The 72,089-nt window shown below is 41.5% G+C and overlaps 1 long non-coding RNA gene across 2 annotated transcripts; it reads right to left on the reverse strand.

Moving 5' to 3' along the window:
* Positions 1 to 13,231: 13,231 nt before the first annotated feature.
* Positions 13,232 to 44,382, reverse strand: LOC139080544 (uncharacterized). Of its 2 annotated transcripts, none has more exons than XR_011535123.1 (3): positions 44,240 to 44,369; positions 41,891 to 41,993; positions 13,232 to 13,447 (listed from the first exon to the last, which is right to left on the reverse strand). It is a non-coding gene; the product is annotated as an uncharacterized lncRNA (long non-coding RNA). The 2 variants fall into 2 exon arrangements; XR_011535122.1 differs by lacking the exon at positions 13,232 to 13,447 and adding an exon at positions 36,154 to 36,766 and having other exon boundaries at positions 44,240 to 44,382.
* Between the last annotated feature and the right edge of the window lie 27,707 nt (positions 44,383 to 72,089).

Here is a 72,089-nt window from a genome sequence, read left to right on the forward strand (position 1 = left end):
TGCTTACCAGCAAGGGGGAAGCTGGCCGAGTAATATCCTAGAGAACAAAGACTACAGGCCAGTTATACATGGGGCTGGCCTCGGGGGAGGGGAGAGGGAGCTGGTCTCTGCGTGGGGCAGGCATCTGATCTTAGTTCCTGATAATCTTTTGTTTTACTGGGTATGCATCAGAGACCGGAGCAACATCCTATAACCTGATTTAGTTTAAAGATAATAAGAACAAAATCTTTGATATGTATAGTAAAGATTACTGTTTACGTGAGTGGCACCAACACCTCCTCTGAATCCTTAAATACCAAATTCTCCCTTATATTACAGTCATGTGTTTTATCTCTCTGTCTAGATTATATATTCCTTGGGGTCAAAGACTGTGTTGGTACCTTTGCATGCCACATACTAACTTATACAAACAGGAAACTCAAGAAATTTCTCTGGACAAAATGCCCAATTGCCCTCTAGATAGCTCTACTCTAATGAGTTTAACAAACTATCCAAAATCTAAAGACACTTGTCATTGTGACCATTTCTTGTGTTCTCTTTTCCGTCTCTTCTCTGCTGTGATCAGAAGCTTATAATAACATTTACATGCTAAGATTCCCTATTCTCGCCTGGCTCCGGTTGGTTGGTTTCTAGTATGACTGTCAGTCAGCAGCTCTGTTGTTAAGTATACATTGCTTTCTTTCTCATCAGTCCCTGGCTCCAGAGATCTGGCCAGTCCCCTGGAGTGGGAGGTGCCCAGAGGTGTGGCTAGGCAACTGTTCAATTTGCTTACATCACAGGAAAGGCCCTGGGACTTAAGAGCTGTGTTGATATTCAGAGATGCGGCCTCTAAAGGAAAGATGTTCTTTAACCTTTTGTTTCCTTGCAGCTTTCCTGTCTGGTTCTCGTGCACCCACCAATCACAGTGTATGACTGCTGGATACATCCCTGCTTAGACCAATGGGCTTGCCTCTGCTTCATGACCTAGACTGTCTCTAACCTGAGAAGGAATCCCCATCTCCTCTCTCCAAATGTCTTTCTTCCATCCATTCTACTGATGATAAAAACTTAAGGCATTTCATTCCATAACTGAAGGTGGCGTTTAAATGTCAACAAAACCTCCAAGCCACATGTTTAATCTAACCCATAGTGCTAATGATTGAGTGCAGACGAGGAAAGGGCAAGGAATCTGGGGGTACCTGATCCAGTCTTCGCCAGCCTTGTCAGGAGTAGCACATAGCTCCTGTGTTTTGTGGCGGAGTTTAGCAAGGGTGTAACTGAATGAGCCACGGGGTCAGAATGAAGTGCTTCAAAGGCCAGTTTGGGGAGGACCAAAATAATGCCAAGTATTAATTCACGACAATTAAAGCAGGACGAGAGAGATCTCCACTGCCCTGGGCAAAGCTCTCTTTTCCTTAACATCCCTTTCAGAGTTGTTCCTTTTTCTCAGTATCTCCCACTGATCTTCCTTTTCTTCTTCCTCTGCTTCTGTCTTGGGAATTGGGTTCTGGCCACACGTTGCTTCTACTCTCACCTGGAAAGGACGAGCAAATGCTCCCGGGGCTGCACCTTCCTCTCCAGCCTCCCAGTTATCCAGGAAAGGGGCTCAATCTCATCACCACCCCACCCCCAACAAACACACCAAAAAAGGAAAGAGGACACTCAAATCAGCAACTGTTTCATCAACAGCTGGGACCCCGCCATGCCCTCACCCCCATGACTCAGATGCTTGAGAGAATACCACAGAAATGGGTTTTAGGCAAGTTTCTATGATGGTTTTGCTGATAAAAGTCTCCAAGGACTTGGGCTTACTTCAGCCCTCCATGCACCTGCAGCTTCAGTGGCTTCAGGAACAGGAGTTGGGAGCTTGGGCATCAGACATTCCTGGGTGTGGGGCCTTATTCCTCCACTTACTGTCTCTGCAGCCTTGCACAACTGACTGACCCCTCAGTTTCCTCTTCCAACGAAAGAGATGATAATAGTTAATGCCTCATTCGTTTGTTGGGAGGATTAAATTAATAATTTGTTTAAAGTGCTTGGCACGATTCATGACGTATAGTTAGCACACAAAATATCTTAGTAGTTGTATTATTTAGTTAAGTAGGTTGACTGACGTTTTTCTTCAGATTTCATGAAACATGTTCATCTACCATCCCTCCAGCCACCCAAGCCCCCGGCCCCACCCCAAAAACTCAGGGATTGCTTTTCACCTTTGACCTCCTTCGTACCACAGAAGTGTGATGTGGAACTGTTTTTGAAAATTTGTTCCAGTTTCTACTTTTTTTCTCATCAGGATAGACGACCATGCACAAGTGGCCTCGTGTTCTCTCCTAGCAAGCCCAGGGGCTGGTGTTGCCGCAATGGGTTTAGTTCTTGGGGCTGGTGTAAGATGCCAGGGAGGGGGTGGGGGCTGCTGCCGGCTGCAGTATTCAGCTCTTTTCCAGGATGTTTCCTCATGGCTGATCCTACTCTGTTGGAGGGCGGCCAGGTGAGAGGAAACGATTTTGAGATTGTTTATGTTGTGGCCTACCTAAGCCAATTTGATCATTCACGATTATTAGTCTCTTCTAAGGATTCATGGATATGGGTCACCACAAAAAGACAGGCGTAGATGAGGACAGCTTGCAGTTTGTTACCTGAGACCACTTCTCTGTCAGGGGGTTTGTTACAATGAAAGCAAGTCTCGGAGAACTCTGTCACACCTACAAATATTTACTAGCAAGCTGGCAAATAATAGTCGTAGAGCCTGTTCTGTAAGTTCCGTGAAACGGCAGCCGTCTGCTCTTTCAGGGACGTTAAGGACCTTGGATGGAAGGTTTGCCTAAGGCGGACTCGACGATACTCTAGAAGCAGGATTCAGTAGACATGGTCAAGTCTGGGTGAGAGGCGCCTCTAGAAGTTCAGGACACACGACTGTGCCTGAAACCTGGGACCCCATTCCAAAGTATACAGGCAACAGGGCTCCAGGGGCGGAGGGTATAATGATGTAACAATGCTTGAAGACAGTCCGCATAGCCTGACCCTAGTCATTTCCACCAACGTGAAGTCACTTATAAAGCTCAGTACGCTAGCTATCAAACTCCTGATAATGATCAGAGACAAAGCTAACAGAAGGGCCTAGAGTTTTCCTCTCTGGCGTAGAGGCTTCTGATTAGTCTTTCAAATGCTAACTAAACACCCCTAAATTGTGTTTTCTCAATTAAAAATGGTGAAGATCAAAATTAACACACAGACATACACACACATACCACCTTTACTAACGTACTTAAAAGGAAATTACAGACAATATAACGGTGTACAGCCCTTCAAATCCCTTTTTACACTATCCAAGTCAGAAGAAATGGAACTGCTGCTGCTTAGCCATCAATTTTTAAAACTAGCCACAAAGTCATAGAATGAAGGTCACATCTGGGCTCAATCTTGTTCCCAGTAACGTAGCTGGCTACCTGCATGACCCTCATCCTTCAGTCTGCTTACCCGATATCTCCAGTTTATCCTTCCCTTGGGAACTCGAGGCATCCGCAATGTCCCTAGAATGACTACGCATTAAGATGGAGATAACTAGGGGTCTCTCAAAAGGCAGAGCTTGGGGCCCTGAGCATCTCATGCAAACAGCTCACAGGAAGGTGCTGCAGGGAAGGGCCCTGGAAGGATCCCTGACAAACGAGCCCAGGAGGAGACAGTCCCTTGGAGGAGGGACAGTTATGGAGAACTCATGAATGAAAAGAGGAGGCTAGACAGCTGGATCTGGGAGAAACAGTGGAAACCTGAAATCGGAAAGAAGTGCAAGAGACTGTTGACTACATAAGACCTTGAAGATGCTTCCAGGCTAAATGTCCATTGGCTGCCTTTGCTATTCATGGCTTTTCAGATTAGCCACCTCAGGCGTGGGTGGCTTTCCAATAAGCACTGCTGATTCTTCATTCTGGAGAACCTTGGGCTGTGGTTCTCATACTTAGTTCAGTTAGAATGGCCTGGGGTGCTTATTTGCAATGCAGATTCCAGGGCCCCATGCCCAGAGGTTCTCATTCGGTGAGTCTGGGGTGGGACCCAGAAGTCTGCATTTTTAAGAAATACCCTGGGTGATTCTGTTGCACACTGACCCATAGTAGCACTGCTTGAGGTTTGGAGTACTCTTTTTTTCCTGCAAAAAGGAAAAAAAGGTTTATTAATTATTTAAATACCACATACTCCACATACAATATGAACAATTCATAAGAGTGTAAAGAAAAAAGAAGTCGGCTGAAATCCTACCACCTGAGATGTTTGGTTATCTTATTAATGTTTTAGAAACTATCATCAGGAAATGTTTATGCATGAATGAATATGTATACTTTTGTATGAGTAGGATCATATTTGAGGGGACTTAAATGCACCCTTTTCTTTCTTTTTTCTCTTTGGCTACCTACCCCTTCCTGCTGCTTTCATTCTCCCCCGCTCCTGTCAGCATCTCCACCACTTACAGGTATGTATCCTTTCATATTGTTCTCCCTGCTTGCATAATCACGCAAAAATATGTACATGAGATTTTGTCATTGTTTGACAAAAATGTAGTTTTTGGGTTTTTGGGGGGCATTTCATAATATATATATTAGGGTACAATATATAGGGTACAATATATATAGGGTACAATATCTAATGATGGGTACAGTTAGTGATTCCTTTTAGTGGCTGTATAATACTCCATGGTATGGTACAACATGAGCATTTACTCTATTTCCAGTATTTTGCCACCACAAACAGGGCTGCAGGAGACATGCCTTGCCCTCAAGGAGTTTATAATATTTTAGGCGAAATTCTTGTGTGTGAAGGTGGATCTGTCAGCTTTTATTGTGTAATAAACCATGCCAAAACTTAGTGGCTTAAACCAGTAATTATTTGTTTAGAGCAGGGTCAGCTTGTGGTTCCCCTGCTCTGAGCTGGCTCAGCTGATCTCTGATGGGCTCTCAAAGGCATTTTGGGTCAGCTGGCAGTTTGGCTGGCAGCTGGCTGGTCTCACTCATGTGTCCAGGGGTTGGCAGGCTGGTTGGTCTGAGGGCAGGAGGATCTCAGCTGGGACACCTTGTCTCTGCTCTCTGCGGGCTCTCCTCCTCCGGTAGACTGGCCCCGGCTTTTTCATATGGTGTTCTCAGGGTTCCAAAGAGCAGCAAGAGAGAGCAAGGCCCAATATGCACGCCATTTTCACATCTTTGCTTGTGTCATGATTGCTTTTGCGTCACTGGCCAAGGCTAGCCACATGGCCAAACCCCAACTGGCCAAACCCAGTGTGAGAGATGACTACTGAAGGGCAGCAGAATTTGTCACCCCAAAATTTGCCACTTTGGCAAAAGGATTATTTTGAGCTCAAGGCAATGGAGAAGAAGCAGATATAAGGAAAGCTCTCTGCCCTCTCCCTAATTGCCTAAAATCAGGATATATATTTGCATAGAAGTTCATCACTGATAACCCTAGACCCCTATTGGCCCACAGAGTGCACCAGAGGACGCTATATGATGAACTTCTTATTTATTTTTAGTGCCACCAAGTGGATTCTGGCTGCTAGTGACCCCGTGTACAGCAGAGTGGAACCCTGCCTGGTGTTTTTGCACCATCCTCTCACCTTCCAGCTCTGAATCGGACAATGCTCTGCCACTATTCAGAGCGTTTTCATGGCCAATGTCTTCGGAATTGGGTGGCCAGGTCCTTACTCCTAGTGTGTCTCAGTCTGGAAGCTCCGCTGAAACCACGGGTGACCCTGCTGGTATTGGAAATACTGGTGGCAGAGCTTTGAGCATCACAGCAACATGCAGCCGCCACAGTGTGACAACTGACAGATGAGTGGTGTGTTTCCCTGACCAGGACACGAACGGGGGCCATGGTGGTGAAAGCCACTAGACCACTGGGGCTGACTCCCCAGTATATTTATCTTCCCATAATTCACCACACTAGAAACTCACAACCCTTTCACTTTGTCTTATTGCTTCTCTGAAAATTTATTATTTTTATTGTTAAGATGCTATATAGGCCTAAGTTCTAGCCATCTCTTTGAGTTACTCATCTCCCAGTTTCTCCCATGTGTATGTGAGATATGCATGTTAATAAACCAGTTTGTTTTTCTCGATAATCTGTCTTTTGTTACAAAGCCCCACCCCCAGAACTTGGAAAAGTAGAAGGCAAAGATTTTGTCCTCCCATACACTACCCAAGAGCGTGGACACTGGAAGGGGAATTCTGCTGGCCGTTCTTGCAAATAATTTACCATAGAAGATATCTGCTAAGAGGTTCTAAATGTTTAACAGAAAACCAAGTCTTGGGAAATTTGTGAATTAGAGGAAAGAAACCTGTCATTCCTGCCCAAAGATTGGTTCCAATGATGTGACAAAGTCAGCACATTTCTAATGAGCCAAGTGTTGCAGAACTTCTCACTCCAGGACTCCTGGGACAGTCTCTGGAAGAGCTGACACCACCTGGTCTGTTCCCCTACGTCCACAAATGCTCCCAGTGGAGAGCTTTCCCGGCAGCTGCTCTCTGCACCTGCTACCGTGAGGCCTCAAGGAAGTTTCTTTTTCCTTAGGTCTCATGTATCCAGGGGTCGTAGGTTTATATCCTGTGGAATAACCAGTTAAAGAAAGTCCTTAGTAGAACACCAGGCTTCCACTGGTATTATTTTTCTGACTCTGTGTTGCTGTCTCTCACAGGGTCATCTCAGCCTTTGAGTTGAGACGAGAGAGTTGGGTTCTAGTCTTATGTTCTCAGGCAAGTCACACTATCTCCCTGGATTTCTCTTTTTTAAATCTGTTAAATGAAGGAGTAGGTCGAGAACAGTGCTTCGCAAAGTTGAATGTGCATACGAATCACATGGAGATCTTGTTAGACATGCAGCATTTCGGGTCCCCTCCCCAGACACACTGAATCAGCACCTTCTTTTTAACAAAGTCTCCTGGTCTAGAGCAGTTGTTCTCAACCTTGGCTGCACATTAGGATCTCCTGGGTGAGCTTTGAAGTAAAGATGCCCGGTACCCACTCTTAGAGATTCTGATTTAATTGGTCTGGGGGTGCATCCTGGGCACTGAGCATTGCTAGGCTTGAAGAGATGAGGAAAGGGAAGGCGGGAAGAACATGGAGAAAGTAGCTGTAGGAGACGACCCAGCCTTCAGTAGAGGAGCGCAGCCACTGCCGACTTGCAGGCCGGAAGGGAAGTGGCCACAGTGAGATTAACATCCCAGCCTCCCTCCTCTCCCACCCTCTCGTTTCCTGCCAGTGCTTCCCATTTGTTGAACCCAACTGGATTCCAGAGCACAAGGGAGCCTCGTTGATGCAGTCCATAAATGTCAGCCTCCTGGGCACATGGTTGGATGGAGAATGGGTCTGAGAAGGCAAATGGAAATTATCCAGCAGGAGATGCTTGTTTTGAAATGCAGATTCCTGGGCTTCATGCCAGATCTATTGAAGCAGTTCTTTGCTTTGGAGCTGAGGTCAAGAGCCTCAATTTCTAGAAACTTGCCAAGATATACACACTAAATTTGAGAAAGGCTGGATAAGGTGAACTCTGAAGTTCTTTCCACCTCCAGGGCCTATGACATTATTACTTACGTATACTTGTTTTTCTCTTGAATTCACTGCTACAGTACTTTGCTTTTTGACTTTGGTATTCTGAACCTCAAAGTCTGTTAGTTAAAATGTGTATGCTTAAGTGAACAAATAATGATCACTTTGTTGGGTTTGCTTTCCACATTTAGTCTCTGAGCTGAAACGTGTAAGTGGGATGCCCTGGTTTTGCCATCTGTCTGGTGACATTGTAGAAGATTTGGCAAGTTATATTTGGGCCACAAACATCAAATTGTAGTCCTCTGCTTTTAGTTTCAATAGTCACAGGAAATGTCAACGAGAACTTTTTTGCTTACCACTACGTAACTGTTCTCTTTCCTTTTCTCACAGCCACGATGAAGCGTGTCAGGATCTCACACCAACATTATGGAGTCTCCCTCTGGAAGGCTTTGGGAAGCTATTCTCTATCTGTTTTAACGCATACATATTAAGAATGATGGTTTAGATATTTACCAGAGAAAAATGGAAGGAGTGTATTTTTGATAAAACATTTGACTATACATGACATTAAAAATTCCTTTGAGGACTGAATCTTGTACCACCTTGTATAACCCAAGCATCATCCTATATTCCACCACCTGTGACTACAAACAGAGCTCACGTTCCATTCTGATGCTGAACTTCAGACGCCGTAATTCCCCACTGGCTTGATTGTAGGAAATGATCCACTTCTGCCACGCTCCCCAGGATTTCTAGGAGTCAGGGTGCTTCCCATGTGTCCATAAACGTGCTGTTAGATGCAGTCCCCACAAAGCATTTGCTCTGTCCGTCCTTTCTTGGTTCCCATAGGTCCACAGCTGCTGCCTGCACCATTTCTAGAAGCTTCACCCTTACCCTTGCCCTCCTAAGAAGGCCATGAGCCATTCCCAGGGTGCTATGTCTGGGTGCTGCCAAATTTCCAATCTTTGGGAGTGTTAGATTTGTCTTGGCTTTCATGCAAGAGTGGCAAAATGCCCTCTTTCTCATCCTGGATCACACTTTTTATGGCACAAACTGCTCTTTAGAACTACCAGCAGCTTCTTCCCATTGCTGGACGGGGAGTCTGTATCTTACCATTGTTGAAGCTGGAAAACTGCTATATGAGTGATGGTAACGAGTTTTGGATTTTAGGGTAGAAGCTCTTTCTGGGCTTTCTTCCTTTTCTTCTGAATAAGGACCACTCTTGTCCCATTGTGGAAGCCTTGAACCCATGAAGTAAGTCTAATAAAGATGCCTCAGACTGAGATGTTAAAAATATTTTTCAGTTATATAAGTTGGATATCTTTAGCAGAACTGTATTTTTTCTGATATTTTGTAAAATATGTATTTTGATTGGACCATCCCTGAAAATTGCTGGAAGTTTTTGATAGGTGTGTGTGTGTGTGTCAACTTTGCTCAAGTATTTGCTTTCAGGAAATCATAAGGCCAGACCTTACCAGGCATATTTTTCTCTTCCTCTCAACTAGAGGAAAAAGAAAGAACACGCAAAGAGACTGGACTAGGCTTAGGGCAGAGATGGCTACACTGAACTGTTGGAATCCCACATATGACACTACTTAAGACTAATAACTCGGACTGGGAAAAATACACTATTAGTCCTTATGTTTGACTCACCTGGGCCACACAGAGCCACCTGACAACCTGTGGTGAGGGTGGATTATTTCCCACCTTAAAATGAGTTTGCCTTTTACTTCACAGAGAAAACTGAGTGTCAGGGGAGCTCTTCCTCAGCTTACTATCTCCCTGTATGAGCAGGCGCTACTCCTATGAACACGTATTTTTCTCCTTTCTTTTCATCTCAAAAGAAGTGTTCTTCTTCCTCTGTATTCGTATGTTCTCGATCCTGTCTCTTCCCCTCTCCAAGGCTGTCACCAGACTTCGTCTGTAAGTTCGACTTCTCCCTCTATACTGGTCTGTTCCATTCCGCATGAAAGAAATGCTCCGATCATTCTCTTCTTAGCAGAAATACTTTCTTTACTCTCATAAACTGCTAGTGGTTATGTAAGTTGGTTAAAATAAAAATGACAATAATAATAATAAATTCAACAAGCATTTGCAATTCATTTTAAAAAGCTTAGACTTTTGCATAAACTTTGATTCAGTGATTCCAGTTCTAGAATTTATCATGGACGTGCTCAAAGACATAGTTACAAAGAGAATCACTTTAGTGCTGTTTACCATATTGAAAAATTGTAAAGCCATAATGTCCAATAATAGAAGAGATTATTTAAATAAAAGATGATATAGATACATAATGGAACACTGTCTGCCACCATTAAAGATGATATTGTAGAAAATATAGGACATGGAAAATTAGTCATAATATATAGAAATGCCAAAAGTAGTCTATTAAATGATAGGAAACCCATGATACCATTTAAGAAGTATATTTCTCATTTTAAAAAGACTATAAGTATATTGTACATAAATGTTAACCGTGATTATCTAGGAGGGAAGGGATTATATAAAATAATTTATACTTTCAGGCTTATCTGTATATTCTAAATTTTCTATACTAAGAATTTAGGTTTAGTAATGAGAAATAAATTTAATTTCATATTCCTCCTTTGTTTCTACAGATTGCTCAATTGCTATTCTTCTTTCCAGGATTAGCCTCTTCAAAGAGTACTCCTCCTTCATGTGTCCACTTCCTCCTCTTCCTTTCTCTTCTCAATCCAGTGCAAACTGCCTTCTGACTCTATCGAATCCCTGACATTCAAGTTGCAAATTCGATCTTCCCTTTTGCTATCCACATCTTCTTTCTCTTCTCTGCAGCATTTAATATTGTTATCTATTATCTCCTTGAAATTCTATTCTCTGGATTCTATGATACTCCTGATCCTTTTTATCTGGCCACTGCTTCTCGGTCTCTAAGCTTTCTCTGAAGAGAAACCTTCCTCTTAAATGTTAGTGTTGCCCAGAGTTCCATCCTTCATCTTCTGTTCTCACGTAACACATTCTCCTGAGTCATTTCAAAGGCACACACAGCTTACCGTTCCAACCAAGTGCCTCCAGGTGATGGCCCCAGCCTAGCATACAACTCTCCACCAGGCAACTTCACCTGGAAGCCCTAACACATTCCTCAAAATCAACATGTCTCCAGCTGAACTCATTATCTTTCCCTAAGAGCTTGTACCTCCACCCACATTTAATATTTTGAATAATGACCTGCCATCCAATCATTCCAGTCAAAAATCTGTAAATGGCCCCAGACCCCCCATTCTCCCTCATTTCCCCAACCCTACACATGCGAATGTGTTTTAAAAGTTGGGTGCTCCAAACCATCACCTCTCTTGCAAGATGCCTATCCCATATGACTTCTCTCTCAGTAAACGACCTTGCCTCCTACTTCACAGAGAAAATTAAAACTACTGGGTATGAATTCTCTTATCTTCCACGCATCCTCTACCGTGCTAGAAGCTCGAGATACAAAGATGAAAAAGCTCTGGAGCTTTCAGTCTATTGAGATTTGTGGATTTGTTTGGACATTAGGAAATAGATTTTTTTCTCCCAACTGGCATACATTATATCAGTGTTAGGTAAGACTTAAGGTAGAACCTGTTTGGCCAGATACAAGGGTAAGTTTGAATTGCTTGATTGAAAAATGTCTAAAAGTCAAAGCAATAAAATTTAGCACAGGCATCTGGAAAAGTTCCTATAAAAATCTTAACCCCTAAATGCACACAGCTTGTGGCTTGAATTCTAGCTTGTTAATTTGTACAGAAGCTTGCAACTGCATCCTTTCTTTTTCTGATGTGGTTCTCAGTGTATGTAAAGGAAATATTTAAGACAATTATCCTCTAATGGGGAGAGTAGAGGGAGGTAAGGTCTGTACACTTCACTCAAACTGGTAAAATCTTAACACCAGGAGACTGATAAGTTATGTACTAAAAGGAGTAGCACAAGAGAAATTTTTGTAGTGAAGGAATAGTTCTATATCCTGATTGTGGCGATGATTATATGAATCCGCACATGTGGTAAAATGACATAGAACTACAGATACACATTATACTAATGTAAATTTCCTGTTTTGACATTGTACTACAGCTCTAGAAGATGTAACCACCGAGGAAAACTGGGTGAAGGACACACATGATACCAACCCCGATATCAGTTTCCCTACATTAAACCCAGCATATATGGGGTTAAAACCAAAACACTCATTCCCTGCTTACTCCCTGGCTTCCTGGCTCCAGAATCCACTATCCTCCATGGAGACAGACACCACCAAGGACAAGCACCTGGATTCATTATCTCCTCCCCACAAAGAGATACAGGCCGGTGGGAAAGCTGCTGACCAGCAAGGTCATGGGTTCCCTCTTCTCTGCAAGTGTCTCAAGACCAAAGACAGGCTGGTGGGAAAGCTTCGACCAGCAAGGCCACATGCTCCCCCTCCCCTACCTAAAACCCCAAATAAAAACCCTTCCTTTTAGCTTTTCAGGGAATTTGGGATTTCAGAGTTAGCTGCCCTCTCTCTTTGCTCAGCACTGGGCAATAATAAAATTCCTACTTTCTTCCACCACACCCGGTGTCAGAGATTGGCTTGCTGCCCACTGGGTGAGCAAATTCACTTCAGGTTTGACATCACATGGACTTCTTGTACTATCTTTCAACTTCCTGTGAATTTATAATTATTTCAAAATAAAGTTTCTTTTAAAGTGAATATAGTACACCACGATAACTTGTGAATGGGAGGCTGTATCTGGTCTTAAAAATGAGAAGGTTATATCTTAATCGGGACTTTTCTGATTGCAAGTGACAGAAACCTGAATCCAACCAGTTTAAGCAAACCAGAAATTTATTAGCTCACATAACTTCATCTCTTTGCTTTGCTTCTCTCTGTGAATTGGTCTCATTTTGTCCTAGTAGCCAAGTCTCCTGCAAGAAGCATGACTGAGGAGGAACAATCTTAGAGCTCAAGATTGGAGGAACAAGGGAGTCTCTCTCTCTCCTAGTATCTAATGGTAACACCCCAGGAAAGGACACTGATTTGCCTGCTTAGTCACATGCCCATCCCCGGGCCAATCACTGTGGCCAGGAGGTGGGGTGTTGTGACCGACGGCCCTCCTCCCCCTCTCTCCACCCATCAAATGAAGTTGGACCGCAAATGCTGTTAACAGAGGAAGGAAGGGATGCCAGGCAGCAGATACATTAGATTTCTACTACAGAGCATCCAGGTGTCCTGCAGGGATTGTAGAAGTGAGAGAATGATAAGGTTTTAAAAAGAGAGAAAGAACACATAAAACGTAAAACTGCATAAAAGAGGTAAAGGGTAAATATTGGAAATGAGAGAGGAACAGCAGGGCTGGCAAACTATGGCTCCTGGTCAAAACTACTTCAGGCCCTGCAGGTGAATCGATCCAGCTTTCAGGGATGTGTTTGAGACAAGAGTCAGAAGAACTTCTCAGAAGTTTGAAAACTTTTGTGAAAATTTAAATTCCCCTTTTGAATTCAGAAGCCCTAGTAAGTTGTAGGCAGATGATAAATGTGAAGGATTTAATTTCTACCATAGGAAAAGATTGTTTTCCCTTCATGGACCAATTTTCACATAACACAGAAGTGAATGAAAAAACCAACTGAGAAATCAGGTAGATAAACAGATAAAAAATAACAAAAAGAAGAAACTGAATGGAAGGGTGTGGTGTAATGCAAGCCTTTTGTCACTGAAGGAAACATTTTGAAGGCCATTTGGTGTTAGTTCAAGTTTAATTCTTGCATCTCACAATAACTTGTATCAGAGAAAGAAAATACTCGTGGACTGGAGATCTCACTGTCCTCTGGAAGGAAGCCGGTGTGCTTTTTCTAGCCAGCAACACTCCTGTTAAACGACTTGATAGGAGAGTTCTACATGCCTCCTGGAACCTCCTAAGTGTGCAGGGTTCCATTGTCAACAGGTTTCACAACTGTTTGAAATAATAACCATCAAGATCAATGACTTTTTCATTTTTGTTTTTTTACTCCAAACTGTGTGTTTACAAATACAAGCATAAATAACAATTGGCTGCATATGTTGTGTACCTACAAAGCACCATGCTAGAGCTTTTCATCTCACTGGATCACCACAACCATCTGTGAAGTGGGTAATATTATTACCACTTACATATGGGGACATGGGACCCCGGGTGTAGAGCCAATATTCGAACATGGGTGTGACCCCAGAGGTTGCATTCTTAATTTCTTCAAAGTCTTCTGCTGAAGAGGAATTCCAGGTATTTTCCCCAAAGGCAGGCGAATCTGCTTTTTCACCTGTACACAATCGGCATTTCCTTGAGGCAGGGGGTAAATTAAGGAGAACCTTGCAAAACATACTTTCATACCAAATATAAGCTAAAATTCCAATGACTTGCTGTTGGTTATCAAAACAGAGATTAACAGTCTGAGTCGTAGAGTAATTTCTTTCAAATTTGGCTTCAGCGCCCATTGCTAAGTAATTCGAAAACTGGGCCAAAGGCGTGGGAATGGCTTGAGTGACGTCATGATTAGGCAACTGGATTCCCACCCTGGGAGGCTGAGACCTGCATTCGAGTGTGCACCTCTTCCCACCCCCCAACTACCCGCCCATTCACAGTTCAGATTAAGCGAGTTGCTCCCTGTTTTGTGGTTTTTATATCCAGCAGTGCAGCTACCCAATGCGCTCTCCTCTTTCAGGCTGAGCTGCCAACTTTCCATTCTGGGCTCCAGAATTAAGACAAAGCAAGGCCGGAACTTTTATTTTTTTCTCCCTTTTGGCAGCAGCGTTTTTAATGGAAACCTGATTCACTTGTCACCAAAAACACACAGAGAGTGCTGCATCAGAGGAGCTGGACAAAACCTCCTCACTGGGATCCTGTTTCAGGGGTGATCACCTTGCATTCTGAGAAGAGTTCAGAGAAAGACCAGAATGGCAGCTCTTCCCGAGGGGTTGGAGGGAGCATCTCTGAGACCCTAGGGAACAGTCTTGAACAGAAAAGTTCTTAACGCAGGAAGATGCCAAATTGTGTCAGTCCTGTGAGGTTCGCCCTCTCTAGGATGAAACTTCCACAACTTAACAATATCAAATATAACAATACTAAGATTCAAAACTTTTTAAATCTTATTCAAAAACCATCTTATTGTTTGTTCTCAGAGATGAGCTCTGCCATTTACTAGCTCCTGGTCAAACTGTCAAATGGGAAAGATTATGGAAATCCCTACTTCATGGGTTTGTTGTGAGGATTCAATGAGATAAGGGGCATAAATCAGAGAGCTACACGCAGAAAGCAGCACCTTAATGGTGGGGAAGAATCTATTACTACCATTTACTGGCCAGGTAAACTAGAATAAATTATTTGACCTTTCTGTGCCTCCATTTCCTCATTCAAAATGGGATGGGAATCATAGTAATAGTGTCTCCTCATAGGCTCTTGCGGGTGTTCAATGAGTTAATATGTGTAAATCATCTAGAACCATCCTTAACATATAATGTGTCCTTTATAAGTGTGTTCCACCATCACTATAGTAAATGTCCAATAAATGGTTTGTATGGATGTATTATTAGGGCACAGCTATCTTTTTATGTAATTCTGCATGCAGTCTTTCCTTCTTTGACTCTACAGGCTAGCGTTTAGATGCCTACAGATGGCCTTAGGTAGATGTGGCCATCTTTGCCTGTGCACAGAAGCAGGATATGGCTACTCGGGCTGAGCTCAGGAAGAGAAAGATAAGTATTTACTGAGTACCTATTATGTGCGAGATACTTTGCATGTATAGATTCATTTGATCCTCATAATAATCCTGAAGGTTAAGTTATAGTTACATTATAGTAAATGTGCTGTCGGTGAGAATGAATGTGCTGAGAAATATGAATTTACCCAAAGTCACAAAGCAGGGAGCAGCAAAGCCAGGGTCTGAAGACAGATCTGTCTGACCTTAAAAGCCCACATCTTCCCCCTGCCTCCTGCCTTGGGAAGGAACTCAGACTGAGCATGTATCACCATCCTGCTCAGTGAAATCAAACCTTGCTTTTAACAGAAGACAGCATCTTTTATTCCACATTAGAATATAGGGTTAAAGAGGCAGACACCCCTGCTGATAAAAATTCTCACTGATATGTAAGCATCTGACATAAGATCCTTTCCTGATATCAGATTTGGTTGTGGCAGAAACAAAAGGGCACTGGTCCCAGAAAAGGGAGGCCAGATGAAATTTAGGTCGCCACTTACCACTTCCTGGTCAGTTTTACTTGCTCTAGAAAACTCTAATTTTTAATGTCTGGCCCTTGCAGGGTTGCCAGACTTTAAAGTATATATCCCTCTATGTATATTTTAGTCTAAGTGTGTCTCCTGCAATATTTGAGACGTACTAAAAATTTTTGAATCTGAAATTCAAATTTAACAGGATATCCTGTATCTTACCTGGCAACCCTGTTTCCCTGACCTGAAAGCTTTCCATTGGGTATGTCACAGGTAAAATACAGGACGCCCTGTTCAATTTGGATTTAAGGAATTTAAGGGGAAAGGGGGGAATTCTTCCCTCCCCTACACTGAGATCAGAGAAATAGTCCCACTGCTTTCCTAACCCACAAGTTTAAAATGAGCTTTGAGCTGCAGTCAGGAATGTCTGGTCCGAGCTTAGCAACAGCACTTCCCACAGAGTACCAAAAAGGACCCATTGATGCCGGGAGTGTTACCAGGGCTGAGAGCAGCAGTGATGGGATGTTGAGGAAGGGTGGATGGTCTTCACACTGTGCTTTTGAGCCCCGGTATTCGTTTTCTACTGCTGCAGTAACAAATTACCACACAGTTAGTGTCTTAAAACAACACCCATTTATTATCTCACGGTTTCTGTAGCTCACAGGTCCAGGCGAGCTTTACCACATGCTCTGCTCAGGGTCTCCCAAGGCTGACATCAGGAGGTTAGCCAGCCGGGGCTCTTTCTGCAGGCTCGCGGGGGGCGGGGGTGGGGGGTGGGGGGCGGGATTTGCTTCTAGACTCATTCAGGTTGTTGACAGAATTTACTTCCTCCTTCGCAGTTGTAGGACTAACATCTCCCTGTCGTGGCTGGCTGTTAGCGGGGCATCATTCCCAGCTTCTAGAGACCACCCACTTCATTGGCTCATGGACCTGTCCATCCTCAAAGCCAGCACCAGTGCCTCAAATTCTCATCCCTCAAACCTCCCTGACTTCCCCTTCTGCTGCATTTTTCTGATTTCTGCTTTCTTCTGATGCTAAAAACTTGTGGGATTACATTGGGCCCACCCAGATAATCCAGGATAATCTCTTTATTTAAAGGTCAACTAGCTAATAACCTTAATTTCATCTACAAAGTCCCTTTGCTATGTAATGTAGTATATTCACAGGCATAACACCGAGGGGCAAAGCTTATGGGGTCAAAATTCTGCCTACCACAACAGGCTGTGGAAGTTGACAACTCATTCTGGCCAGGACTGTACAACCTCCTGAAGCAGAAGAACAACCTCCCATAAAACAAGGGGGTACAGGTGTTCACATACCCACTTCTGGTCCAGTGGGAGATAATCAGGGTGGAACCAAAAGAACTCTGTTCTGATCCAGCTCTGAACCGACCACACCAAGTGACCTTGGACAAGTCATTTAAAGTCCCTGGGTCTCCAGCTACTTTCCCTGGAAGATGTAACACCCTGGATGAGGAGTCCTGGCCAGACACCTATGAGGGATTTTCAGGCCTGCGTGCAGGTGATTACAAAGGCTTTCCTGGCCAGGCTGCGTGGGGGAAGCTGCATCCTCAGCCCAGACTCGGTGCACAGCCAGTACACTGCAGTCTCTAAAGGAAGTTGCAGGCAGGACTCAGGCCCCTGCCCGCCCTGCTCTTACATGACCCGCACCCCTGGCCCAGATGCCTCCATCTGGAGGCCTCTTTCCCGGGACGCTTTAGCAGAGGCCTCCCTCAGGACACTGCCAAGACCTCATTGTGCAGGAGGGGAGGAAGAACCTCGAAGACTCTTTTTCCCTACACTGACTTTGTATTCTGTACGTTTCCACCCCAAGTCCTCCTCCCCTCTGCTACCCAACCCCTATCCCGGCCCTGAGTCCATCAACTGGCAGGAGCCTTTTGCTCAGGTCTCCCTCGGTAGTGAGACAATTTCCCTGTGTGCGAGGAGACATCTGACCCTTGCCTGGTGCTGTTCCATGGGGAAAATGGAACAGGAGGCAGGGCACTGTCTCCACTCTGGCTTCTTGCTTATATTATGGTGGTAAGTGATTAAGGCTTGACTGTCATTTTCATTTTGGCTTGTCTTAATCTGTTATGCTGACGATATCCAGCAGTCCAGCTCTCTGCAGCTCAGCAGAGCTCTTGACAACACTGGACAGCCTGGCTGCTCTAGCAGTGACATGAGTTACATGGCTCACCCACTCAGTAACATTTATTCAGCACCTACAATGGTGTGCCAGGGACACAAAGATGAGTAAGACCTGTTCCATCACTGGTAGGAAGGTTACATTCCAGTTGAGGCATGTGACTGATTAATTATGACACAGTGTAATTAATTCTCTCATCAAGTAGTTTTTGAAAGACTGACTTCTTGCTTGAGATCTCATATAATCCTTACAATGCTTCTTTGAGATAAATTTTATGGTGCTCTTTACTTTAGAGATAAGTAAACCAAGGCTCAGAGAATAAAATATTTTGCTCAAGGCCCCACAATCAATAAGTGATAGATCAGGATTCCAACTCAGGACTTGTGATTTACATTCAGTGCTGTCTCTCCTTCACCCCAGCAAGAGGGAAGTTCTATAAGGCCACAGAGGAGGGGACTGGTTCTGCCTGGGGTTAATGAAGGAGGGGAATGCTGTAATACTTCAGGTCTTTGCAAAAGTAAAGTGTTACGTACGATGGTTACTGCTATTACCATCATCACAATGCACACTCTCGCTACTTTTAATAACTGAGGTAAGATAAAAGTTCCAGGTCATCTGTAAACCGTCACGTAGAGACCTGCCTTCTCTCTGAGGTGGAAAGCCCTCTGTTGTCTCCATCACTCATTCAGTCAGTTCCTCTGAGCCTGTGCCAAGGATACTAATGCTCAAGACATTGGTGCACAAGGCCTCCTCCAGAAGGGTTTTGGGAGAGTCTGTCTTTACATAATGACCCATTAAACACAATGACTCTCAAAAACGCTGGTTCTTTAATGAGGCCATTTAAGGATCAGAGTCCTATCTGGACATAAAGGAATCCATTTAGTCCATTTCACTGGCTTGGTGGAAAAAGCTAAACGTGGGTGTTTGCAGAATGCTGGGTAACAATAAAGGGTGCAGCCCTGGGAGCTAGAAGGAGAGCAAAAGCAAGCATGATGTCATTGCCTCCTCCCTAAAAGGTTTCCTCTCAGCTTCCATGAGTGTGAAGTTGTTGGCAAATATTTAAGATAAGTGCTCTTGTCAAGATCCACTCGCTGGTGCTCTAGAGCTGTGTCCACACAGAGGGGAAGGCCATGGAGCCCAGCCCTGGCATGTGCCCCTCCAAAGGTGGCTTCTTCTCATTTGTTTATTCCACCCTCGCTTCCCAGTCCTTCTTCTTTTCCAGGTTCCTCATGAAAAACACAGCAGTCCATACAGACTCCAGAGGCCCTGCCTCCAGGCTTTGCATCTGCCCCTGAAAACTTCTGCAGCCACAGAGCAAATCCAATTTTCTTGTCTCAGGTCACCTGCAGATGGATATAAATCAACTGGCCCCACTGATCGGTTATGACACTCTCTTCCTTCTTTTTTTTTTTTTTTTTTTTAAAGATTTTATTTTTCCTTTTTCTCCCCAAAGCCCCCCAGTACATAGTTGCATATTCTCTGTTGTGGGTCCTTCTAGTTGTGGCATGTGGGACGCTGCCTCAGCGTGGCTTGATGAGCAGTGCCATGTCCGCACCCAGGATTCGAACCAACGAAACGCTGGGCCGCCTGCAGTGGAGCACGCGAACTTAACCACTAGGCCACAGGGCCAGCCCCCACTCTCTTCCTTCTTAGATCTCAGTTCCTCTTCAACAATAAAGCTTCAAGCCGCCAAAAAGGAAGATTGAATTTTATTCTGCTGGGTTCAATGGTAGCCAAATCATAACCTCACTCAACGTCAGCCTTCTCAGTTATCAAATAGGACTAGTATATGCATTCGTTATCTCAAATTTTATAAAATACTTTAAATTTATTGGAGAAGGATCCTACAGAGCTACAAAGTGTCATTGCTCTTATTGGCTATTGAGTAGTAATAGTTATAACTGGAATCCCCATTCATTTGTATTTCTTCTCTTAATAAACATCTATTGAGCACCCACTGCATGCAGAACCCTCTGCGTGGGAGTACAAAGACACAATTGCTGCCCTTCCAGAATTTAGCATCTATCGCTTAAAACAACCATAGTAGAGTGCTGGAGAGGAGGAAGTAAAAGGCGTCCTAGGTGGTGTGTCGTGTTGGTTCTGAGCAACGTGTCACAAAATTTGATATTTTGAATAACCAAACAAGGCCAATGCTGACACAGCTGGTTTCTCTCACGTGCCTCTTTAGCCATCTCAGAGGCAAGGCCCTGGCAAGCCCCTAATCTTCTTTTGGGCTTAATGTACATGGTTAGTTTGGTGTCTGCCAAAGGCCAACAGACTTAATTTCAGGTCCGTTAGAGGGCACTTTGGGCCTTTAATGCAGTCATCGATAATTCATGAGACTCAAAGGAGACACTAAAATCGTTGGCTCTCTAGCCCTAACAGGCAGGCCTGAGAATTTTGGGGCGGAAGCATTTTGTAAGGGATTGGAGGAGCCACGCCTTGGTTGGGTCAGGGAAAGTGATGACTCACCCTGAGCTACTTAGGTTGGGCAGGAAACAGCTGATTCTCCTGTTGCTGTTCTAGGCGGGGCCTACATTCCCCCCGTGGGGTGGACAGGTTGCATTAGGATTTTGGCATGAGTTTAACTGCATAGGTTCTTCCCAGAGATTCGGGAAAAGAGAGTTGAGCAATAGGATGAGCTAATCTAGACGAATAGGAAGGAAACGTGGTACTCTGCCAGGCTATCCCCTCGAAGTAGATGACAGCACATCTGCACTCTGGAGCCTCTTAGGGAGGTGAGTGGAACCAGAGGAGCACACGACAGACAAGCAATCCTTTCCATGCTATTGGCTTCGGAGCTCAGAGCACCAGGCAAGAAACCCCCACAGTTGTAGTTTTCCAGGGACTGCGGCAGCCTGCTGAGATCCTCTTGTGTGGGCTCTGTTGGGTTGAACCTCGGCTCGGCCATAGTGACCTTAGCTTACTTCCATTCTTTGTGTCACAGAATCCTCATTTGTAAAATAAGGTGAACCATAGAAGCCACCTATTGGGTTGTTTGTGTGGATTAAGGAATCAAAACATAGAAGCACCTAGAACAATGTATGGTTCAGAGTTAGGCCTTAATAAACGTTTAGCTATTTATATGAAGGAGTCAAGAGGAAGGCATGGATCAACACCAACAATTGGTACAGACACTGATTCTTAAATTATGGCTGGGGCTTGGCCCGGTGGCACAATGGTTAAGTTTGCATGTTCCACTTCGGCGGCCTGGAGTTCGCCGGTTCGGATCCTGGGTGCAGACCTATGCACTGCTTGTCAAGCCATGCTGTGGCAGGAGTCCCACATATAAAGTAGAGGAAGATGGGCACGCATGTTAGCTTAGGGCCAGTCTTCTCAGCAAAAAGAGGAGGACTGGCAGCAGATATTAGCTCAGGACTAATCTTCCTAAAAAAAAAACCCATAAAGTACAAATCAATAAATTACGTTTGGAAGTAACCTTATGTTTCTCCTAGTTTTAATAAGCCATAGTAAAGACGTGGAAGTGACTGTGCGCCAGTTGAGCCCCACCTGGTTACAGTTCTTTTCTTCTTCTAGACCTGGGGGTGTGCTTCCTCCGTGGTCTAACCAGAGTGTCTCAAACTCGAATGGGACATAAACCACCTGTGGGTCTTAGTAAATGCAGATTATGACTCAGGAGCTCTGGGGGTAGCTGAGAGTCTGCATTTTTATCAAGCTCCGGGTGATGCAACTGCTGCTGGTTCATAAACTCTGAGTACCAAGGATCAAGCTAGCACAGTCCCAAGAACCCCCTGTGAGGATGGAAATCTTGTGTATCCGCACTGTCTAATACAGGAGCCACGAGCCGCTAATCACGTGTGATTATGGAACACTTGAAATGTGGCTGTTGGAAACTGAAGTTTTAATTTTATTTGACTGAAGTGTAAATAACCACGTGTGGTTAGTGGTTAGTGACTACAGTAATGGACAGCACAGCTGTAGACCCTTATGCCCAGGAGGTCAAAGTCATGAGTTGGATCCTTGTTAAAGTCACAGACAAAACTATGTTCAGGACCATACGTTATACCTTAGATGACAATGGGGAGTGAGAAAAAAGGTGTTTTGCTCTACCCTGTCCATCTATATACCCAGAAAATACAGTCAAAGTACATGCTCTGGTATCTGTAAATGTTAGTAGATTAACCTTCCTATTTGCAGATAAAATTCCTGGGAGAGCTGTCTGATTGAGTTCCTTCCCTCACCTCTGGACCTGGGGCTGGAACCACTGTTTATCATCTGCGTGTTGGAAAAGCAAAAATAGAAAGAAGTTATTTCATTAACATTAATTCGGTGCTATCCTCAGCTCTGTAATTTCCACTTCTTAGTTGTTTTCCTTGCGTGTCTTCAGTGTGTACCCTTGCTAGCCAAACACATCATAGAAATAGTCATTCTCTGGGCGGCTGGCCCCGCGGTCGAGTGGTTAAGTTCGAACGCTCCACTTCGGTGGCCCAGGGTTTTGCCAGTTCGAATCCTGGGTGCGGACATGGCATCACTCATCAGGCCATGCTGAGGCAGCGTCCCACATGCCACAACTAGAAGGACCCACAACTAAAAAAAACAAAAAACGAAAAAACACAACTATGCACCAGGGGCTTTGGGGAGAAAAAGAAAAAAATAAAATCTTTAAAAAACAAAGTTAAAAAAAAAAAGAAATAGTCATTCTCTGAACTTAAAAAATGGAAAGTTGAATTAACTTACATAGGTGAAAAGATCTTTATCTGACTGTATTGATAAATCATAATATGAGAACTTGGAATGTTTGATAAAGAGGAAGTTTTCCCAGGTTGAAAATTACATCTAAGTCTTTAGCTTTCTTCCAGGTTGTTCCAAATGATCTTTGATCTCTGCCAATGCTTTCTTGGACGTGATAGACGTGTCAACATCCCGGGTAAATAGTGATGAGACTTACACCCATGTCGGTGACAAATAACTGACTCTGATCCAGACACAGAGCTGGATTCTGAATAAATCCAGGGCCTAGTGCTTTAGAATTGATATGAAGAGGAAGCCAGTCCTGTTTTTCACTACAGCTTTGTGAGAAATTCGTCAATGCTCTTACCTGCTTTTGATATTACACGAAAGAGGTCAATTTCAATCATCTCCAAGTTACTGGCAGATTTTAGAAAAGACACTGAGCATTTTTTCCAACACTTTGCATTTTTAGCAGAGGAATATTTGGAAACATAGACAATACTTTATACATAGGTACAAAGTAAAGAGCTATTATATTAGCTATAGTTATACATTACATATAGCTATAGTTAGGAGAAATCCCTATTGCAACAAATATCAAATTGAAGTTAATGACAATTAGAAATTTAATATTTTCCTTTTATTTCATGATAGCAGAAAGTACTTTCTATATCCACATTGGATTTATTAAAAATATCATAAAGGTAGAGATATTGAGAGACTATCCAATCTATGCCCCCATACCATGCTACCAAGACGTGTGTATAGAAAAAAACAAGTGTTGAATAAGAATCATTGAATTCTTTTTCAAAGACAAAGGTGAGTTTCCTGTCATGGCGAATAGTGAGAGGGGGACTTTTGCAATCAACTTTCACATAGAAGTTAAAGTGGGTTTAAACATTAAATGCCTTTAACAATGTCTTAATTTCTCTTTCTAGCTATCTCTGTTTTTTAACAGTGAGACAGATTTTCTTTAGTCCTTTGTCTGTCCCATATCTTCTTCCACTGGAAAGATATGTCCTCTGAAGTAACCATCAAACATACCCAGCATTGTGCAAGGTATGATACAAAGACATAAAGAACACATACAGAGACCGGCCCAGTGGCGCAGCTGTTAAGTGCTCACGTTCCACTTCTCGGCGGCCCAGGGTTTGCCGGTTCAGATCCCAGGTGTGGACATGGCACTGCTTGTCAGGCCATGCTGTGGTAGGCGTCCCATGTATAAAGTAAAGGAAGATGGACGTGGATGTTAGCTCAGGGCCAGTCTTCCTCGGCAAAAAGAGGAAGATTGGCAGTAGTTAGTTCAGGGCTAATCTTCCTCAAAAAAAAAAAAAAAAAAGAACACATACAGAATTCCTTCCCACAGGCAATTTAGAATGTATCTGGAGAGACAACCCTGCATATATGAAGCAGTTGAACATATAAGGAACATACGTGATTGAAGACCGCTCACCAATCACATACAAAAGCTAGAGTGGTTGACCACAAGAAAGAAAGGGAAAAACATCTCAGTGAGGATTCCCGATGTAAGCCTGATGGCTGGGAAGTAACTGCAGAAAACCAGGCCAATATATTGAATGTCCTGGGAGAGGCTGAACTAAACATCTAAGGCTAAGAGTCTATTTTGCAATGATAGCTCATTTAGGCAAAGGCAGTCTGGGCACACAAGGCCACAAAGGTGACGGCTCCTGAAACAAAGCCCTTAATAAAGCTTATATTGTACACCTGTTGGGTATGGACTGGCTAGTCCAGTTCTTCAGGGGTGTCTGGGCCCATGGATGACAACACCCTCAGCTGGACATCTTCTGCTTAGAAGAAACAGAGAAGTACATATATGGATCACAAACTCAGGAGTAATGCAGAGATGTGGGACCTGGTGATTAGACCTGAATCAGGCAGCTGAGTCACCAGGATCTCAACCAGTTGCTTCTGGGACATTTGAAGCTGCATGTTCCTTTTGCTTATTAATTGCCTTTCAGAGAAAGTGCTGGGTAATGTTTGGTCACGTTTAAGTAAGGATCCTGCTTTGACCATCAGCCTGGGAAAAAGATCAGGCTAAACTTATGCTGCTTTTACACAGCACCTTTGGAGATGTATCTTTGCATTGTGAGCTGCATCCTTAATAAAGCATATTCACGAAAGCATGTTGCTGAGGCTAAGAGAAGAAGGCAGTGCAGGGGCAGAAAACCTTTCCTTTCGTCCCTTCTAGGTTCCTTGGCCGGTCTAGTAATTAAATTGACATAAGACAGATTAACAGGAGGAAAACAAATTTAATTTCATATGTATGAGAGCCCCACAAAAATATGAGACTCAAAGAAGTGAGCAAAGCAGGCCGCTTTTATATCTTTTAGACAAAGAAATAATAAATTTGTGAAGAATTGACAAGACAAATAAGTTTGGGTTTGGGGTAGTAGATGAGTGATGAAGTAACAAGGTTTGTTGATCAGCCTTCTTGGCCCTAAATTCCTACTACTGGTGATAAGGATGCCTTTTATCCTCCTGGTACAAGGAGAGTACCTTTCACGTGGGAGATTTATTTCCTGCTTTTAGGGGGATAAATGAGGGTCAGAGTGTCGTTCTTGCACCAGCTATGTCTTAAGTAACTTTAATTCAAAATAATCAATATTCCAAAATGGCATATTTTGGGGTGGCATATTCTGCTCCCCTTCAGCAGGAAATAAAAGCAGGCAAATAGTCAAGGTCTTAGGAAATGCAGAAACTGAGGAATAAGAGACAAGAGTGTGGCCTTGATAAATAATGAAGCTTTACAGAATAAACAAGAGGAAAATATTATGATAACTTAAGAATGTTTCAAAATTAACTCCTATAAATTAATGAGATCAAATTGAAAATGGCACCTGTTGAAATACATAATAGCAGAGAGATGAAGATATATAAACATGTTTTCAAAGTTTTCAAGTTTGAGAACTAAGGGATACTAATGAGATTGTGTCCACATGGCAACACGAACAGATTTTAAATGTTAAAAATACACACAATTATTTCCTTTACTCAGGCAAATGCCTAGACTGCTGCCTTTTCCACTAAACTGATGAATAGGCCTTTGTGTCAGTTGTCCTTGAGACACAGCTTTGTTGAGAATTGCTGCGGGATGTGGAGGGAGAAGTGCTCTGTAAAGCAGTTTTGAAGACAGGATAGTTCTTTTTTTTTTTAATTTGTTTTTTTCTTTGGTTTTTGGTTCTTTATTTAATTGCAGTAACATTGGATTATAACATTATACAGTTTTCAGATGTACATCGTAATATATTTCGAATTCTGTGTAGATTATATCATGTTCACCACCCAAAAACCAATCACAGTCCATCACCACATATGAGCCCAATCGCTCCCCTTGCCCACCCCTCTCCCCCCTTCCCCCATGGTAACCACCAATCCAATCTCTGTTGCTATGTGTTTGCCCATCGTTGTTTTTATCTCCTACTTATGAGTGAGATCATACAGTATTTCACTTTCTCCCTCTGACTTATTTCACTTAGCATAGTACCCTCAAGATCCATCCGTGTTGTCACAAATGGCCAGATTTCATCATTTCTTATGGCTGAGTAGTATTCCCTTATGTATATATACCACATCTTCTTTATCCATTCATCTGTTGATGGGCACCTAGGTTCCTTCCAAGTCTTGGCTATTGTGAATAATGCTGTGATGAACATAGGGGTGCATGTATCTTTATGCCTTTGTGTTTTCAAGTTCTTTGGATAAATACCCAGCAGTGGGATAGCTGGATCATATGGTAGATCTATTCTTAATTTTCTGAGGATACTCCATACTGCTTTCCATAGTGGCCGCACCAGTTTGCACTCTCACCAGCAGTGTACGAGGGTTCCCTTCTCTCCACATCCTCTCCTACACTTGTTGTTTCCTGTCTTGTTACTTATAGCCATTCTGACCAGAGTGAGGTGATACCTCATTGTAGTTTTGGTTTGCATTTCCTTGATAGTTAATGATGTTGAACATCTTTTCATGTGCCTGTTGGCCATCTATATAGCTTCTTTGGAGAAATGTCTGTTCAGATCTTTTGCCCATTTTTTAATTGGGTTGTTGGTTTTTGTTGTTGAGACATTATGAGTTCTTTGTATATTTTGGAAATTAACCCCTCATCTGATATATGGTTTGCAAATATCTTCTCCCAATTGTTAGGTTGTCTTTTCGTTTTGTTGATGGTTTCCTTTGCTGTGCAGAAGCTTTTTAGTTTGATGTAGTCCCATTTGTTCATTTATTCTTTTGTTTCCCTTGCCCAGTCAGACATGGTACTTGAAAATATGCTGTTAAGACCGATGTCAAAGAGCATACTGCCTATGTTTTCTTCCAGAAGTTTCATGGTTTCAGGTCTTACATTCAAGTCTTTAATTCATTTTGAGTTGATTTTTGTGCATGGTGTAAGATAGTGGTCTACTTTCATTCTTTCGTGGCTGTCCAGTTTTCCCAACACCACTTATCGAAGAGATTCTCCTTTCTCCATTGTATGCTCTGGGCTCCCTTGTCGAATATTAGCTGTCCATAAACGTGTAGGTTTATTTCTGGGCTCTCGATTCTGTTCCACTGATCTGTGTGTCTGTTTTTGTGCCAGTACCATGCTGTTTTGGTTACTATGGCTTTGTAGTATACTCTGAAATCAGGGAGTGTGATCCCTCCAGCTTTGTTCTTTTTTCTCAGGAATCCTTTGGCTATTCGGGGTCTTTTGTTGCTTCATATAAATTTTAAGGTTCTTTGTTCTATTTTTATGAAAAATGTTGTTGGAACTTTGATAGGGATTGCATTGAATCTATAGATTGCTTTAGGAAGTATGGACGTTTTTAACTCTGTTAATTCTTCCAATCCAAGAGCACAGAACATCTTTCCATTTCTTTGTGTCTTCTTCAATTTCTTTCAACAATTTTTATAGTTTTCTGTGCAAAGATCTTTCACTTCTTTGGTTAAGTTTATTCCTAGGTATTTTATTCTTTTTATTGCAGTTGTAAATTGGATTGTATTCTTAATTTCTCTTTCTGCTACTTCGTTGTTAGTGTATAGAAATGCAACCGATTTTTGTATGTTGATTTTGCATCCCATGACTTGACTGTATTCATTTATTATTTCTAAAAGTTTTTTAGTGGATTCTTTAGGGTTTTCTATATATAAAATCATGTCATCTGCAAAAAGTGACAGTTTCACTTCTTCTTTTCCAATTTGGATCAACAGGATAGTTCTTAATGCAACTAAATATCTTCTGTTAGGGTCTTAGAAAATTTCCCAAATATGGAGCTTTCTACCTAAGCACATTTTCCAGAAAGCGCTCCTGTCCCTGTGTGAATCCAAAAGCTAAAAGGTCTCCTATGTATTGCCTACCCTTCCCTAGCAGGCCTGTTTGTCACCATGTATTCCCATTGCCCAAGGCATTGAGCGATCATTATGATTCTCTAGCCAGTTTAATATATTTGAAATGTGATTAAAGAGAAAAAAAGCAATAGAAAGGCATCACAACTAGATTTAATTATTGACTAATGAGTGAAAAAACGGTACTGGATTAGTCAAGATTCTTCTGATTGGAGTGATAGATTCCCAACTCAAACTAGCTAGAGCAAAAAGAGGAAGATATTCAAGAACTCGACTGTCTTATGGAGCCCAAAGAGAGAAATGATGCTGGGTCTCAGGAAGGAAGGACCCAGGCTCTCAAATCCTGTCAGCACTCTATCTTGCCCCTGCTTGGTGCACATCTGCCATTCCTTCGCTTGCTCAGCCAGTCAGGTCCTGAATCCTAACGTAATCACGACCATGTTACTGCTCGTGAGCACACAGATTCTTAACAGAGATGAGGCTTCTCTTTACTTTCCCCTAAAACCTTAATCCCTGCTGCCTTCCCAGTGGCTAGCCTTCCCTTCCAGGACTCCCAGGAATTCTCACCATACACCAGAGCAAGCTCGGTGCTTTTGTTCCCTCTGCCTGCTGAAATCCTAGTCACCCTTCAGGGTCCAGTTCAAATCTGTAAAATCCTGCCCAGTTCTTCCACCAGAAATTAACCCCTCCTTCCTGCGTGTGCCTCCAGCACTTTGTCTACACTGCTAAGTATGTTATTGATCTTTTACTTTTCTTTTTTTTTTTTTTGGAGGATGATTAGCCCCGAGCTAACATCTGCTGCCAATCCTCCTCTTTTTGCTGAGGAAGACGGGCCCTGAGCTAACATCCGTGCCCATCTTCCTCTACTTTATATGTGGGACGCCTACCACAGCATGGCTTGACAAGCGGTGCATAGGTCCACACCCAGGATCCGAACCGGCAAACCCTGGGCCGCCAAAGTGGAATGCATACACTTAACCGCTGTGCCACTGGGCCAGCCCCTGTTATTAACCTTTTAAATTTCTCTCCACAGTGCTGGGAACAGCCAGTCTTGGCACCTAGTAGGGGCTTAATAAGTATGTACCAAATTGAGCCCAAGTGGAACTTCTGACCCAGCAGGTCAGTTCTTCACCAAGCAGGACACCTCACAGAAACGATCACGGCATTGACAAGCCTAGGGGTTGCCGCAAAGAGATGTACTCATATCATTATGTTAAATCAAGCAAGGAGGCAGGTATGACAACATGTAAATCCATCTTTCTAGATAGAAAAAAAGATAAAATAATGACTCAAAGTAACATTGGAAAGACACAGTAGTTTTGCCTTCTTTCCAACATTCTCCTTCATGTCAAGTATCTAAGCACCAAGTTTTGTCCTTCAAAGTCCTTTACTGGCCCCCAGCTTGATGACTTCAAGGTACGATTTCATCCCAACTTGATCAAGAGCCACCTCCCTCTGTGGCAAACTTCAAAGAGTAGGATGTAGGGGAAAAAAATCCTTTTTTTTTTTTGTAAAAGTTCTTCCTTTGAAATGTGTTTTTCTGTGATGTCTAAGGATTTCTAGTAAGAAACAATAAAATAAAATAAAGCAATGCAGCTCTTGCCTTTGGCTTCAGAATCTTCTCTCGTCATCTGTGCTTTTGCGTCACTCCAGACAGCCAGCGCTTCCACCATCTTCTTTCTGTGCAACCTTCCACACATTCCTACCCGGAGATCAGCCTCCAACAGGGTCAGCCTTGCCCCTATCAGCTTAAAAGATTAATGAGCAAAGACAGCTGTGTATTCTCTCTCATTGTCAAGGGTGGGAGGCACTTTTCCCTGGCAAGGACTCCCTGGGGGCGTGTCACCTTCCACTTTGAGCTGCGATCACTATTGTTCCCTGTACTGAAGACTGTCTTGCAGGCAGGGGACAGTATTTCCCCCACCCAAAGGCATTGTGCTGAAAGGATTCCCTTTCCCTTATTGGTGTAAACCAGTGGCCTAAGTACAGTTGGTTCCCAGGGGTCCCTGGTACCAAATGTCTCACCTAGGGAGGTAGTGCCTCTGTGGTGGAGTGAAAGACACCACCTTGCTCCTGGCGACCAATGCCCAGAGCATTCTGGTTTGTCCTTGTGTCTAACAATTCAGGTTAAATTGCCTTTGATCCCTAAGACGGTGCTTTCAACACATGGCCCTTTGTAGATAGTAAGTCCCCACAATACAAATAAACCAGCAGCAAAGGGACATTTAAGCTTTAATTTGGTAGGGTGTTGTGTTTTTGTTAGTTTGATTCAATCACAATCCTCAGCTTGAGAAAAGAACAAAAAGGAGCAGCTTCCTGATCTACTCGATAAATTCTGGGCCTCCACTCTCTCACAGTCCGTGGGATTGAAGAGCCAAAACACTAGGCTGAAATAGAAAAGAAGGCACTGGAAAAAGGCAACACAAGATTCTATTTTTAAAAAATGGAACCCGGAAACTTGACTTGAAAGAGATCCCACATGTAAAGTTAGCTGAGGATGTTTATCAAATTTTTATTGTCTTATTTCTGTTTTAGGCAAGAAGTAACCCAGATTTCTCTTCAGGATATGAATTTTGACACCACTATTAGTGAACTTTGCATTCTCTTTCATTATCAACAAGCAATTTTATTTTCCATAGAGTTATAACTTATTTATAAAGAGAAGTTTTGTGGAGACTTTTGCTTACCAATGTTAAGAAAGAGAGAACAGGCCCAAAATGGAGTCACTTCTGCTAAGCCCGTGTCACCACACTGAGACTTCATAGCTAACCTAATTGCAGTTTTAGCCTCTCCCAAGAACGCAGTCTTAACCAGTCAGTCGGAAATTTTCTGGTCAGCACTAGTGAGGTAATCTGCCTGATAGATGCCTGCCATCCCCCAAAGGAAGTGGCCTGGCCTGAAACAATCCACTCTTTTCTAGTAACTTCTTTGTCTGCTCCCTTCTGCCATAAAAGTCTTTCATTTTGCATGGTTCTTCGGAGCTCCTTTCTATTTGCTAGATAGGATGCTGCCCGATTCATGAATTATTAAATAAAGCTACTAAGGTCTTTAAATTTTACTAAGTTGAACTTTGTTTTTTAACAGATTTGGTGGTGGGAACAAGATCCAAAGGACGCTTCTGATAGCATTGGGGACAACAAGAAACACAGGCGCTGGTACCCATGAACGCTTTGAGTTCTCTGTCTGTCTCGCCATTTCTGAGGGTGGTAGGTATGTTTCTCTCAGTTCTGAGCTCCTCTCTCTTTGCGCGAAGCTTCCAGTCTAATTGGTTTCCACAATTCCCCACTTGTTCGGAATCCTTCCCCGGATTCCACGCTGGGAACTGCTGGTGGTTCACTCTGCAGGTCCTCAGTGTTTGGAATCCCAGTCCACAGTCCCCATTCTTTCGAGTCTAGTGGTTCAATCCTTTCCCCAATCCCCAGATTCCAGTTGGGAAGTGCTGGTGGTTACCGGTCAGTGTCAGACTGTGTCTGACTTAGAAACCAGACTGGGTCCACTTCAGCTGGGTCCAGGGTCAGACTAAGTCCAACTTAGAAAGTGGACTTAGAAAGTCCGGGGTGGGACTGCGTCTGAATTAAGTTGGACTGGGTCCAATGTGAGGCCTTGGGCAAATAAAATTTTGTGTAAAGGCTGTTGTTAATGAGAGTCTCAGAAGACAAAAGCCACAAAATTGGTGGGCATGGTTCCACCACTTAAAAGCTGTTAGAGCTCTTGCCGCCTAACTCTGCAATCCCTATGTTAGGACAACTACTTGGTCACGGAACTGGTTAGATTGACATTAGGTCACCCGCCAACCTCAAGAAAATATCCATGCAACAAGGTATACTGCAAAACACCGGGCAATCCCCAACCCAGCAGCACATCCCTCTTAGGTATTAAGAGGCTCTGAGAGACCCAAATGCTCAGCTAAAAGAATGGGATCCTTAAATTACACAGAATTGAGCTCTCCATCTTCTGGCATACCTCCTTATTTTATGTCTAAGAACTGTGGTCCTGGAAGACACAAATATCTGCAAAATTGCAAAATCTTACTGAAGACAACCTACAATCATGATGGCCATTATGGGGAACATTCCAATGAGACAGGATCATTTATTTAAGAAGTGTACTTGAAAGCAAGGGATCCCAAATCAAACAAACAGAATGGGATACCTATTCTCATTGGTATGCAGAAGCTTCCAAAAGCCTTCCGGATTCCAAAATAGCATCATTAAAAAATCCATTACAAAGTCTAATGAAAAATTAAAGACACAAAAGGTACCTAGAAGACAATAAGACAGACATGACTCCTACAGCACCCCTCTACCCTCCTTTACCTGAGTACTCACGTTCTACTGATTCTCTGTCTAAGCTGCCTTTCCACTCTGAAGAGACTATTAAACAGTTACCTTTTAAAATAAAACCACCCAAGGCAGCAGGAGATCCTCCTCAGGTGTCTTTCGCTCCTTGGTCAAAGACCGAACAAAAGGCCATAGTTAAAGAATTTCCTAAACCCAAAGAGGATCCCCAAACGTTTTCTGAAGGATTTAGAGTCACTCTCAGGGTCATGACCCTGGACCGCCAGATCTTTACCAGCTTCAGCACATGCTGGTAGGACCTGGTGAAGCCCAAAAACAGATATGGAAAGCAGAATGTCATAACCTTGAGGATGATATTTGAGATCCTCAGTCTTCAACGTGATCCCTTCCTGGACCAGAAAAATCTCACAAAATTGTGATTAACCTTTTAAAAGCCATTCCTTCAGTTTTCTCTGCCCACGCTGATTAGTCTATTCAAATATGCAAACAAAAGAAAGGTCAATCTGTGGCAGACTTAAAGCCCGTCTGGAAGCTCTCTTCCTACAGAATTCTGGGGTCTATACAATAAATGAGGTTACCCAGCCTGCTCTAGCTGCCCTGTTTGTAAATGGACTATCTCCTGAGAATAGTAAATTGGGAAAAAGACAGAAAATAGGATGGGAGGCCACTGGTCTGACTGAACTTGTAACCACAGCTGAGTGCTTTGAAAGGACTTTGGAACAAGACCATAAACAAAGGTCCGCCAAGCTACTGACCGTATAACTACAACAGCTCCAAAGCCAGAGGCCCAAAATGACACCTGAGCCTCATGCACTGCACCCTCCTGGGAGCCAAGCATCAAAATGCCAGCCCAGGGATTGATGTCTCAACTGTAACCAATTGAGACACTGGAAAAAGGATTGTCCTCAAAGATTCTAGTAAATTCTTCAACAATAGCTCAAATGCCCTGGTATCTACCCCCAAAGGTGGGCCCCATATGGACCCCTCCAAGAGCTGAAAGGACTCCCAGGGACTTTCCAGTAAACTTCTCCCAGCAGTCCCCTTAAATAGCCAAGGGGAAACTAAAATTAAAATTAATGGGAAACCTTGCCAAGTTCTGGTAGATACTGGAGCCACACTCTCTACTTTAAACTCCCCTCTCATAGGACAACAAATCCCTTGGAATGAAAAAGAAGTTTCCACAGTGGGGGCGACTAATAAAATTCAGAGAGGGTTTCTCTCTCAACCAGTGCAAATGACTCGGGGACCTTTCATTGGAAAACATCCCTTTTTCCTCCGTGACACAGCTCCACTCAGTCTATTAGGTAGAGATCGCCTTTCTAGATTAAAACTGCTAATATATTTTGCCTCCAATGGAGACCTCACCTTAGAATTTCCTGACCAGGGGACAGCCCGGTGGCGTGGCAGCTAAGGGCACACGCTCTGCTTCGGTGGCCTTGGGTTCTCTGGCCCGGATCCCGGGTGCAGACATGGCACTGCTTGGCAAGCCATGCTCTGGTAGGTGTCCCACATATAAAGTAGAGGAAGACGGGCACGGATGTTAGCTCAGGGCCAGTCTTCATCAGCAAAAAGAGGAGGATTGGCAGCAGATGTTAGCTCAGGGCTAATCTTCCTCAACCTTAACCTGAACTTTTAGATTCCTTACAATCTGCCCTTGATATAGAAAAGGAAGAATTCCAGCAAAAAATCCCTAATTTAGCTGAGGTGCCCCAAAATTTGTGGGCTATTTCTTATACTTACATTGGGAGAATAAAAAGTGTAGAACCTATAAAAATTCAGATGACCTAACGAAACCTCTTCCTAAATTGCTTCAATATCCACTAAAGCCCGAGGCCATACAAGGCTTTATACCAACAGAAGAAGACCTGATCATCCAGGGGTTAAGTCTGCCCAGTACCAGCCCCTGTAACACGCCCATCTTGCCAGTCTGGAAACCTAATGGGTGAGGATGGCAATTTGTCCACGACTTGAGAGCTGTTAACGAGATAGTTATTCCCCGTTTCTTCTTTGTTCCAAATCCAAACAGCCTTTTGTCACAAGTTCCGCCAGACTTCAAATGGTTCACTGTCGCAGACCTTTGACCAGCCTTCCCCAGCATCCCTGTAGACCCCAACAGCCAATATCCATCTGCCTTTACTTGGAGCAATCAACAATATACGTGGAAGATCAGGCCTGAAGGGTTCACTAAGGCCCCTTCTTATTTGCCCCAAGGACTCCACCAAGATTTCAGCACCCTCCAGTTCCCTGGGAAATCGACCCTTTGACGGTGTGTCGACAGTCTCTCTCTGTGCTCGGTTACCAAGGAGGCATCCATAACAGATTCCATTTATTCGCCACAAGAGTTACCTGAAAAAGGGCATGAAGTCTCCAAGGAAAAATTGCAGTTATCGCTAGACACCGTTCATTACCTAGGTCACAATCTAAGCACTGAAGGAATCCAGCTATCTCCAAAAAGAATTAAGCTAATCCAAGACTTCTCCAGGCCCACAGGAAGCAACGACTCCGTGGATTTCCAGGCCTGGCTGGCTAATGTCGACTACGGGTTCCTAATTTTTCTCTGTTGGCTTCTCTGCTTTATGAACTCACTATAATTCCAGTCCTTGATCCTCAGGAAGATAAACATAGGCAGGTCTTTATAAGACTAGAACAAGCACTGTGAGAATCTCCTGACCTATGGTTATCTAACTATTCACAACCTTTCACCTTATTTGTACTAAAAGAGATGACCAAGCCCTGGGAATGCTCACTCAAGAACATGGTAATAAACACAGGCCTGTTGCCTATTCCAGCACACATCTTGATTCAGTTGCTCTGCTTGTCTCAACCGCCTTAAGGCTATAGCTGCAGCTGCAAAGTCAGTAGAAGCCTCAGCAGATTTAACCCTAGGAAACGACGTTTATTTACAAACTCCACACACCGACCAAAGTCTATTTAACTCTGAATTCACTCAAGGTTTCTCTACAAGTAGACTAACCTTCTATGGATCCTTCTGCTTTTACCACCTAATCTACATCTTAAATCTTGCAACATTCTTTTGTTTTGTTTGTTTGTTTTTTGAGGAAGATTGGCCCTGAGCTAACACCTGCTGTCAATCCTCCTCCTTTTTTTTTTTTTTTTTTTTTTGCTGAGGAAGACTGGCCCTGAGCTAATATCATGTTGCAATATTCTTAATCCTGCTACGTTACTACCTCTGCCTATAATGTCAGTCCCATCACCTCAAGGTAATAATGTCCCATTCTGTGACACCACATCCTGATTTATGAGGCACCCCCTTAACTAATCTTGATCTAATTCTGTTTGTTGATGGGTCATACTATAAAACTGAAAAAAGGAATTTCCAATCTGGTTATGCTGTTATTACCTGATATGAACTGCTTGAAAAGAGAAATCCCACTCAGACTAAATCAGCCCAACAAGCAGAGCTCCACGCCTTTACCAGAGCACGTCCGTTGTCAGAAGGACAAATTGTTACTTTTTTATCCTGATAGCTGGTATGACTTTGGGGTAATCCATGATTTGGGTATGTTATAGAAACAAAACAGGTTTTCCTACGTCCACTGGGGCCCCAATCAAAATTGGACAACAAGTAAACAAACTTCCTACAGCTATTCTACCTTATGAAATTGCTATTATTAAAATCGAGGCTCAGGGGCCGGCCCGGTGGTGCAGCAGTTAAGTTTGCATGTTCCGCTTCGGCGGCCTGGGGTTCACCAGTTCAGATCCCAGGTGTGGACATGGCACCACTTGGCAAGCCATGCTGTGGTAGGCGTCCCACGTATAAAGTAGAGGATGATGGACATGGATGTTAGCTCAGGGCCAGTCTTCCTCAGCAAAAAGAGAAGGATTGGCAGCAGATGCTAGCTTAGGGCTAATCTTCCTCAAAAAAAAAAAAAAAAAAATTGAAGCTCAATCCAAGTAACAACAGTGGACTGAGTACAGACCTAGATATGAATGATATTTCACACAGAAAGTCATGAAACCAGAGAATTAGTAAGCATCTCAGTTTAATTTCTAAATAAAGACAAGTAACATTTAACACATGACTGCAATTTATAATAATCATCATTAGGAATACAAATTGCAAAATTTCACAACAGGAAACTGTTACTTCAGAAAGATTAATGACACGCTCAAAACCTGAGAAAAAATACATTGCAATTCACATAACTTTATCATAGCAGCCAAATGCAACACTATTGAATGGCATGTTTTTAATAATGAGAGACCTATAGGAACATGTCACTGAGAATAAAAACACATGGTGTTTGCTTTTCCCCCTGCTTTTGTGTTTTGGGAAAGAAAGGATGATTAAGAGAGGTGAGAATTATAAATCTTCTTAAGGCAGGCAGGACACCTCCATAATGATAATGGCTAACCTTTAGAACTCTTACTATGGGTCAAGTGCTGTTATAAGCTTTTCAGCATAGTAACTCATTTAATCCTTACAATCTACCTTCGAAGCAACTACTATTATTATTATTTCTTTTTTTTACACTTTGGGAAACTGAGGCACAGAAACCTTAAGTATAAGATCATACAGTTTGTTCAAGTTGGAAGTGGCCAAAGTTGAACTTTAAAGTCCAATGTCTCCATTTCTATCCTGAAGAAAAATAAAACAGGAACATTGTTTAAGAAGATGCATAAATAAGTTTTTAAGGTGATGGTAATAATATATTCATCCATCATTAAAGACTCAGGAGGACTTTAGTAGTTCTGACTGTCCAGCCCAGGTGCAATATTATCAACTAACAGTAACGTTTTTACCTCTTCGATAGATGATATAAAGTAGTGCTAATAGAGGCTTGGAATACCGCTTTATTAACAGGAAATACTGTAATCATTTTCACCTTATCAAATAGAAATAATAAAATGTTTTATGCATCAAAAAAAAAATTGAGGCTCACACTAAAAACACCAAATCTGAATATCAGGAAAATGTCCTAGCTGGCTTTCATGCAAAAGCTGCAGCAACAGAATCTATAAAGGAAGCAGCATATACGGATGAAGTCCACGCTGCTTCTGAAAAAAATGACCCCTTGTTGCCATACTTTTGCCATCTTGATGTCCTTGGCAACAGTCTGCTCCTGAATCAGAGAAATTAAGATGGTTGTAAATTAACCAAACAGTCAAGGCGACAGGAAACCCAAGACAGCCGCTTGGCTCTTCCCGGCTCTCTGGCAAATCCAATTTTTTGTTTTTTTGCATTCCTTCACCCACCATAGTGCATTTAAGATGACTCAAGCTATGAATAAACACTGGTGGGAAGACTTCTATAATATTACAAAAACAGTTTACCACCAATGTCTGACCTGTCAGGTTCATAATCCAGGAAAAATTATTTTTGTCCCCTGGGGCCTCAAACCACCTCCATCTGGACCCTTTGAGCACCTGCAACTAGAACTTCCTTCAACTGCCACCTAGTATGGGTTATTAATATGTTCTTGTTACTGTATGTGTGTTTTCCGGGTGGGTTGAAGCCTTCCCCTGCCACAAGCCTGATGCCCTCACAGTGGCAAAGAAACTGTTAGAAAATATGTTTTCTATTTAGGATATCCCTTCCACAATCTCCAGTGCTTAAGGCACCCACTTCACTGGGAAAATCATATGAACCTTAGCAAAAACCTTCCCCATTTCTCGGAATTACCACTGTTCCTATCACCCTCAATCCTCAGGCAAGGTTGAAAGAACTAATGGGATCCTCAAACTCTCAAAATCTCTAAACGCTCTGAAACTACTGGACCCCCTTGGCCTAAGGCACTGCTCTGGCCTTGCTGACTGTTTGCAGTACCCGCTTTGGAAACATAATCTCCCCCCACATGAGAGAGTCACTGGGAGACCAACGTCTATTGGTATACAATTTTCTGCTGATCCCTTGTTATCTCACGCTAGTATGACCAGCTACTGTAAGTCTTCAATGCCTTATGCTTAAAGCCTAGGCTCAGCAGGTGAGAGAAACTTTCCCAGATCCCAATTCAAAGGATCCTGTTGGTCACAGTCTGGAGCCTGGTAACTGGGTATTCTGGAAACATCATCAGAGGAGGATAGCCATCAAACCCCATTGGAAGGGGCCTTTCCAAGTGCTCCTGACCACTGACACTGTTGCAAAATTAGAAGGCATTGATCCTTGGGTATACATCTCACAGCTAAAGAAAGCTCCACCTTACATCTGGTTCTGTGCAGATGCTGGAGACCTCCGAATCAAATTGACGAGAAAGAGAAGCAGCTGACATGGATGTAGACTGCTTCTGCCCAAGATGCCAGATGCAGACCTTACACTTTAACCAAACGTGAAAACCTCTCTTCTTCTCTTATTTTCCTTTACTCTGGCACAGGAGCGATGACACCATCATCTATCTCTCCTAGGTCATTGCTAAGGGGATAACATTTCTGACTGCTGGATTTGTCATCAAAAACTCTGATCTGGCGACTGGCCTTGTGGTGTAGCAGTTAAGTTCATGTGTTCCGCTTTGGCGGCCCAGGAGTTCACCAGTTCAGATCCTGGGTGCAGACCTATGCATCATTCATCAAGCCATGCTGTGACAGGCGTCTCACATATAAAATAGAGGAAAGTGGACACAGATGTTAGCTCAGGGCTAATCTTCCTCAAAAAAGAAAAGAAAAGAAAAGAAAAAACCCCTCTGGTCTGTCTATGATGTTAGAGATGCCCTGGTCCTCTCTGTGACCAACTTTTCTTCTATTCCCAATGTCACCATGAATTACAATCGGTCCTCTTAGAAGTAACTTACAAAGTCCAACTTTTACGGCCAGAACATCCAGTGCCTTGTTTTTACTTTTTCCTGATTATAACCATACTTGCCCAATTAGACACAAATACTTAGGCAAATTGTAGTACATTTGCACCCCACCTTCTTACCATTATCTAAATCAGATCTGCCCTCAATCACAAAAAGATCTCACCAGAAGCACCCATCTTTGCAAAGAATTTGGAACAACTTTTTATTTCAGGCTAGGAGATTTACTTCCCAAAAGCGCTGAAAACCTTACTGACCCCTGGCTTGAAGGGGCAAAATGCAACAACTCCTGCAAATGAGTCCATTCACAACACCACGTTAGCGGGAGCAGTGTGTGCCCCGAAAGGAGTTACCTTTGTCAGTGGCGGTGGTCATTCTCCTTGGGCCTATGCATGTCTAGATGGCTGGCCCATAACCAGGCAATGCATCCTGGGTTATCTAACTGTGCCGCTAACCGTTCACAAACAAACTGAGACACCTCACTCACCAATTCCCCGGAATTTACACCATCGAGTTAGAAAGGACCCACCACGGGGCTTTCGTGAGTGAGGACCTGCTTCCTCTGGTGAGTCCTCTATTTCCCTGGGTAAGAGGGAGTAAAAATGAGGCTATGATTAGGAATCTCTCCTTCACTCTTCAAAATATTGCGGAATTTTCTACAAAAGTGATAGTTGCCTAACAAAAATCCTTGGACTCTCTGGCCAAGGCTGTTCTTGATAATAGGATAGGCCTTGATTTCCTTTTAGCTGAACAAGGGGGTGTCTGTGCTGCGGCCAACACCACCTACTGCCCCTGGATTAACACTTCTGGGGAAGTTGAAACTCAGCCACACAAACTCGCTGAACAAGCCACTTGCCTTAAGAAAGCGACTCCTTCAGTGGGGTCTTTCTTTGACTTATTTGATTTTGGTTGGTTTGGGTCTTGGGCACCATGGTTTGAAGTGCACTCCAGACATTGGGAATTATCTTGCTTACGATATTCACTGTAGCCTCCCTGGTGCGCTGGTGCACTCTCGAAAGCTTTAAATGCATGTCTGCGGCCACAAGTCACCAAGCAAATGATCTCCCAAAATGGATTATCCAAAAAGGAACCAAGAGAATGACCGACTTAGAAAATGTGAACCTGAAGTCGAGAGCTGTGAATATCATCGAGATTCAGCAGAAAACTTCCCACCCTGTGAATAGCACACAGAGGATCAACAAAAGCTGCGAGGACTTCAGAGCGGTAGCTGGGTAAGTGCTAATGCCTTAAAGTTTGCCCATGCCTCTCAGTTAAGATAAGAGTCTGATCACAAGGGGAATTGTTTAAAAAAAGAGACAACAGGCCCAAAATAGAGCTACTTGTGTTAAGCCCATGTCGCCAAACCAAGACTTAATGTCTAACCTAATTGCAGTTTCGGCCTCACCCAGGAATGTAATCTTAACCCATCGAGTCTGGAATTTCCTGGTCCACACTAGAGAGGTAATCTGCCTGATAGACTCCCGCCATCTTCCAAAGGAAGTGACCTTGCCTGAAACAATCCACTCTTTTCTAGTCACTTTCTTGTCCCGTGCCCTCCTGCCTATAAGTCTTTCAGTTTGTACAGCTCTTCGGAGCTTCTTTCTGTTTGCTGGATGAGATGCTGCCTGGTTTATGAATCACTGAATAAAGCCAAGGAGATCTTTACATTTCACTAAGTTCAATTTTGTTTTTTGACACTAAGCATAGCTCCACAGTCCTTCACACTGTATTTCTGAAATCCTCTTGTCTTCTTTTTAAGACCTGACTAAGAAAGCTATATTGATGGATGTATGAAAGACTTTAAACTTCTTCATATAGCTGACTACTTTAGTGAGAAAAAAAGACCATCACGGATGCAAAGCAAGGACAAAGACTTTCTATTGGAGTGGTCATTTCACGTCAAAATTATCTTAAATATTTCAGAGGGAATTATAGTTTAAAAGATCAAACATCACATGGACAAGAGATTATCTTTGTTATCACTTACCAACCTGGTCTATAAATAGCAGTGGGTCATTTATCTATACCTGGCCCAACAATAGTCACCTTTGAAATCCTGAGGGTCCAATTAAAATGCTCCTCTGTTATATCCTTCCTGATGCCCCTTTGCCCTCCCAGCCACCCACAAACACGCAGGTGTGGTCCACCTAAACACAGCAGCCCCCTCTGTATGCCTGTCTGTGGCAATCTGTCTCATAATCTAAACTTCTGTGTACAATCCCAAGTCACTTGCTCTTTGAGGACAAAGGCTACGTCTTACTCTTTTTGTTTTGCATCTTCCACTGTGCCTACCATTGTGGCTGGCACATCAAAAAAGAAATTAAATATTTGCTGAATTTCTTTCTTTTTTTTTTCGAGGAAGATTAGCCCTGAGCTAATACTGCCAATCCTCCTCTTTTTGCTGAGGAAGACTGGCCCTGAGCGAACATCCACGCCCATCTTCCTCTACTTTATACGTGAGATGCAAACCACAGCATGGCTTTTGCCAAGCAGTGCCATGTGCGCATGCAGGATCTGAACTGGTGAACCCTGGGCCGCTGAGAAGAGGAACGTGTGAACTTAACCGCTGCACCACTGGGCCGGCCCCTTGCTGAATTTAACTAGATTTGAATGTCTCCACAAAATTCCATTGTCCCAAGATTATCTTCCTCATAATGGTTTTTAGTAGTTATTATTTTCACCTCTAAATTATTGCAAAAGGGGAAAAGATTTAGATGAGATTTGCTAACATAGATGACATTTGCCTTTGTTGTCTTCCAGACATATTTTATAAACTCTTTCCCCCAGATGCTCTGTTCTACTACGGAACCCCGATCTTGGCACCATTGGACTTGCTCAGGGCCGTCAGAGTCTGTGATTTTTATGTTTATTTATTTGTTTCAAATTTCTTTTTACTGACTTTTCATTACATGATAAATAATGTGCTCATTAAAGAAAAATTTAAAAATACAGATAAGCAAAATAAAAATTACCTGTGGATCCACTCTTTAGATGGGATGATGTGGTATCTCCTTCATATGAATAAATAATGAGTTTTGTTTGCTTGTTTTCTTGAACGAAATCGTCAGATACCCTCTGTATAGAGAGAGACAGAAATTCACCCTGAAGCAGATCTGCTTTGCCCTGTGAAGGTCACTCCAGTGGCCTTTTTAGTTTTTCAATAATAAGGTTTGGTAAAATCTCTTGGTCCTGAGTTCAGAGTTTAAGTAGATCTCTCTTCTTTGATTTAGCAAAGCTGACTCTCTCTCCCAAACTCTCTCCATTGATAGCAGTATGTAGAGTTTTGGGGAAAGTGGTGGACCAATTGAGAAGCCTGGTGTTTTTCTTGGGTTTGGAATGGCCTAGTCATCCATTCACTGCTCCTTGAAGGTCAGTGTTAGAGAGGCCAGTGGGAGAGGATCAAGGTAGCCCCAGAAAAGAGCCAGGAGTACAGAAGAGCAAGGAAATTCCTTAAATAAAATAAACTTGAGGAGGATGCAAGTCCAGGTTGGAAACCCAATCTCAGCACATGGGTATTGTGGGAAAATGCATATGCAACCCTGCATGTGGTTGCTATTTGAAACAACTCCAGGAGTAGTCACCTCGGCAATTTGTGCTGTGAGGAGTAATGGCTGAGTAGAAGAATGTTCATTAAGAGACGTTGTTAGCATCCAATGTGGGGGACATCTGAGGCTTGGGCAGAAATCTGGACCAATGGGGTCATCCCCAAAATGGTAGAGAACCATTTTCTGCCAAATTGTAGTTGGTAGGCCTTTGGTTATGACACAGTGAGGCTGCAAGAAGCAGTGGGACAGGGCATGGGGTGGGGAGAGGCACTATGGAGTCTCTAATTGCCCCTCTGCCTGGCATGGAAGCAACTGTGGGGGCCCGGGGGGGTCATGCACATGCATATGTAGTTGGTACTTAATAAACTGGAGAATTTGAACACTTGGAGGTGAGAAGAATCGTTAAGAAGATGTTCTTAGTCTGCCTGAAAGTGAAGCATGTAGGTGTTGAAACAATCAACCATACGAATGTGACAAGATTATATTTGTGCCCCAAAGTGGAGAAGCAAGTTATACCAAGTGTGACTGTGCCTGTGCATGTACATGTAATCTTTATCGAGGGCAGCACATTAACTGGTCTTCATCAATTTAGTTCAGGAAACTTCAGTCATGGATGTCAGAGCAAAGCAAAGGTTTTTGTCTGAGTGAATGGCCTTTGTGATCGACCTCTTTAAGTATCCAGCTATTTCACTGATATGTCAGGCCAGTTCTGTTCCATCTCACCACTGGTTGGATAGAATCAGGAGAAAGGCCTACAAAAAGAAATTGGAAAGAGCAAGGAGAATGACCGAGAACAAGGAGCCCCTAGAGTCGGGTAACTTCTGATAGTTCCCAAAGCCACAAAGCCCCAGAGTCTTTCCAGCCCAACCCCCACCCTCTGCCATATGTCATTGGCCTGGTAACAATTGAAGCCTCTTCTCAGTCACAAGTTTTTTGTTTTCAGTTTTTCATTTTTGCTAAAATTTAAAAACTTTTAAATGAAAACTTCCCAAGATAAACAGAATTAGAAAGAACAGTATAATTAACTCCCAAGTACCCATCACTCAGGTTCAAGAATTATCAACGAGGGGCTGGCCTGGTGGCGCAGCAGTTAAGTTCGCATGTTCCGATTCTCGGCAGCCTGGGGTTCACCAGTTCCAATCCCAGGTGCGGACATGGTACCGCTTGTCAAGCCATGCTGTGGTAGGCGTCCCACATATAAAGTAGAGGAAGATGGGCATGGATGTTAACTCAGGGCCAGTCTTCCTCAGCAAAAAGAGGAGGACTGGCAGTAGTTAGCTCAGAGCTAATCCTCCTCAAAAAAAACAAAGAGCATTTTGGGGCCAGCCTGGTGGTGCAGCAGTTAAGTGCACACGTTCTGCCTTGGCGGCTCTGGGGTTCACTGGTTTGGATCCCCGGTATGGACCTACACACCGCTTGTCAAGCCATGCTGTGGCAGGCATCCCACATGTAAAGTAGAGGAAGATGGGCACGGATGTTAGCTCAGGGCCAGTCTCCCTCAGCAAAAAGAGGAGCATTGGCAGCAGATGTTAGCTCAGGGCTAATCTTCCTCAAAAAAAAAAAACGAATTATCAATGATGTTTCATCTATACTACCATCTACTCCAAAAATTATTTTGAAGCAAATCTCAGACATTACAACTATTTTGATAGATGATAGGTAGATAGATAGATAGGTAGATAGTTTGATCCATCTTAAAAGCAAGGTACGTTAGTCTGTTCAGGGTGCCATACAGAAGAACACAGTGGCTTAAACAATAGAAATTTATTTTCTCACAGTTCTGGAGGCAGGAAGTCCAAGATCAAAGTGCTGGCAGGTTGATTTCTGGTGAGACCTTTCCTCCTGGCTGGCAGATGGCTGCCTTCTAGCTGCGTCCTCACACGCCCTTTCCTCCGTGCTTCTGCTCTCCTGGTGTCTCTTCCTCGTCTTATAAGGACATCTGTCCTATTGGATTAGGACTCCACCCTTATGACTTCATTTAATCTTAATTACCTCCTGAAAGGCCCTACCTCCAAATACAGCCTCATGGAAGTCAGGGCTCCAACATATGGATTTAGGGAGACACAGTTCAGTCCAAAACACAGGATTTTTAAAAATATAAACACAATATCATCACACCTAAAAATAGTAACAATATCAAACATTTAGTCGAAGTTCAACTTTTCCCAATTGTCTTATAAATTTTTTTTATGATAGCATCAAAGTCCTTTTTTTTAAGGTTGGCACCTGAGCTAACATCTGTTGCCAATCTTTTTTTTTTTTCTTCTTCTTCTTCTTCTCTCCAAAGCCCCTCAGTACATAGTCGTATATTGTAGTTGCAGGTCCCTCCAGTTGTGCTACATGGGACGCCGCCTCAGCATGGCCGGATGAGTGGTACCATGTCCGCCCCCAGGCTCTGAACCGGTGAAACCCTGGGCCGCAAAGCGGAGCCAGAGAACTTAACCACTCAGCCATGGGGCCGGCCCCAGTAGAATCAAAGTTTTATCTTATTGATAGTCTATGGGAATATCTTGCTTTTACCTCTAAAAATCCATCAATAAGTGTGCTTTTAATGACCACTTACCATGCACTCAGCATTGTTGTAAACACAATGAGCAGCTAAGTGTCCAAGTCGGGAAACAGTAAGCAAGAGGTCAAGAAGGTAGGATGGGGCCAGATTACAGAGGATATTAAAAATTATAGCAAAGGAGTATAAACTTGATTTGGTTGGAAATGGAGATTCTTTGAAGATTTTTGAGCTTTGAGGTGGCAAGATGAACTTCAGCTTCTCCAGTGAATGGCCACATGACAGTGACAATTTCCGTTACCTCTCATAATGCCTGACTCCTAGGATGATTGAAACATCAAGTAAAATAATAAAAATTCCACACAAACTTTAGTTGTGAGGATGAAAGTATAAGGATTTTATTTAGTTTATAGAAACTTGCCTTTATAGTCAATTAATTATAATACAGATATTCTGCAAAGTAAGGGATATATATAACTATATTTCAATAGTTAATAAGAGATTTTAATTAAAGATTTTAAAATGGTAAAATAACCATATTCATAATATAAATAAAAGCATCCTTAATGGCCAGGAAAGATAGAGTAAGAGAAATTAACCTTGAAGACTTTTAAACTTGCTTTTAACTCTTTTAATTATATAAGTCTTAACCAATACTGTAAGAGCTAAGTATACAAACAAATGCTATATAAAGGAAATTTGACTCTAGTTATTTTTAACTAAGTAGATTATAAAATAAACCTAAGTCCTCATTAGAGGCCAAGTTTTTGCAAAGACATGAAAATTGAGCTGTGGTTGGCAGAGACATAAGTGATAGAATTTTGAAACACTTGTAATCTGTGAGTCAGTACCTCTGGAATGTTGGAGAAGGAAGAATGGCAGTACTCAGTCCAAGAGGACACAAAGGCATGTGTTCTGTGAGCTGTTCCAAGTCTATTTTAGCAAGTGCACATGTCTCCAAAATGAAAAATACTCTCCAAATGGTCAACTGGCATCTGGATATATAGGGTTCTGTTTTTTCAAAGTCTTTTAAAATAATTGTAAATCCAATTAGACTCTCCAAAATCTTTAGTAAAAGGAATAGCTGTCAAAATTTAGAAAGGAATTTAAGGAAAAGGCTATATCTGGACTAGAATTTATCATTATAAATATTGTTGTTATCTGTTTTCAGTATTATTAAATCAGGATATTCCACACAAACACATCATTCCGATTACTAAAAAAACAGAAAATAGCATACAAACTATTTGTGTTTTGTTTGGTGAGTCACCAGATGGACTCTCAAGACTTAATGACACGTTATACTTAGGGCTGCAATTTATTGCAGCGAAGGATACCGAGCAAAAGCAGCAGGAAATCGATGTGCATAGGTGTTGTCTAGAGAGGTCCAGCACAGGCTTCTGATGTTCTTCCTCATGCAAGGCCACACAGAAGGACTTTCTCTCTGGCAGATCTGTCTGGGGTATATGTGGAATGTCTCTGCCCAGGGAAGTCGACTGGAATCTCAGAATCTGTGGCGTTTGTAGGGGGCGGGTCACATAGGTACATTCTGCTACATAACCAACCATGATAACCGAGATCAAGACTCCAACAATGAAGGCAGGTGCACATCATCACTCTTGAGATTTGTGCGAAGCAACTTGACAAGCCAGTACCGCATGGTCCATTGCTCCAAGTGTATATAACAAAATTATCCATCACTAACATAAAGAAGATCCCAGGGGCCACCTTCCTAGGTGTCGGCCAAGGGTCGATGATGATTCCCTTGCAGACATGGGAGGAATAAACACACAGACCTTTTGGGATAACTCTTTCATCAATGATATTTTGGAATGAACCAAAGAGAGCAGCCTTGCAAATGGTATTACTCCTAGAGCATGCCTTGTATGTTGCACCGCTCTTCCTTTCCCAAAGTTTCTCCCCCAGGAAGACTCTTCCACTTCCTCTCCTGTCCTCATTTCTAAATCCCACGTGCCCTTCAAACTCCCAAAGCATTGGTTAATTACCCAGGGACCCCAACTGGTAGCCATCATTTGTGCAGTCAGGACCAGCTACATAATCTGTAGGGTCTGGTGAAAAATGAAAATAGTGGGCTTATTGTTCATAAATTATTAAGAATTTCAAGACAGTGACAGCAAAACATTAAGCCAAGAGTGAAGCCAGCACAGAGCCCTGTGGAACTACACAGGTTGCACACCCATGAAGCCAGTCTTGAATGCAATAATTATCTTCTAAAGGTTTGCCTCTCCCAAGAGACCAAATTATTGATTAAAAGATGACTTGATAAGCCTATAGTCAGATGAAGAAGATTGGGTGTTACTGAGAAGCCATTTGTGCCCCTTTAACCTAGCATGGTGGGTTTTCTACTGGTGTATGTTAGATACTTAAGGGACAGTGGAAACTCATAGTTACAGGAAACAGATTGGTGTTTACCAGAGGGAAGGGGGATAAGGGTGGGTGAAATGGGCAAAGGTGGCCAATTGTATGGTGATGGACGGTAAGTAAACTTTTGGTGGTGATAACTTTGTAGTGTACACAGATGTCAAACTGTAATGCTGTACACCAGAAACCTATATAATGCTATATACTGTTTTTTACCTCAATTAAAAGAAAAAGTCAGATCACTTCTAGTTCTGCCCCTCACTGACAGAATGAGTTTGGAAAGTCACTTACCCTCCTAGACTCCATTTCCTCCTCAATAAAACAAGAATGATAATGATACTGAATTTATGGGGCAATTATGAATATTGAAAGAAAGAATGTACACAAGGCACTTTGTAAACTGAAGTACTATGTAAATGTTATTAGCCTTCTCTCTGGAGATATCTCCATCTAGATAACAAATACTAGTCTATTATTTCCCCTTCCCTGGATAGTACTGGAGACACACTGGCAGATACTTTCCCAACTTTTTTTTCCCAGATGCTAATGCTTCTGTCATTACAGCATTACAACATAACCTCGTATTATGTTTCCCCAAGTCACAAAATACATTTATAATTATAGTTGATATTTCCGGGGAGACTGATACATTCATGTCATCCAGGTTAAGTAACTTCTATGGATGGCTAATCTTATGCACTTTATGTTTTGTTCCAATTAACTTTAAATAAAGAGAGTGTCATTTTCAAAACTTGTCCCTAAATCGTGGGTCTGTCACAGTGTATAATACCTGCAGTCACCTATGCACAGAATACATTTTGCTTTTTTTAATCCCTGTTTCTTAATTACTGCTGCACGAACATAAGGATCTTAATAAATATTTGCTAAATGAACGAATTAGTGAAAGAATAAATGAAGGGAAGAGAGGGTCATCATCTGGAGATACCAAAGGATTAAATGTTAAAACTTGTTTATGATCACCAAACATCATTTCTTTGATGCCAGAAATAATAGTTCTCTTAGTTGCTACCTAAAGACTTCAGACATGTGGAAGTATATCCCAGGTGGCTTCAAGACTTGATCCCAGGGAAGATGCAGTCCTAGCGAGAGCAGCTTCCTGGGCTGATATGGAATAGAATGGAATGAGCTGAGCCACTGAGCAGTCCACACACACCAGGCTTCCCTGGATGGGAAAAGAGCTCCAGCCTTGGGGTCTGAGTCTGTTTCAGTGTGGTCAAAGGGGTCATCCCAGGGCCGGATCTGGAAGTTTGTGGTCCTTTCACCTCCTGACTTTCCTCCTTACTCTACATCCTCCCCATTTTCTTCCCTACACTATGTAACAAACACACAGTCAGGGCCACTGTTGATCTATTCTGGGCCAGATTCAAACCATGAGTCATCTCCAGGTCTGTTCCCATTCCCACGGAACACTGAGGAGTTGAACCAGTCCTCTTAGAAGAAGTATAGCACGGACCTGCATCCTTGCCTCTGAAAGACTGGGTTAGCCTTTGGAGGTGGTTTGAAGGAAAGAAACAAATGGTTTCCATTTCCAAACCTCTATTTCATGTATATATTTGGCCCAGTGTGTAATAAAGACTCAATAAACGTTGAGAAGCTGAGTAGAACTCCCACTCTAGTCAACTCACAGAAATGGAGAGCTCACAAGTTCAGAATGTGACTGTGATCCCCCAAGTAAGTCACTTCGCTTGAACATTTGGAGACTACCCAAGAAATTCCAATAAAAGTCAACGTTTGCTCTAAAAATGGAAGTGTTAAATTTTTAATGTTATAAAAAAACAGGTGAATGAGTCAGAGCATTCAGCCTTTAGGATGATTAAGAAACCCAAAATTATTAGAACACTAAGCCTTTAAATGAGAATTGAGAATCCTCTGCAAAATCTTTGAGCAAGTTAAAATCTTCATTGCCTGTGCTCCCAGTGTCCCTAGAAAATAGAGCAAAAATAATTAAAGCATGGTTATTGTAACTGATGGCGCTCATGATTTTGGAGATGATCTTCAGCCCCAGAGTTGAAAATGCTTCAGATATGGACTGGTTTAATTAACTAAAATAATAAATAGGAAGGTGTCACTTTGGAGGAGCTAATGTTTCCTGGGGGCAGATTTGGTTAACTGAATTTTCAGCAGTTAGAATGAGATTTCCCCTCTTGTTCTAAGGAGTGGCTTTTCTCAGACAATGAAAAAACTCTCTACTATAAGGAAAGCAGAGTACAGTAACATGAAATGTTAAAATGGAAAAATCAGTATGAACTTCTGGCTTTAAAGAAGACGTGTTTTCTAGTTCTATCACTGTTCCTTTGGTTCCACAGCAACAACAGCACATTTACTCACCACACTTTTTGATCCCTAATGCTATTCTCTACCAAAAGGAGAAAGGACTCCTCGAGGGTACCTGATTCCATGTCTTGGGGCAAGAAAAATTAGGGTGGTTTTGGAACATCATGTCTTGCCAAAAAGCAAGAATGCTTTTAAGGATGCCAGAAACAGGCTAAAGGGCAAAGCAACTTGCTTAAACAGTCTCCTACTGTGAAACACAGCCTCAGCAAACAATAAATATTACTGTTAATATAATTAGGACAAGTTGCAGCTATGAAAGGTCATGAGTTTATGATACCCCAGAAGAAATATTAACATATACTATACAAAAGGTAATTGTAATACAAAAATGAGTAACTGTAAGAGGATATGTTTTATTTATATTGATTTTAATAAGTAAAAGAGAATATATGTGAATTTCTTTCTTTAAGTTTATGCCTGTTTATAAAGTATGGATATATACTTGCTACTATCTGTGTGAGGAAAAATGGTGAATACAAGATATCATGAAAAGTCCCAGAAATTGTAGAGACTATACCAAGGACAGAAAGGATTACTCATCCCTTAGTGCTCATCCCTAGTGGTCGCACAGGGAAGAAACAGCAGGCAAGAAAGTGATTTAATATGTCATCACTGCAGGTAGTCACACATAAGACTCCCAAAAATGGTTCAACAGAGATAAATGAGCTGAATGTCCTAAAGAGGAAAGCCAACTATGCATCGCTTAGGTAATTGAACCTCTTGATGGTCCTACTACTTAAAATGAAATACCAATAAGGAAGAAATAGTTTTAATCATGGTACCAGATGAGCTGAATATATCATAATGGAAAAACAACCTATCTAACACTAGCCAAGCAGGACTTTAAAGTAAACCATTTTGAAGAAAGATATCAAGTGGCAAAAAACCTAAAACATATGCTAAAAACAATCTTGAAAAGCTTTACTGAGCTGGTAAGTGGAGCTTGATTGTAAACAAGAAGCTCAGCCTGGATGCCCAAGGGCTCAGGTTGCTCCCTCAAGTCCTGTACTCTGACCAAAGATTAGTTGATAAGCCACATCCTAGGAATGGTCTGGTCTGGGGAATATTCTTGTGGGTCTGGTAAGATTACCGCAATCCTGGGGAAATATCCAAATAACATTATAAAAACCCTAGGAAGATAAAATAAGAATACTATATGGGCTGGCCCCATGGCCGAATGGTTAAGTTCTCACACTCTGCTTTGGAGGCTCAGGGTTTTACCAGTTGGGATCCTGGGCACGGACCTAGCGCCACTCATCGAGCCACGCTGAGGCAGCATCCCACACAGCAGAACTAGAAGGACATACAACTAGAATATGCAACTATGTACTGGGGGGCTTTGGGGAGAAGGAAAAAAAAAAGATTAGCAACAGATGTTAGCTCAGGGCCAACCTTAAAAAAAAAGAAAAAATACTATAACCCCAAAAAGGTATGAAAATGAGTACAGAAAAAATGAAGAGATAGAGTAAGCCCATATGTTGATGCCTCAGAAATAATTTAAGTGTAATAATACATTTTATAATCATTTGTGTACATTTTATCAACTGTTTGAAGGATTTAAAATTTTTTTTAAATCAGTAATACTGATTCATATATTTGTAATTACAGTTTAAATGAATGTAATTAGTTTGATTTTTAAATGCTCAAGCAAATTTAGTTTTCAGAGATACTTTATTAGATATGTGAGATTAATAATATGAGCATTAAACAAAGTACAAATAGCTGTGAGTATTACTCTCCACAGCGCAACTGCCCTGGGCATGAAGGAATCTCAACCACAGTCAGGAAGGGGGACATGTGGCAGGAATAACAGACCGATGACAGTACTCAGTGGGGGAAGTGGGAATGGGGTAGGGAGGGGGAAACAGGAGGCCTAGCTTGTCCTAAACTTATTAGTTAAACTGCATTGTGGGTGAATAGGTGTTCATAATATTACACTGTATACATTCTTCTGTGCTGAAATATTTCATAATAAAACAAATTTACAATTGTACTCAAAGGAAGAGAAACTCTCCCTGATCGGAAAGATGGTCTTAGTCCAAAATGAACGGCTCGATTGGTTCAAATTACACTGAAAAACTTCTGCACCTTGTAATCTTACCTCCAAAGGCAGAATTTTAGAAGTCCAAAACCATTTTAACAACTGGTCAAGTTAAATAACTACATTGCAATTAGCCTTGATATTTGATTCTAATGGCATTAACCACCAAATATATGTTAAGCTACTACATGTCTTAGATTTTCATGAAACTATTTAAGATATTTTCCAGAAATTTTAAGTCACATTGCCTCTGTGGATTTTTGGCTTGTGCTGTGCCTTCAAAACTGTATGTATATACGTGTGGGAAAACATTCGCTGCACTATCAATGCTCCGTCTGTTGGGTTAAGCAAGCAAGTTAGCAGTAATAAGTTATTTTTATATTAACTTTGGGAAACAATAGCCATCATGGAAAAAAACATACAGCTAATTCACAGCAATAACCCTTTAGTGTAATATAGTGGATTAACTTCACAAGAGAAGAGAAATGTGAAAAACACGGGCCTAGTGATGTTCTGTACCTTATGCAGAACTTTGCAGTGGTCCAAAGCTATCACTTCATGGGCATCTAGGTCACATACTGGGCCATTGTCAGCACTGGGAACTTTGTTAGTAAGAGCCACTTAAAATGGATTCTTCCGTAGCAGTCTTGAGAGGGAAGCTCTGTCTAGAAGGCATTGGCAGGGCTCCTGTCTGAATCAAGAACTCAAAATCTCTAGCTAGAGGAAAGATTCCCTTTTTTCCATAGTTGCCCTCTGAAGTTTGGGGGCAGACTGGAACCTGAGAGAATTCCTCACTTATTTCAATTGGATGGATTCCAAGTGACCATCCTTAATGCATGGATACTGAAACTTTGGATCGTCATTCCAGTTAATCAATTCTGTTTTTGCTGATTCCACACTTTCAGAAACTTCAAGATTTCATGTTCTTTATTTGGCTCCAGACTGGCTCTTAAACATTTTCTCCTTTTTTGCTGGGAAAGTTCACCCTGAGCTAACATCTGTTGCCAGTCTTACTCTTCTTTTTTTCCTCCCCAAAGCCCAGGTACATAGTTGTAAGTCCTTCTGGTTCTTCTGTGTGAGCCGCCGCCACAGCACGGCTACTGACAGATGAGTGATGTGGTTCCCCGCTGGGAACTGAACCCAGAGGCCAAAGCACGGTGCACCAAACTTTAACTGCTAGGCCATCAGGTCTGGCTCAACATTTTCTTTCTTTTCTAACTTGTAATCTGACGTCTCTGTTGTATATTGTAAAAGTTACTTATCTTTTACTGCTAAAGTCAACTCTAACACAGTGTGGTTTGAGGACACCTCCGCTTATTGACATAGTCACTATTTGCTAAAAGTGAAAGTGAGCAAATGAAAACATAGCATAGGTGCTCACAATACCTCCGACAGGCTGTGCAAAGGGCCATGGTTGAGGGGGAGCACACTGTGCAATCCAACACTCGCAGGGGTGGGCCTCTGTTCCTGGCACTTGCTGGTTGTGTGATCTTCACCTAATTCTTTTACTTCTCTGGGCTGCAGTTTTCTCAGTGAAGATGGATTGACAGTACCTTTCCTATTAGGTACATTGTGTTCAGGGCCAGGATTAAGGTAAGGTGAGTGAGTTGGGGTCGCACAAACACACAGTCAGAGTCTGTCTTTACTTAAAATTTTGATACTTGGTTTATTATGGATTTTTTGCATTAATTTTGATTTTAAAATAGTGCATTAAAATATTATATTATTATTTATCTTGATTACTGAGTTTTTGTGGATTCCTCTTAATTTTAAGCCTGAGACAAGGCCCTCACTTCCTCACTCTAGTCACAGCACTGGTTGTATTCACTGTCTCTGTGATCTGCACCATTATCCAAGGCAGAATCCTGGGACTAATTCTAGATTCTTCATTCTTAACCCCCTCCCACATCCAAACAATCTCTAAGCTTCACAGAATCTACTCTCCCTCTCCCTTATTGATCCTCTGTTCTCTATTCCCACAGCCTTGTTTTGTATGCCTCATCACTTCCCTCCAAGATGACTGCAGGAGCAACCTCACTGGCCTGCCAAACCAGTCTACCTGTCTTTCCTCCAATGCATCTTCTAAGTCATTGCCAATAGGATCTTTCTAAAAGGCAGATCTGATCATCTGACTCACCTGCTTTAAAGCCTTCAAAGATTTCCTCTAGCTTTCAGAACAACCTAAGCTCATTCCCCAGGTCTTTCATATCTTGGCCCCTGCCTAGTTCTGTAGCTGCATTTCCCACTATAGCCTGCATGTGGTCCTCACTCCCACAAGCATTGTGCTCTTTCATGCCTCTGTGTCTTTGCACATACTGTTCCCTCTCCCTGGAATGCTCTTCCCATTTCTTTATCCAGCTGACTTCTTATGTTTCAAAGCTTACCTCAAGGATACTTCCTCTGGGAAGAATTGGTTGCCCAAGTTGTTGAATTTATCTACCTTGTCTCTGTGTTTTCCAAAGCACTTCATGAGTCTATCGTCACTTCCATCATGCTATACTGAATTCATTGATGTACTTGCCTTAGTTAGACTGATAGCTCCTTATGAACAGGAATCATGACTTTTTATCTTTGTATTCCATCTCCTAGCATGGCGCTAGTGGGATTCCAGTAAACTTTTGTTGAATGAATGAATGAACAATAAAAAGGATAAATAATAAAAGGATGACATAATGCATGGCACACAGTAGGTACCTGAAAGTATTAGTCTTCCCTTTCTTGGTTTTGCACCCAGCTACACTAATGATAGAGCTATGGTTGTCGCTCTCAACAGATACTCTGTAAGAACTGATACTTTTCTTAAATAAAGGGTCTCAAGGTATTTGTTGATTCTATCACCACTGGTTGGAGGCTTTGTTGAAGTTTTCCTGAAAGATGGATAAGAAACAATTCCTGCTCTCAAAGAATTTTCAATCTGATATATAAATGGGTATGACAAATACTCCGTTTATACTAACATAAGGCATTTTACAATCAAGTGCCATTGAGTGCCATACAAAAAGCTATGGAGATCACATAACTTGTACTTGAAGAATCAGTGGTGAAATGTTCCATATGGAGGACACAGAGGCACAGAGGCAGTAAGCCATGGAACACTTGGAAATAGAAAGTAGGTCCTATTGGGTACATGTAGGGGAGATGAGGGAGTAACAGCTATCAAGGTGGTTGAGACTATATTGCAGAGGGTCTCAAATACCACACTGAGGGATTTGTGCCTGACTCAAGGCAACAAGAAACCACAGAAGGTTGTTGAGCAGAGGAGTCTCATAACCAGAGATTTGTTTAAGGAAGATTACTCTGATAGCAATATTACAGGATGTTTCCTATCTAAGAGGGACCAAGCCATTGTGACTTAACTTTTAAAAAAACCCCAAATTTAGACACTGAGAACTCTACCCCTCATTGAAAGACTGAATTATTGTAAAAGTCTATGCCTTATAAAAAGGAACCATGAACTATATTTGAATAGCCTAAAAGCTTTTGAATATTTAAGAAATGTTTAAGAATGTTAAAATAAAAATATTTAACAATATTTTTTCTGCAGAATATGAGTTTTCTCAAGGTAGAAGTTAAAGTCGGTAGAAAATTGTCACTTCATGTTTACTGAGGTGGTGATTTTTCCATTCCTCCTACTCAAGGGCAACCTTTGGTCTGGAGGCCTTGCCATTTATCCACCTAGATCTAACAGTCAACATAGAAACCTGCTACAACTTATCTCCTCTTCTCCACTTCTATCAAGACCCTAAATGTGGCAATCTCTGTGGAAGAGATATGCAAAGCAGACAAATTTCTGGAACCCACAGCGACCATTTCTCTAGAAAGTGACGTGTTCAAAGTAAAACACGAGTGGCATGCATAAACTATTTGAAAATACATGCACGTGTGCCTCACCTTGGGAAGATCTGATGCTCAACCTATAAAACTGGAGACCCAGTTCAGTAAGGGTATGATTCTTCATCAGCATTTACCTTTGCATTCGAGATAATTTTAGATGTCTACATACAAGTTTTGGGGGGCTGGCTGGTGGCGCAGTGGTTAAGTGCGCACGTTCCGCTTCGGGAGCCCGGGGTTCGCACTTTCAGATCCCCAGTGTGGACATGGCACCATTTTCCAAGCCATGCTGTGGTAGGCAACCCACATATAAAGTAGAGGAAGATGGGCACACATGTTAGCTCAGGGCCAGTCTTCCTCGGCAAAAAGAGGAGGATTGGCAGCAGATGTTAACTCAGGGCTGATCTTTCTCAAAAAAAAAAAAAAAGAAAGAAAAGAAAAGAAAAGTTTTTTCATACTTCAGCCATCTTAAAAGCCTTAGGTTACAAAGAGTCAGGTGACATAAGTGTAAGGAGGGCACAACCATGAGAGGAAGGGGGAAAAGAGTCAAAAGCTTTTGAATTATTATTATTCCTAGGAAAATAACTTCTGCAGCAACAAGGCAGTTCTGTTCAATGATTCTCAAACTTTGGTATAAGTTAGAATCATGAAGAAATTTTTGTAAAAAAGTGCATATGCCTGGGCCCCATCACTGGAGATTATTTCAGTATGTCTTGGGGAGTGGGTGAGAAGAGCCAGTTATTGGAATTTAAAGTAGAAAACAAGCAATTTTTATACCAACAAAGTTTGGGAACCACTAAAAAAAGGGACTACTCAACTCTGTCTCCCAAATCCGTAATCACCCAACTGTCATCGTTTTGTTTTTACGTTTGTATAGCATTTTCTAATGGAAATACTTTGAATCCTTCATGACTAGAGTAAAATCCTTCCAGATGACTTAAATTCCATTATCTTCACATTCTTCTCATCTCTTCTAATGGGCTGACACAGGCCCATGGACAACTAAGAGAATAAAAATTAGAATAGAAATTGAAATGTCATTGGAAGATGTGTTAGACCAGATGCACTGAGAAGCAGATGCCAAGATGTGATTAAATGTGCAAGGGTTTTAATAAGGAAAAGGACTCTGGGGGGGAAATGGAGAGGGGGCCGAGGAAATCCGGGAGAGCACTCAACGGACACCGGCAAATCTGACCCTGAGTGGGGGAGAGAGAGTGTTGGCTGGAGGCATCCTAGACCACCACGCAGTCCAAGGAAAGTTCAGCAAAGTTGTCAAGGAGTCCTCAAGCCAAAATAGATCTTATTTTTTTCAAGGGAATTTAGATTTTACTTATAAATCTTTCCTACCTGTGTGATAATCAGAATGTCCATGGAAAATGACCTTGAGAAATTAGTGGCTTTGAAGTTAATTGTATCTTCTAAAGAGATTCTACCAATTATCACTGAGATCCTGGAGTACTTTTTCTGTCATTAATAATGAAAACTTCACCCCTGGAAAAGTGAGAATTAATTCCAATGGAGATGCTATACCATTTATTCATTAAATTAACAAAGCAACTAAGATTCCAGAAATGGTTCTTTAAATTCGGAGTGTTCTCATATCAAGCATTTCCCACTATTCTGCTATTATTAATATCTTGGATATCCTTTTATGTCATATACAGTCACAGACATTCCTCTATGTCATATATAGTTGTTGATTCTCAGGCAGAACCTAGAAGGACATACAGTGTCAATGACTGCAATGACTGGTAACGGTTTCATAGAACAGATGTTTATTGTTGTTGTAGTTGTTTCCTGGGCATCTGGAAGCATCTTAGCATCTGTCTAATCCCTACCATTTTAGAGCTTCCTTTCTATACGGTATCTATTTACCCTCCAATGACATAGTGCTTAACGCTCCAATCTTAAGTTTCCAAAGCACTTTATGAAGTGGCTAAACATAACTTGTGTCTAAGAGGAAAGCTTTCCAATAGATGCATATGAAAGTAGCCCTCATTTTGCCCAGTTCCTATGTGCATGAATTTCAGTTACCATGGTTTAAGTAAATGACACCAGTCCCCTAACAACATGATTCAAATTTCAGTTACCATACCTGACAGTATGGACTAATTGCATAAAATATTGTTGCTAGATCTTCAGTCTACAAATTGCTTCGTAAACCACAGATGTGGACTATGATCAGTGACCATCACATCACTTCTTTCCAAGTCTGTCGGTTAATGGTCCCTGTACATCAGTCATTCAGTTCATGCACAGACAGTGAAGGGTGTTGTGTAGCCTCTTTGTCGCCCAGTGATAAACTCCATGACATTTCACAAAAATGAGTAATAGAGAGAGGAAATTGGCCAATAAAGATGAAAGTGCCGCAAAGAAACAAACAGTGATAATGTTAGATGTGAAATTTGAATAGAGCTCATATGAGCTATAGGAGAAGTAGCTGACAGTGGGAAGTGACCCTGCTCTCATTAGCGCTTCGATATGCACAGCCTGAAGAACTTAGAGAAGGCAGCTTATCAACATAAACGGGAAAAGTGGTCATGGAGAAAAGGATAAACATGTCCCAGAGGAAGTGAAGCTGGCAAAAAATTCACAGTAAAGGAACTCATGGAGACACTACACGATATCAAAAGCACAAAGGATAAAATGTCGGAACCTGATTCAGACTTAGAACGGAATGTGACGATTTTCCAAGGCTTAGGAAAGTTGCTCACCACATATTGCAAGTTATATAACAAGAAGAAGGCAAGCATTATCCAAACTATTCTTGATGTTTTTTAACAAAGAAATAAATCGCTTTAGTTTTTAGTGTTTCTGTGTTAAATTATAATATACTAAATATTAGTTTTACTCTTTTTTCCATTTTCCTCTGCCTTTATAACTGATAGAGAGTTTTTAATGTTTTGACAAGATTTTTAAAGGTCATAGAACAACTGTAATTTTTTCCCTTAATACAATCACGTACCACATAATGATGTTTGGGTCAATGACAGGCTGCATACACAACACTGGTCCCATAAGGTTAGTACAACATAGCCTAGGTGTGCAGTAGACTATACCATCTAGGTTTGTGTAAGTACACTCTATGATGTTCGTAGAACGACAAAATCAACTAAAGATGCATTTCTCAGACGTATCCCCATCGTTAAGTGACACATGACTATAACTAAGATTGCTTTGCATGGTTTCAGCTTACATGGCCATTTTTACAGCCTTGCACACAATGCAAAGTCAGGACTGCCTATGCACATTTAAAGGGGTCAAAATGTTAGGAAACAAAATCAGAGAAACTCTTAGCCCACTGATGGTCTCTTCTAGTACTAAAACACACTTCTTCATGCTACCGATTTCAAACTGTCATTTTTGAAGTTTTCTATTCAAACAAAAAACTGTTTTAAAATGTTTTCGAGAGCAAAACCAATGTTTGTGAGAGCAATATCCGTCACAAAACAGGTTTCACAGAAAAAAAACCTGTTTATTGAGCATCAGAAAAGTTTCCCTTGAATATATTTACCACATATACCATTGTAAGAGCTACAGCATTATATCAAATTTCCAATTCTTTTTTTCTTGATAAAGTTTAACATTTACATTCAATCACCACACATTGGATGCAATTGGGAAGATATTTACTTAAACAACTTGAGTTTGGAAGTTGCAACCTTCAACTTTTGGTCTTCTCTCCACATATTCTCTAACTCCCCAAATTTTATCTCCAGTCCTGGGTGTTCACCAGGCCAACATTACTGCACCAGTCTCACGACACCTCATTCTCAATGTATCTAAAATCCACATCTTCATTCTTAAAACTTCACTCCTAACTTACTTATTTTTTCTAATTATTCTTCTGGCTATTCAAATTCCACAACGTGGAGTCAAAAACTCCCCTCTCTTTCTAGTGCATAATGTACCATTAAGAATATTTGTTCATTGGTAGATTCATTTAAAATAACTAAACAACTCATTGAATTGTGGACAGCACTGTACTAAAGAGTTAGAAGTACATGTATTTTATATGTACATACAGATATACTTACATAAATGAATATATGAGAAGTGGATCAGGGATTGTGCTTATGGATTGAAAGATGAGTGAATTAAAGAGAAAAGCTTTCTGCCTAACATGAGCCTTGTGCTGTCAAAGTGGCCAGTGGCTTAAATGGGATGGAATTCCCACAAGGCATCTGGGAGAGTTGCCCTGAAGTAAAATCCAGAAGCGCCAAGGGATGAGTCAGAAGCAGAGCTGGGATCTGCCTCTCCCAGCCCCTCCCCTACAGTATGAAACTTTGATGACACATTCAAAGCAGGGAACGTGGAACCCTAGGGTTGCCACAGTATGTGTGGCAATGAAATGTCACTGTCTGGTCCTCTTCCGTGGGCATCACCCACTCCTGGAAAGTGCCCCAGGCCTTCCCTTCTTCCTACTGGCCACATGACCTCCCACTCTCTCTGTTCTGGAGGGAGAATTGGAAGTTACACTTTCACAGAGATAGGCAGTTACATTTTCACAGCGCGCAAATGAAGAACAGCCATTCCACATACACAGGTTCTTCTTCTTACCAAGAGATAAATAAAGCCATTTCCAAGGAAGTCCTAAGTGACATGGCACAACTGACCAGTGGTGGGGCAGGGCAGAGTGGTGCATTTTTCTTCTAGGTCAGCTTTACTGATTTCTAAGATGTGGAAAAGCTGCTAAACTTGGGGCAGTTTGTAGATGAATGCTGGAAAGAGGGGATGAGGAATGTGGGGCTGTGGCCAAAGGTGGAGTGAAAGAAAAAACCATCAGGTAATGTTACGGGCTGAAATGTGTCTTTCTCAAAATTCACATGTGAAGTCCTAACCCCAGTACCTCAGAATGTGATTATATTTGGAGATAAAGTCTTTAAAGAGCCATTAAGCTAAAGTGAGGCCATTAGAGTGGCCCAAATCCAATCTGACTGGTATCCTTATAAGAAAAGGAAACTTGGGCACACAAAGATACACCAGAAATGTGCGACACAGAGGAAAGACCAGATGAAAACACGTTGAGAAGGTGGTCACCTGCAAGGCAAGGAGAGAGGCCTCAGAAGAAACCAACCCTGCTGACAGCTTGATCGTGGACTTCCAGCCACCAGAACTGAGAGAAAATAAATTTTCACTACTTAAGCCAACAAGTCTATGGTATTTTGTTATAGCAGCCCTAGCAAATTGATACAGGTAGGATAGGCTATTAGAGGGCTTCACAGACCACAGTGAAAAATGAAAATGTATCTGAAAAAAAAGGAATGAGAAGACCTGTCAAGGTCAACAAAAATAAGGAAAGTCTGAGGAATTGTCACAGCCAAGGGGAGCCTAAGAAAACACAATGACTAACTGTAATGTGGTATCCCAGATGGGAGCCTGGAACAGAACAGAAAAAGGATATTAGGTGAAAACTAAGGAAATCTGGGGCCAGCCCCATGGCTGAGTGGTTAAAGTTCCACGCTCTCCACTTTGCGGGTTCGGATCCCAGCCATGCTGTGGAGGCATCTCATATACAAAATAGAGGAAGATTGGCATAGATGTTAGCTCAGGGCTAATCTTCCTCAAGCAAAAAATAATAGAAAACTAAGGAAATCTGAATAAAGCATGGACTTTATTGGTTTATAAATTACAGTAAATGTACCATATTAATGGACGATGTTGGGGGAAATGGGTGTGGAGTATAGGGGAACTCTCTATATTAGCTTCACAATTTTTCTGTAAACCTAAAATTTTGAAGTTTATTTTTTAAAAGTAATGGGAAGCATTTATATAAAATTCTAAGAAACTATAGTAACAGAAAGTCCATCAGTAGCTGCCTAGAAGAAAAGGTAGAGAGAAGGAATCAACAGCAAAGGGGCAGTTGGTGGGGGTGGGAGGCTGTTGTGGTGGTCACACATTGTACACAATTACCACAATTCATCAAACATTTTAAAATGTGTGAATTTTATTGTGTGTAAATAATACCTTCATAAGAGAAAAAAAAATAATGGGAAGTTGTGGAAAGTCTCTTAGGTGGTTGTGTAAGTGGCTGTGGAAAATCACTCTAGCAGCAGGATCGAGAATGGTTTGAGGATGAGATCAGCAAAGAGGTGACTGCAGAGTCCAGGCAGGAACAGGCCCCAGTCTGAACAAAGGGCTGGTGGGTTGAAATGATGATTTTCGAACTGCACTGGAGAAAGGCAATGGCAATTTAAACAGCTATCATTCACTGGGTGCTCACATCCATTGTCTCCTCTAATTCTCCCAGTCCCTGAGAAGGAGAGGATATTATCCCTGGTTTATGAAGAGGAATTGACTCAGAAGTTAAGAAAATTCTAGGAGTCTGGAGAGATGTCACAAATGACTTGCTGTCAGATGTCAGGACGCGTCTTGTCCTATTAGAATTCATTCCATTGATTTTCAGGTCTTAAGACATTTCTTGGTGATAATATTTGTTTATATTGTAGAACACGTCAGTTACATAAAATATGACAGGATTAGCTATCAGCCAGTCTTCTCTTTTAAAGTTTATAGACCATAGATTTCAGCGATTAGCAGCAAATTGTACCTCAACCTCCAGACCTATACCACACCTCACATCCACATTCAGGGAAAGAAATTCAAAACACGGCCAGTCAGACAGTAATAATGGGTTATTTTTAAAAACATCTGCTAACTTAAGGTCAGAGATTTCATGTTTCTCCGTGTCTCCCATAGCGTCTAGCACTGTGCATCATTCTAACATGAAGTGCAATAATTATTTCTTGATTGGTTGGCCATGACTAGAGTCTTATTTGTTTGATTTGGAAAGACATGAAGGCATTCCACAAATTGGAGCAGACTTTAACAGTAACCACAAAAGTTCTTTTTTTATAGATGCCACTGTTAGAATGAAACATCTCAAGGGAAATGCAATTTATTATTTCCACTTACATGTGTTGAAAAATAAAGGTATCTCTGCACACACATGACTGAGGGGACCACTTATACGAATATAGAATGGTTCCAACATTTACTGGATGCTTATTTATCTAAGTATTTGTTTTAAGGCCTGCATTCCTCACTAGAAGGGAGAGTGTCTGTTATTTACCACGGTTACTGACATGTTTAGGAATCAATAAACAGCTTTTGAACGAATGTGCTCGGTATCACTATAATGAGGCAGGCACTACATGTGTTATCTCATTGACTCTTCTCAAAAGTCCCAAGGGTAAGAATCGTTCTCATTAGACAGATGAGAAAACTAAAGAGCTTCAGTAACTTGGTCAAGTAAGTGGCAAGTAAGTATAGCAAGTAAGTGGCTATATCCAAAAGGAATTTGAAACCAGAGCTATATAGCCCTGGAAGCCTGCACTCTTTCTATTGATTAAAAGCAGGGAACTACCCAGGAACCACATGCATACCTGGAAAAACTACTAAACCCTCTGCTCTTCCTACCCTTCTCCTCCTCCCCCCTAAAAAAAAGACCCACATGCATATCATTTTCAACTACCCACTGGATAATAATTATCATTTCACATTTAGAAACTCTTTAACATATGACTTATAAACCAGCAGGCTGCAAGCTGAATCTGGTCCTCCAACATGTTTTGTTTAACATGGTAATTTTTTTTTAATTGAATTTGAATTTTTCACAGCTCCCACCAGACCTGTGATCTTGGACCAGCCTGTTTTGCTCATTCATGTTACCTGCCTAGCCCCCTGCAGGCAGCCCTATGGAGGCTAAATTAAAACTGAATCCCAGTTAAAATGCTAATACCTCTGGGAGAGGCTAACACTTCAAGCTATTAATAGTTTGTGCCTTATTGTGACTAAGTTTAAAATCCTTTGTTGAGGAGAGGTTTAGGGGGGAAAGATAGAGCAGCTAAAGGAGGAAAGGAGAGGAGATATTGGGAGCTGGGAGAATGGGAAATCTGAGTCCTTCCATACTTTTCCCATAATCCTCTCTGACTCCCTGCATCCTCTCCATCTCTCAAAGCTTTCCTTTGTCCATCTGCCTAACTCCCAAGCAGGAATCCCTAACCCAAAATTTCCCAGTAGCTAGCATTCATTTCTCTGGAAAATTAAAACAACCACAATAATTAGAAGGTAAGGCAATAATGTTCTGTAGTAATCTGTACCTCAGATATGCCTAATGTCTCAATCTTGTACAAGCTCACTTCCCTTGAAGCTTAAACATGAATGGTCGGAGCCTCCATCATGTATGACCGACAGAAGTCCAGTATTTTTATTATTAATAATAATTAACTTTTATGGAGTACTTATTATGTGCCAAGTACTTTGATCTTAGTTTAAACAAGAACACACAGACACATATATACATTTGCATGAATAATCAATAATTTTCAAGGACAGAAAAGAGAAAAAAGTATATTTAAGAAAAAAGCATTATCCTAAAGAATTCATAATTTGCTAGGATGTAACTTCCACAATGAAGACAAATGTTGGAAATATTACTCAGAATAATACAGCTCCTTGTTTTCTTGAATCTTTTTATTACAGAATAGGATATTTTTTAGTGAAAAGTCCATTAACGTGTTTTTCCAAAAACAGGGGAACAAAGAAACAGTCTGCTCTCAGAGATAAGTTTAAACCTCCTCCTCCAGTAACATGAAGCTGAATCTTCGAAACTATAAGTATCTCACAGTTTTAAAGACCCCAGGACGCAGATAATCATGGTAAAGTCAGCTGAGCTCCTCTCCCTCCAGGTGGTCTAGAATTGAGAGCCCAGGCTTGAGAGGTGCATAAGTTCCATTTACAGCTGACTAAGCAAATCTTCAAGGTCCCAACTTTTTCATTTTTTATAATCTTAATAGGAAATTAAGTATCAAAATTTCTGAGATTGATTGTTGAACATTTCAGCTATGATAACACTGAAACTATAAACTTACTATAAAATTATAATAATTTTTTGAAGTGTAGTATTGTACGTAGGTAAAAGTGTACCACTGTCTGTAATTTAATTGGAAATGCACCAAAAAAGAAGAAGGGTAAATGGATGGATGAAGCAATGGACAGCCAGGTGGATATGTGATAAAGTATAGCAGAATGTTAGTGAACGTAGAATCAAGGTGGAAGGTAAACAGATGTTAGACTATAAAATTCTTTTGACTTTGCTGTAAGTTTAAAAATTTATTTTTGTTCTTAAAAATTTTCTGTAAACTTAAAAATTAAAGGTGAAGGAATACACAAATAGATCAATAGAATCCTTAATCATAAAGAACCCAGAAACACACCCATGAACATGTGGGATCTTGGGGTAGGACAGCAGGAATATAAAGTAGTGAGGAATGATTATTTAGTAAGTGATGCTGAAAAAAGAACTTGTCCATAAAAAAAATTAGATTCCTACTTCAACTAGCCCTATAGTCTAGTTTTTTCCACTGAACTGCTCGAGGTCTATTGTAACCCCAGGGCCTGGTGCCAACTAGGTGGTCAATAAATATTTGTTGAATGAAGAATATAGGAATGAAGACCTCAGTCCTGGAAGATACGCTGTGGGTTGTGGGATTCCTGTGAGCTGTGCTGTTGCTGAGGGTCAGCAGTAAGAGCCAGGGAGCTGAGTCCTGAGTCCACCCTCTTTTCTGTCTTGCGTCAGCTGAGCTAAAGCAACCGTCACATGGACTCCTGATTGCAAATAAACAAACTCAACGCTCAGTGCTGTGAGGTTGTCCTACCTTCATTCAGGGGTTGACAGAGCCCCGCTGAAGACTTGCAGGAACAGAATTTGTGGCTGTTTGCACTTCCTAGGGCTATAATAAGTGGGACAGGAGAGTAGAATTTGGGGGGAGGGACTCAAGGAGGAAATAACGTAGAAATAAATGATTGATCCCAAATTACAGATTACATATATACATAAAATATATAGCATAGATATGTGTATTATAGATGTATGTATATATGTTACATATTTATATATGTGTAGGTGTGTGTGTAAAGAGATAGCAAAGAATTCTATTATGAGCCTAGCCAGATCTTACACACATTTTTCTCATAGTCCTGAAAAAGGAGAGCAAGTTATTTCACAGAGAGTAAAATTTGGCAAAAGATATTTTGAACTACTTTTGCATGTTGATTTGAAGATATTGTAGTCTGGACACATGCCATATTCTGATGCTGGTAAGTCATGTGCTTATTCTCAGCACACCAATGATTAAATGGAAAAGCTGCATGTGAATTATAGATACTCTACTTAGAGTTTCCATTTTGACTTAGTAAATCCCCCCAAGTGTGTTTGTTCCATTTTATCGTGAACATTAGTATTTACATGTTAGTATAGTCTAACACTCTTATGTCTACTAAATCTTAAAAGTCAAAGAAATAACCCAAATAAAAGTGCTTTATAGATCTTTGGTTTTCCTCAAGTATAACATAAGGTAAATGGAAACTTGGCAAATATTCTATGTATTTTTGTGTGTTATATAGACTGTGTATTATATAGATAACTAATACAAAAAAATGTATGCTTCCCATAAAAAGAATAGAGCTTATTTTGTCTTTGCTTAGACAAACCAAATGTGTAACTCTTCCCTTTATTTTAATACATAAATCCAAATAACCTTAGAGTAAACCAAAGAAGATGAAGAGTCGTAAGAGAAATGCTTAATAACAAAGATTCCTCCTACCTAAAATCTTTGTTTTTACTGAATGAATGAAATGACACATTTTCCCTCTAGCAGTTTCCTCATTCATCAATAGTAAAGTCTGCTCTTTACTCTCATGAGCATTAGAACTACCAACTGCAAATGTGCTGGTTACAAACCACTTTTAGAAACACCAAACAATCACATCCATTTTAATGTTGTGAATAAAAGATTTGATGCCTAATAGGTTCATCTAGCAAACAAGCTATTATAACACTATTTTACTGCTAGCACTGTTTAAGTACTAGCCATGATGATATACCATACTTCCAGGATCTTGAAAAAGACCACAACCCTTATAGAGATTGTGTTTATACAGCCTTGCTGTGGTAAATGACTTGATTACTTTGTGTATTTGTACAGGTGAAACCCAAAGGTGAGGCTGCAGTTGTCCTGATTAAGGTAGTACACTCCTGCAAAAAGCTTAACTAGAATAGACATGTTACAGCCCGACTAGGATTAGAGTGACAGAAACTTTACCTTCTTGACTTAAAGAGTCTCCTATTTTAATCCTGTCTATAACTAAGATGCCTATAATAAAATATGACTGTTTTCTTGATAATTGTCACAACTTAGGGCATCCAAAATAAGAGAGAAAATTTCATTACCTTTCTAAATAGTCTTTGTCCTGACTTCTGCTCCTGTGGTGTAACAGTAATGAACAGACTGAAAGGCAGATGGGCAATGGTGACACATCAAGGTTCAAGGTTCCAAGGTTCTTCAACATTAAGAATCACACCTAGAAGGAGTTTATTATGCCTACCAGTTCGAAAAGCTGGAAGTACCTGAACTCTGGGAAGGGCTCACAAAAAAGGAATTTCAAGTTGTCTGCCTTTCAATTCAGCTATTCAGACATTTTGTTTTTGTTTTTGTTTTTGATAAAGAAAAGAGTAGGGGCCAGCCCTGTGGCCTAGTGGTTAAGTTCAGTGCACTTTGCTTCGGTGGCCTGGGTCTGGTTCCCCAGGAGCGTACCTATACCACTCATCGGTGCCCACACTGTGGCAGCAAACCAAATACAAACTAGAGGAGGTTTGCCATGGATGTTAGCTAAGGGTGAATCTTCCTCAGCAGAAAAGAAATTATTAAAACAAATAAAAGAGCAGTTGATGGAAGGGCACAGACTGACAGTTCTTACTATATTAAAAATCAAGTCTCTGCAGAAATCGACAATATAGAGACTTCCTAAGTGCCCTGCAACATTGGTGTAGTGGATGCTGTGATATGACACACAAACTCCCAAATCTCCAGTTTATGACTGAGGCTGATAAGGGTTCACAGTCTCCTTGGGAATTGCCCTCCACAGAAGGGAGCTGCCTTACCTAAGATTATGCCCCTTCCGGAGAGGCAGCCAATATCCCATGACTAGCCCTTTGTCTCAGCTAGAACAACTCTGATGGGCCATCCCTGCTTCAGAGCTTTCCCATAAAATCAGTTGAGGCCTCTGTTGCAACTGTATCACAGCTCATCTTCCCTGCTTACTACTGCTTCCCTCACTCCCCTGCAGGTATTGTTGTTGAGAGCAGTCCCATTTAACCTCTTATGAGCAAATTTCTGCCTCAGAGACTTTTCCCCATCAAACCCAACCTAAGACATATGGCAAAATTCTTTTGTAGGATTAAAAAAAAAACATTTTTATGTCATTGGAGGTTATTGCTCTATTCATTTGGTTTGAACCAATGGACTGGTTGCAACAAAATTCCTGTGGATTGGTCTGCTTAATCCTAGGGGTATAGACTTGGCTGTATATATGTTACTTCTAAAAAGGAGTCTGAAAAAATTAAAAATTATAAAATATATACATGTCAGGTTTTTTAAAACTAGAATTAACAAGCTTGCCAAATCACAGTGAATATATGAATAAATAAGAGACTCTTCAGTTTCTACTTTCTCAACTATGTGCATTCTCCTTACAATATAATTGTCAATATTGGTTCCTTGCTGAATGAGAATGAAACCTTAGGTATTGAAGACATGACCAGTATGTACCTGGTCAAATCATGGTACCTATAGCCCAATGTTTGGCATACAAGAGGCAGATTTTGTGAAAGATTCTGACTGTCATCCCTGATATCAACTTGAAAATAGCAGGAAGTCTCCCCAAAATATCCATTTTTCTGTTCTCTCGTGGCACTAATTTTATAGCACCTATCCCTGTGACTTATACTTATTCTAACTCCCCATCACACTAGGACTTCCTCAATGGGAAATTGCTCACATTTGTATTCCACCACCTCTCGGGCAGAACACAACAATTAATAGGCACTCACTGAATTCCAGTTTCAATCAGCATAGAAGGATTTATTAGCACTTATGAGATCCTGAGCAATGAGGTAAACACTGATGGAGAAAAGGAGCCAGAGTTACTGCCCTCAAGGAATTTATTATATTCTTGAAATTATAACATACTTAAACAGCTAGACCATTTAATGTGGCCAATTAAATATGGCAGATTGAATATTCACATTTATTTTCAATCCCCATGAATTCCACTAAAATAATAGTAAGGAAACACAAAAGTCCTAAAGAAAACTCGAAAGAAGATCATCAGCAAACAGGACTTCAGCAAAATGTTGGAAATGTGTTGCTGCCTGAATAGCCTGGAGAAAGCTAAAACCAAGCTCGCAGGGCAGAAAACCAAGATGTAAGTCAATTCTCCATATAGACCACCAGAAAGCCTCAGGAACTGTAGACGCCAGGAGGCAGGGGGGCAGGGTAGAGCCGAAAATAGGAAGGTTTAGTTGAAAGTTTATACAGAGAGCTGTTAAAATGCAATGTCTCTCCCCCTAAAAAAGTGCCTCCTCCCCCAGCACAAGAAAGGAAGGGAGCTCACTCTGGAGAAGTTCAGCCACAGAAGCTGTGGAATCAGGGACAGTAAAAGGGTGAGCTGCCTTTCTGAAGACAGGGAGATAAAAGTCCACACCCATATATACAAAATAAACAACACAGAGTTGAAAATAAACCCGAGAGACTCTCCCAAAAGGGAAAACAAAAAATAAAAGAGATGGAAAATAGGGAATAAAAAGAGAAGTACAGATAAAAAGACACTAAGAGCTGCCTGGAAGAAAAATGCAAGTCACATACAAATGATCACAACTCAGAAGGAATCAGACTTCTTGACAACAACAATAGGACCTAGAAGACAGTGGACAAACATCTTCAAAATATCAAGAGGAGCTTCACACTTCTGGTGGAGATTTGGAATGCATTAGCAGTAAACAACCAGGGAAGAGTGAGGCAATTATCAACTCCAGAAAAAACAAAAAGTTGTACAAGCTAGGCAATATAATTATAATGGCTAAGCTGCAAATAATAGTCACTTAGAACATAAACACTGTATATTAATTCAACTAAAAATAGTGATAAAATATATTGGGAAGATAAGAGGAAGAAAATGTGTGTGTCAATTTAGAGAAGGGTCAGTGTGAAGGAGTTATAACTTCATTTAATAAGAATAAATAATGAATAAATCAAGAAGCAGTAGTAGAAGAATGTTATTTAGAAACATGGAGGTGAATACCAGAAGAAATAGTGGAAAGAGTTAAAGTGATTGCCCTGAAGAATAGAAATGAAGGTTGGAGTGGGTGGAGCAAGAATTTCTGTTTTTCACTATTGTGTAATTTTACTTTTAAACTATGAACATGTGTTATTTTGATAAAAATATTTTTTAAAATATGTTTTAAAGAATTAAACTACGGTATTAAGTAGAATGCAGGGGTCTTCTGTCTGACCTGTGAAATAGTTCTATGGTGAAAAACCATAGAAAGGTGCTGAAAAACCATTTGCAGAAGGTGGGACTTGAGGACAGATGGGTAGGATTTGGATGGACATAAGGGAGAGACATTCAGGGCAGGATCAGTAGGACCTTGAAATTAGCAAATTATAAAGAGGACTAGTGAAAATGCCAGTTGTCAGGAGTCAAGAAAGTAAGCTATAAAACGGTGGGAAAATTCTTTATACTTATATATATAAGAGTATATAAGGGGAAGTGAGATGATAGAAGGTCTTGGAATTTAAGTAGAGGAATTTGAACTTGTTTGAGCAAGAAAAAAGGAGTTGTAGTTTCTTGAGCAACAAAATGATGTAATACAGGCAATGTTTTAGGAACTCTAACCTGAAAATTGCATGCGAACTAGTGGGTATGGGAGGGAATTGTTTAATCTTTTTCACCATTATCCCCCCCAGCACCTATCTCACAGCCAGGCTCATAGCTGGAGCTCAGCCCACATCTGCTGAATGATCAAATGGGAACGAAGCTGGAGCTGTTGCAATAATCCAGGAATGAAGCAGCAGAGCCTGGCCTAGAAAGGGGTGGTGGAAATGGAGAGGAACAGGTGTCTGTTGCACACATTTGAAAAGGAGAAATACTATAATTTCCTATTCTAAATGCCCATTTAAAAAAAATCACTTCATATTAAACATGGAATAAATTTTCTTATAATAATAATGTTATAAACAGTGGTTATGTTCTTAGACTCCCTCCAACTATTTATAATTACTCTAAAATATAGTCCAATCTAAGTACATCTATTCTACAAAAGTAATATTTTACAGGATTATTTTCAGGAGACAAATTTTAAGTTCCAAGTTGTAGGCTATTATTCCAGTTATCTATTGCTATGTAACAGATTTTCAGAATTAAGTAGCTCAAAACAATAATCATTTTATGACATCTCATGATTTTACGGGTCAGGAATTTGGGCAGGTCTCGGCTGGGTGATTCTTCTGCTTCAAGGGTGTCAATTGAGATTACTCACTGGTAAGCAACTGGTGGATGTGCTGGTCTGGACAGTTCAAGCTGGCTTCCCTCACAAGTCTGGTGCCTGGGTGGGGATGGCTGGAAGGCTGGCATTAGCTGGGACTATTGACTGGAGTACCTACATATATATGGCCTCTCCAGCATGGTGTGTGCAGGGCAGTTGGTCTTCTTATATGGTAGTTCAGAGCTCCCTGAGCTACTCCTGAACTACTGAGACCTACGTGGTTTCTTCCCACCTAGTCTCAGACAGCGTGCAGTGTCCCACTTCTGCCACATTATATTGGTTACAAGTGAGTCAACGGGCCAGCCAAGATTCAAGGAAAGAGGCTATACAATAGTGTGAATCCAGATAGGCATGGTTCATTGGAGGACTATCTTTGGTGGCTAACTTCCACAGTGGAGATTTAATGTTCTAAATCTGTATAGGTGCAAGTACCACTCACATTTTCATAAGAAAAATTCATGTTAATGAGTCTCAAACTGTACTCTCAAGGAAACCTGCTGTTTCACTGCTCATGTTGAATAATGGTGGTCTTTTCTATATTTGGAAGAAAAACTGGGATTAAACAGCTTTTTTAAAAATCAATCTTTTGCTTCCTTATCAAAATATTTCTTAAACCCTATTGCCTGATACCACTATTCCTCACTAGTGTTACAGGACAATTTTTAGAAATGTATTGATTTTCACATAGCATTTTTCACCTTCCTGGTCCTGTGCAGAGTCAGGCTCTTTGTGCTCCCTTGCCCAGGAGAAGTGTGTATGTCGGATCTGAAAGCAGAAGAGTCTGCAAACACTTCCTTTTCTGGATTTTGTTTTCATAAAGGCTGAGCTTCCAGAATCTGTTGTGCAGGAGGAAGGAAGAGGCAAGAGCTCAAAGGCAACAGAAGTGCCTTGAGCAGAAGAGGTTCCCAGAGCTTCACTCCTCGGCCCTTCCATCCATCTCATTTCCCTCCTCACACCCATGAAATCTCCTGAGTCACCTCTTTGGAACCTATATTCCATGAAACAGAATTTGAAAATCACTGCTCTAGAACAATCATTCCTCAGATCTTCTGAGTTGGGGAACAAACGGGAATGGTGGAGTAGAAGTTGAGGAACTTCAGATGCAGACCATGTTTCTCTTCTGCAT

The sequence above is a fragment of the Equus przewalskii genome, chromosome 30 (assembly GCF_037783145.1).
Source record: "Equus przewalskii isolate Varuska chromosome 30, EquPr2, whole genome shotgun sequence".
NCBI classification, from domain to species: domain Eukaryota; kingdom Metazoa; phylum Chordata; class Mammalia; order Perissodactyla; family Equidae; genus Equus; species Equus przewalskii.